At 36.8% G+C, this 72,089-nt stretch overlaps 1 non-coding gene and 1 pseudogene across 1 annotated transcript; both read right to left on the bottom strand.

The window, feature by feature from the left end:
- Nucleotides 1-11,741: 11,741 nt before the first annotated feature.
- LOC137758841 (small ribosomal subunit protein eS12-like) lies at nt 11,742-61,138 on the bottom strand (annotated as a pseudogene).
- LOC137760412 (U6 spliceosomal RNA) lies at nt 59,662-59,768 on the bottom strand. Its single transcript, XR_011073355.1, has one exon. It is a non-coding gene; the product is annotated as a U6 spliceosomal RNA (small nuclear RNA).
- Nucleotides 61,139-72,089: the final 10,951 nt, after the last annotated feature.

Raw genomic sequence — 72,089 nt, 5'->3', positions numbered from 1 at the left:
GCCTTAGCTTTCACTTCTGCTTGCATTGTGCCTAGAGATAAGTCAGAGGTAAAAGCTTAAGGTCTTCTGAGGTCTGTTCTAAGCATGCATTCTGCACTGGTCATGTCTGTGGCTTTCTAAAGTCCCCACTATACAGACACTTTTGAATGCTCAAATTCCCCAAAGAACCTCTCTCCCCAGCTTTACCTGCCTGGCTCTCAGTGTCTATAGTTGACCTCAATTTAACCTTTTGCCTCAGGTGGCTGCTGATTGTTCATTTACCTCATAATATTTTTGAACAGTGACCAGCACTTTTCTGCCCTCAGTGAGTTCCAAGGTAGGTGAAACAAACCTTGCCCTCAGGTAACCCCCAGGTAGGTTAGAATAATAGTTTATGAATAAAGTCAGCTCTGCTCCCTCCAAAACCAGAGACTAAGGTCCCACACTGGAAATGGAGGCTGCCATTTTTAAGACCATCATCAAGCTGGGGAGAGGTATGGAACAAGGGCAAATAAAAGGCTGCAAAGCTTTCCTACCAGTTTTAAGTTGCCTTTTTCCTGATTCAGCATTTGTTTGGTTGGTATAAACCTTTGACTATTTTCCAGAATGCTGACGAAGTTGATTCTAATAGCATTTGCTTTATTATTCAATGTTTCCATGGAGGCATGAGCCCTTGGAGCTACCTTGGAGCTGGCATTTTTGCTAATGTCACTCAGTTTAATTCCTTTGAGATGCACCTAAGTTCTTGTGTATATCAATAGCTTATTCCTTTTTATTGCTGAGTAGTATTTCAGGATATGGATCTACCATGGTTTGTTTACCCACTCATCTATTATAGGACATTTGGATTGCTTCCATTTTGGGCTATAATAAATGAAGCTGCTATGAACTATCATGTACAGGTTTGTGTGGATATAAATTTTCATTTAGATGGGATGAATGCCCAGGATTATGTTTGCTGAGTGACATAGTAAGTGTATGCTTACTTTTTTAAGAAACTGCCTATTTTCCAGAGTGACTATACCATTTCATATTCCTATCAGCAATGTCTGAGAAGTACACTTTTTCCACATCCTCACCAGCATTTGGTATTGTTACTATTTTTCATTTTAGCTATTCTAATAGTTGTGTACTGGTATCTCATTGTGGTCTTAATTTGCATTTCCCTAATAGTTAATGATGTTAAACACACACACACACACACACACACACTGGAATATTATTCAGCCATGAGAAAAAAAGGAAATCTTGCCATTTGTGAGAGTATGGGTGAAACTTGAGGGCATTGTGCTAAGTAAAATAAGTCAGATGGAAAAAGACAAACCCTTATGGCTCTTACATGTGGAAACTAAGAAAACCAAACTCACAGAAATAGATAGTTGTATGGTGGTTGCAAGAGGCCAAGGGTGGGAAAAATGAGGAGATGTTGATCAAAGGGTATAAACTGCCAGTTATAAGATTAATAGTTCTGGAGATTCCAAGGTACCACATGGTGAAAATAGTTAACAGCACTGTATTATATAATTGCAAATGGCTAAGAAAGAAGGTCTTAAATGTTCTAACCATAAATAAGAAATGGTAATTATGTGAGGTAATGGAGATAATAACTAACCTTACTGTGGTAATCACTTCGAATATATGTGTATCAAATTATCATGATGTACATCTTAAACTTATATGTGTCAATTATATCTCAATAAAGCTAGAATGAATGAATAAATAAATACATAAAATAACACAGGTTTCTGAGTCTCAAAAAAAAAACTGTAATGGGATAAGCAAATATATTTAATTAAAAAGACAAGTTGAATTGGAAAGCATATCCCCAAATATATTATATAATTATATGTTATTATAGAGACATCTAAAGTAGGGTGACTCTGAAAGCTTTGAAAATAAAAGAATTAGAAGTTTGGTCATTTTGATTATAATTAACCAAAATCACAGCACTATCTGTATACAGACAGAGCCAGTTTAGAAAGATTACTAAAAGGAGAAAAGATCTAAGTTAAAACTTGTGCTTAGGAAAATATACAAGGAAAATGAACCAAAAGGCCAGTTGAAAACTGGGAAAAGTTATTTCCACCACATATGATAGATGAAGGGTAAGATGTCCTTAACATTCTTAAAAGAAGACTAAAACCCAATAGAAAAAAATTTTTTCAAGCAGATCATAGAAAGGGATATATAAATGGATCTGAATACTGGAGAAGATGCTCAATCTCATTCACTATTTAGCAAGTATAAATTAGCTTTGCAATGAAATGCTATCTTTCACCCATCAAAGTGACAAAGATAAAAAAGATTGGTAACAGAATTATTGAGAAATGCAAAATTTTTGCTTTTAGTTCATAAGTGTAAAACATAAAGTTAAATTTTATTTTTTATAGAAATCCCATTAAGTTATTTATAATATTTATATTTCTAAAAGTTTTTCAGCTACTATAACATCTGTAGAGGTACAGGTCATCTTGATTAAAACCTATTTTCCTGTCAGTTGCATATTAATTATTTTGTGCTTTAGTTCAAATGCTTGATTACCACCATCATGTTATACTATATCCCAAATTTTCAAACCTGGGTCAAGGTCTCAAAAGGGGTTCATTGAAATAGTAGCATTATTACCCTAGTTCAAGGGAGAAAAAATGTGAAATGTTACTGAAGTTAGTAAAACTGTGATTATGGCAATGCCCCACAGGTAGCCACAATTGTACGAAAGGAAAATACAAATAAAAAGTGAAACGATGACAATCAGAAAGTCTAATTTTACTTGGATGGGCAATTCATTTTACCCTTTTTCAGTGTGGCATTGTCTGTATGAAACATTATCAAGTAGCATTCTGAAGCCACTGAAATTCACATATCATTCTAAGACAAACACAATGCCCTTGCTAGCAAGCAAATCGATCTTTTCTCAGAATGAGTGCAAAATAATGTTTTCTAGTATCAAATTCATTCATTTCGTGACAAAGAAGACTAAAAATATAGAAGCATCATTCAAAGTTGCACCCTTTTTAGAAAATACAAATTTTAAGGGCCGTATTGCCAAAAAGATAGCCAAACTGAGCACAAAATTAATGATGACTACTGTGTGCAAAAAAAAAGTAGAAAGCGCTATAGGCTTGTTTTTCAAAGGATACTGCCAGATATAACACAATGTCAGTGGTATTCAATACAGGTGAGTAGTGACTACCACCCTGTTCATGGTGATAGACACAATTTTACAATTGTAAATGACTACTGACAAAGTGTATGAATTTGTTCCTGGTATATGTGCAGTATATATACAAGAAACTTTTTCTGTTATCCTCTTAAAACATTTAGTATATAAAAGATTTGATTCTAAGGAAGTATTTTCTGAGCTGTGACAGAGGCTGGAAAAGCATCAGCAGTGAGCAATGGAGCTGTATGCACAGCCTAGAGAGAAATCACAGTAATGGAAGGTTGCCCTTGAACCCAATTCACATCGTGCTTCATGCACAGAGAATCGTTAGGGGGTCATCCACATGCCTCCTGACCTTGATTCTTGGTTGAAGAACACAGTGAAAATTATGAATATATTTAAGTGAAGGTAATGTATCTTTTTTTTAAATTTTATTTTATATTGGAGTAGAGTTGATTAACAATGTTGTGTTAGTTTCAGGTGCACAGCAAAGTGATTCAGTTATACGTATACATTTATCTATTCTTTTTCAAATTCTTTTCCCATTTAGGTTATTACAGAATATTGAGCAGAGTTCCCTGTGCTATACAGCAGGTCCTTGTTGGTTATCTGTTTTAAATATAGCAGTGTGTACATGTCAATCCCAAACTCCCAGTCTATCCCTCCCCTCCACCTTCCCCCCCGGTAACCATAAGTTCGTTCTCTAAGTCTGTGAGTCTGTTTCTGTTTTGTAAATAAGTTCATTTGTAACTTTTTTTTTCAGATTCTGCATATAAGCGATATCATATGATATTTGTCTTTCTCTGTCTTACTTACTTTACCTAGTATGATAATCTCCAGGTCCATTCATGTTGCTGCAAAAGGCATTATTTCATTCATTTTTTCAATCTGATATCTGAAGAAATATCCAGTGATTGTAAGACTTATTTTCACAGTGAAATACACTTTCTGTTGAGGTCAAAGACATAATTTACTGAGTACATTCTAGGTAACAGACATTCTACTTGTCTCATTTAATTCTCACCACAAACCCTACACAGAAGGTATTGTTCCTATTTTTAATAAGGCAATAAAGACTTAGAAAAGTTAAGTAACTGACACTTTGCTTTTTAAAATCTAACTTAAGACTTAAAAGATCTTGTTTTTAATTATATTAATAAGTTAAATTTAGTATGTACTTTATTTTGTAGTTTATTTTGGTTTCCTTTTATAGTCAATACAGTCTTGTACAATACCTGAGAGGGTGAGACAGACAACTTCTCTTCATAGATAGATAATAATTGAATTACAAAGACAGAATGAGAGAGAGAGAGAGTGAGGGAGAGATTCTACTCCCTATAACAAAGGAAAATATGTATAATTCTGAGCATACATTGAAAGTTTTAAAATTCACAACATAAATCCTGACAAAAGCAACTATCAAGAAAATTTCAGATAGTCAGTGTCATATGTACAATCCCCACTACATCACAATTAATTTAGAAGGAAATAAAAATGCACAACAAATATTCCACATATCTGGAAAATTTTAAAGATATTTCAAATAACTACTGAATCAAATAAGAAATTATAAGATATTTAGATCTAAATGATAACAAAACCATATAAAACACAACTTTTACGATGCAGCAAAAGGGGTACTTAGCTTTGATTCTTATACTAGGGGAAAAAAGGCTGAAAATAAATAACAAGCATCCAGATTAAGGAGTTATTAAAAAGAACAATATAATAATCTACATGTAGTAGACTAAAGATGGCCACAAATTCTTTTACATTCCTCCCACAGGGTGAGTGGTTGTGTTCCAGTCCTTTCAACCTACACTGGTTCTTATAACTTCTTTGATCATTAGAATAATGTGGAAATAAATGTGTGCTAGTTTCAAATCTTGGAGGCATAAGATGTCATGTAAGAAGTTCAACTACCCTGCTGGAGACACCACACGGAGAGGTCCTTAGGCTATGTGGAAAGGAAGAGAAGCTCAGCTGAACCCAGTCTTCCAGTTGTCATTTTGAACCTCTAGAAAATACCAGCCACCAACTGAACAGCAAGTGACCCCAGACAACACCATATGGAAAAGAAGAATAACCCAGCCAAGCCTTTCCCAAATTCCTGACCCACATATTCAAGCACAAATTAAATGATTGTTGAATCTTAAGCCACTCAGATTTAGGGTGATTTGTTATACAGAAATAAGTAAACAGAAATTGGTCCCCAGAAGTGCTACTATAACAAAAAACTAAAACATGTGGCAATGACTTTAGGAACCAGCAGCAGGTAGAAGAAGCTGGAAGAGCTTTGAGGACACTATTGATGGAAGGAGAAGGGCACTGAGGCAGTGTCAGCGAAGAGTGGAAGGAAGGGGAAAGCGATAATAAATTCTAGAATATCTACCTCCCCAACTTTTCAGTCTGATATATCTTTTTGCCAGTTACAGTTTCCTGAGTAACTGGAAACTGTGTCTTGCCCACCATTCTCTTGACCCTGCCTGAGAAACCTACAACCTAGTTTGTTTTGTGTGCGGATGGGATAGCCTACATTTCAGAGAGGTTTGGCTTCTTTGCCTTTTGTTGGCTACCATTGGTTTGATCAAAAACAGCCACATAACCTGTCAGTGTTAATTCTTAATCCACATTCCTCATGTTTCCATAGAGACAGAAATGATTTGTACACTACTGACCAGGAGGAGACAGGCTGACTCTTCTCTGTCCCTCTTCATCCCTTCCCATGGAGGAGGAGGTACTTGATGGGATGCTAAGTTCAAGAAAAGAATTCAACTTAGTTGCTCCAGATTCTCTCCTCCATGTCTTTCTGCCTGGAAAGACTGCTGTGTGGTAAGCTTAGCTGGGAAGGCTATGCTGTGAGAGGGGAGACCTGCTGCTGTATCTCTCATCTCTCATTTGGTTCTAAACTATGGTGGAGACAAGGAGGATATTTACACCCCATTCCCCCAAAATTCAAAACTTCTAAGGTGTTTACCTGTATCTTAGTTACAGGAACCTACTCACTTGATTGAATCTATATCCACTCAATTGCATTCTAGAGCAGAGGTTTTTAATCATATAAGCTTAGGGGATCTTTGAGCACCATGAAAATATATGCATAATCTTGTCTTCATTTGTATTTTTTCTAGGAGAGTGTCAGTAGACTGCTCTCATTAGATTTTCCAAGAGGTCCATAACCTAACTCTGGTTAAGAACTACTGCTCTTGAAATATCCTGCTGAGCTCCTGTTTCCTATTCCCACACCCTCACCCCACCCCATGCACCTAGCTCTTAATTGCAGAAGTAAAGGATCCTTTCCTCTTTCAGAGTATTCTCAGAGTATTTCAGAGTATTCTCTGACTGGTGTTTGCTTTCAAGGATCTTAATATCAGTGTATCCCAAATTTAGGAAAATAGGAAGGCAAAATAGGAAGGTCGTCCTCACCAAATCTAAATATGGAAATGAAATTTGACAGTCTACAAGCCCCGGGAACAGATATGTTTCAAAATTCACACTTTTTCAAACTTTAGAGAAGATGGTGCATATATTCTATGTTACCCAATGACACCAACAAGGCCTGGAACAGTATTCCATGACCAAACACATAACTATTTCTGCAACAAAACATGAATATTCACACCAAGTGGGATAGAGACTGTAAATAGAGTCATCTCTGTTCAGTCAGGTTTTTGCTATAAAATGAGTTATGAAATACTTCTTTTTCAGTGACTTGGGGGGAGCATGTGGTTAAAGAATTGTGAACCTATAACTAAATACCATCACTGCCTTCCTTTAATCTCCCCTTGTCCAAGACTAAATAATTCTAGTTTCTTAAATATTTCTTTGAAAGTCTGTTTGTCATCATCTTAATTATCCCCATAGCTGTCCTGTTTCAGCATAATCTGGCAAACAATAGAACTGAGAACACTGTACGTTATTATGCAATAGGGTTTAAAGAGAAGATTACTTTTGGCTTCCTAGGACTGCGATGATACCTGAATATAGTCAACTTCATATAGCCTCAGGGATAACACAATTTGCTCTGCATCACTCTTCCTAAACTTGATTATTAATCCCTGATCTAAACTCCAGTCTCCAAACATCTGCGAAAGTAATCTTCTTCTTACAGCCCTTGGAAATAGGCCCAGTGATCCTTTTATCCTACAACAAAATGTGCTGTCCAAAAACGGAACTGGCTGTCTTAGAGTATAATGAGTTCCCTTTTATTAGAGGTTTTTAGGTGGAAGCTAGATAATGTAGTGAATGTGCTCATAATACTGAACAAATAAACAATGAAAGAAGTTCACTTAATCCCTATGTGATTGCACATTTCATCTTGTAAACCCACTGATACAGAGTTCATAACTAAGCCTTATTCCACATGCTCAAAGTTGTTAACTCACACTTGGGCAACTAAAGCTATGATCTCAATTGTTTTCTTGCCCACTGGGAGAATGAGTATTCTATTTGGACTCATAGGGTTCTCATGTCACAGGACTGTTCTTGCCCAGAAGAGGCAGACAACTAGAATCCACTTCAATTCAAATCAGTTAATGCGTATTTATTGCTAACTTGCTTTATCTCTAATAAACTGCATAGAGTCTGTTGAGGAGAAATTTATGTGTGTATCTAATACCTGGAGAACCACACTAAGGACAACATAAGCATCTGTGAAATAATATGCTGTATTCCTTAGGCAAGAATACAGAGAAAATTTAAATTAAGAGGTAAGGCACTCAGATTGAGGAGTCTGAGTCTTGCTACGGACTGGGTCATCTCAGGGCAAAAGAGAAAACTAGATGGCATTTGTAATCAGGGGACCAACCTATTTTTCAACCTTTCCTCCACTGAGTATTCTTGGGTCTTCAGTCCAAAATTCTCACTGGATCTTGTTTTCTTCAAAACTTGATATCAGGGAAAATTCTGATCAGATTATTTTTTTATTTGTATCAGATTCTATTGAGGGTTCAATAGCATTTTGCACAGTGCTAGACCCCTTAATAAACCCTAAATAAATTGTAGCAATTATTATAAATAAAGCATTGTATTTCTAAGGGTATTATCAAGAGATAAAAAGTTGTAATACAATAGAAAAGAGCTTAAATGATGTATTATTTCATGATTATAAAAAAAGTTGCAAAAAGACATATATAATATATTAACTTTGAAACACACAGAAAATTGCTATATGCTCAGATATATGTGGTGAAAAATATATAGTTGTATGTGGGAAATCTACTCTCCCACATAACAACAGTGATTTTTCTCTGGGAAAGAAGGAAGTGGAACTGTGCCTATAATATTATCTTTAAAAAATCAACCAAGGTATACACGTTTTTTTCATAAACATTTGACAACATATGGTGTGGGTTGGGGATGACGAGAAAATGGCCAAAGATAACAAAGTCTTTTGACTAGATTCCACTAGACAATCAATAATTCTTAAACATCATCTATATTCAAGTCCATAGTGGTGCTATGGTTGCTCCAACATGAACATGACAGAATCCTTGCCCCTGAGATATTTGTGTTCTTACTCAGACACAGAAAACAACCAGGAATGATGTACAGTCCTTTGGAAATTGATGACCCCTCAATATGAACAACATCTAGCATGTTGTAGTAACCAGAAATGTTTGTTTTATCAAAACTGGGCACTGTTTCAGGTCACATTTCCAACTATACTTCTGCTATGTGCAGTCCAGTACAGTGAAATAAAATCAGGGTTTTCAGATGAGTATCCTGGGTTTAAGTCTTGGCCCTCATGCTAGACAGGCCATAGAAAAGTCTTTTTACTTCTTTAGGCCTCAGTCTGTTCATCTGTAAGTTAGGGATCAGTAGTAATACCTATATTACAGTTATTGTGGTTATTAAATATAGTAATTTTTTTCTAAAATACGTTCTTGATTGTATATAAATTGCTATACAAAAAAATTTTAGCACCAAGTAAGTGCCCAGCACCATACTAAGTACTAATAATTCAGAGGTAAATAAAATATGGACTTTGTCCTCAAGAAACTTATAGGCTGTTTTGAGAAATACTGATAAATAACTGTAAAACAAGGTATGATAAATGGTAACAACTTGTTATGAAGATCCAAAAGAGGGAGAGATTAATTAAGAAAGTAGGCAGATGAATGAGTCAGAAAGATAATAAATAAGATGTTCCATATGAACTGTAAAGAATGACTAGAAATTTGTTGAATCAGCTGAAATTAAGGCAAGCTCATCAGGAACTAAAGTTAGGAGATGGGCCAAAGCACTTGGAGAATAGTGAGATGGCCTTGCACCTAGAGTAGGGGGTACGTGGTAACAAAAAGTGGGAGACAAGTTCTCAGAATGAGGTTGTGCCCAACTTTAAAAGATATTGATGTGAAAAGAGTCAGGACTATGTTTGTTGGCCATGTGGGGCCATCAAAGCTTTTTGAGCAAGAGAGAAAATAATACCACCTTGGTTTTAGGAAAATTACTTTTTTGAAGACAGTATAAATGACAAATTGAAAAACCCAAATTGGGTATATTAGTAAGGATTATTTTTTGGCTCTAATCTGGATGAGGGATGATGTGACACTGGACAGAGCAAGAGATTGGGGCAGGGTTGTTTGAAGAGAACTGACGAATTGGAGAGCTATCTCAGAGGAAAAAGAGATAAACTTCATAACTGATTGTATATAGAAAGTGAAAGAAGTCAAAGATGACTCGAGGCTTCCACCAGGGGAACTGTGTGGATAGTAGTGCCATTAACCAAGACAATGCCCAGAAAGAGAGATGTGTTTTGGAAAACGGAAGAGAATTAGTTCAATTTGGGGTAAGTTGAGTTTGACAAGTCAGCAGGATATCCAGATGGAAATGCCCAGAAGGCTGGGCACAGATGCAAAGTGAACAATTTACTTTGCCATTCTTCCCTCCACTGCAAAATGGATGGGAGATTGCTTGCCACTTCTCTCCAAGGACCGTGGAGAGGATTAATGAGGCAGTGTTCACATTTATTCCACACTGAGGATCAGTGAGAGCTTGGCAAAGTATTAGGTTGAGTCCCATTATGTTAACTTGGAAACAAAGCAGCTTTGCTATGAAAGCCATTGAAGGAGGAGAATGCAAACCTACAAGGCCACTTTGTAGAATATAACTGTACTTCAGGCAGCCAGTCCAAGTACTGCCTTGGTGTGGGTGAGCACTAACCTGTTTCCAGCTGAAGGCAAAGAAAGTGAAGCAGCCTTCCTATTGTCTGCATTTTCTTTTTGAATCCCTTCCCAAAGTCTCCAGGACTCAGCCCAAATGTGAGCTCAGGAATTAGTTAAATAGAACCCTTACAACACTTTCTAGTGAAACTCATTTCACAATTTCTCCCATCATCAATAACACTGATTTCTGAAGCAAGCTACTGTTAGCTGTCTCTGTCCTATATAAAAGTAACTTTGTTTTATAAATAAGTTCCACAAATAAGTGGTATCATATGATATTTGTCTTTCTCTGTCTGATTTATTTCACTTAGTATGATAATCTCTAGGTCCATCAATGTTGTTGTGAATGGCATTATTTCATTCTCTCTTATGGCTGAGTAATGTTAGAAAAAAATTTTATGGTTACTAAAGGGGCAAAAGGGGTTCTGGATTAACAGATACACACTACTATACAGAAAATAGATAAAAAAACAAGGACTTACTGTATAGCACAGGGAACTATATTCAATATCTTGCAATAACCTAAATTTAATGGAAAAGAATCTGAAAAAGAATATATATTCTCTACACCTGAAACTAACACAACATTGTAAATCAACTATACTTCAATAAAACAATTGAAAAAGAAAAAGTAATTTTGTGTTGGCTCATATGCCAGTGATTAACTGGCAACACTGAAGTCACCAGGTAACATATGCTTGAGACCACTGCCAAGCCAGCAACTCATATCTGACATGTTCCTTCTAAAATGTGGACTCAGGCAGAGAATTATGCCTATTCATAAAATGGAACCTTCCAGAATATTTCAAAACCTTTTAATTTACAAATTTTATTTCCTCTTCCTACACTTCAGAGAGGGCAGAGAAACAAAACACAGAATGAAAGATATATGATACAACAGAAAGAACATGTTATTTGAGGGTTCTGACAGATCTGATTTCCAATTTGCCACTTACTGTGTCCCCTTGGTTCTGGTCTTTCTGGGCCTCAGTATCCTTAGTTGTAAACTGCAGTGTCATGAGGATTGAATTCTTGCCACTTGTTATCTGTGCGACCTAGTGCAGATTACTGAGACTCTTTCTGCTTCAGTTTTCTCTTCTGTCAAATGAGGATAATGTTACCTGCCATAGTTTATGTAAGAGTTGGATGAAATAAAATTAGTCTTTAGCTTTGGTTCTGACACACAGTTATTTCTAAATAAATGGCAGTTGTTATACTGGTGGCAGTGGTACTTCTGCTGCTGATGTGATAATATGAAGCAGATGGCTCATTAAAGGTCCTCAATAAATGTAAATTTAACTATGGAGTGTGAGTAGGGATATCACTATAAGTAGCTCCCATGTGATTCAGGTTACAATATACATCAGTGGTCATTTTATTTAATTTTAATTTTTTTTTTTTTTGAGGAACAAGAGCCCAGTGTTTTTATTTGATCATTTCTTTCATTTGAAGTACTCCTCGATGACATCCTTGACCTGAGCCCCTTTGCCACAGCCCTTAACCACCACACAACTGCAACCAACCACTTTACGGGTTTTCCCTCTCTGTCAATTTTACAGAGGCCTACCCATTCCCCTAGTTTCTTGTCATCAACCTTAATCAGGTTGATTTGGTGCTCAGCACAAAGGGCCTCCACCAACTTGACATACATAGGCTCATCACAGTTGGATGCAAGCACACAGAGATGGGCTTGACACTTGTCTAAGGCTTTGGCAGCTTCGCATATTCCACGTGCTAGGCCATCGTGGATGAGGTTGGTCTTCAGCACCTCTTGCAGAGCAGGATTAACATCCATTACACCTCCAACAGCAGTGCCTTCCTCGGCCCTGGCGGTGGGTTATGGGTGGGGCCGAATCTTAAGTGCACCCGAGCCTCCATCTCCGCGCGACTCCGCGGCATTATCGGTCATTTTAAATAGGAATAGAAATCACCAAAGGACAGACTTGGGTGGATAAAAGTATATTACCTGCTTTGCCTTGGCTTTGAATGAGGAAACCTAATAAGTTGGATTTTTTTTTAATACTAAAATAAAATAAAACTTTGGAATTAAAAAAGTAGTTATGGTAGAGCCAATTTCTTCCTCTTCAGTGGTGGTTTCCCAGCTGCTTATAGTGAGGGTCTTCAAAGCAGGCCCAAGGAGCCTCTCTTGGCCTCATCCTAAGAAAACCTCTGTATATGAGATGTAAATGATGTTGGGGATATCCCGAGTAGCTGAGAAAATCAGCAGAGACGACAAGACAAAAACAGATACCTCCCAACTTCGATTCCAGTGGTTTCAGGAACAGCTGGAGATGTCTATGAAAGTCAGAAACACTTTCTTTTGCAATAATTTTCCTCTCTTTACTAGAAAAAAAGGTGGAATCTTGTCTCGTATTGTATTTGTTGCCATGTTTGCACTTTAGAATAGCTAAACCTTATATTCCTTAAAGACACGGTCATTTGAGAAAGATTTAGGAAGTAGGCAAAGATTGCCTCTTTCCTTCCTTTCCTGAGGTTCAGGTTGTTGGAACTAGAACTAACCCTCCCTTTTCTTCCAAACCTAAGTCCACTACTAATCAGGAGCAGATTTAGTAGCTGTTTCTTCTAAAGACTGCTGTTTCTGCACGTGCCTAATTTTAGAGGATTCTCAAACATCCACTGCCATTGCCTTCCCCACCCTATCATCCTGGGCCTCAGAGAAGATCCAGTAATCTATATGTCCTCAGGAAATAGGAATTTATTGTGTTTCATCACCCAGAAGTACCTACTATATTTCCTGGAAAAAATAATAATTGGTCTTAATGATGTCAATTCTGCTTAATCTTTTATTACATTTCATTAGAATTTGGAAGAGGTAGTTCACACCTCTCTTCCACTGCACCGCTCCCTACAACCCTTCTAAAGACAGGATTTTAAGCAGGATGGCATCTAGGGAAGAAGGGAAGAAATATACAGCAGAATAAGCCTTTCTCACCACCTCTTTAAGCCCTACCATGGGCACCATGATTTATTCCATCTCTTTATAAGACCTGTGTTGGTTATATGAAAACAAAAACTAAGGACTTCCCCGGTGGTCCAGTGGTTAAGAATCTGCCTTCCAATGCAGGGGACATGGGTTCGAACTCTGTTCAGGGACCTAAGATCCCATATGCCTCAGGGCAACTAAGCCCGTGTGCCTCAACTACTGAGTCCACACACTCTAGAGCCCACGTGCCACAACTAGAGAGAAGCCCACTCACCACAATGAAAGACCCCATATGCCGCAACTAAGACCTGATGCACCCAGATAGATAGATAGAATTGATTTTTTTCAATACTTTTAAAAAATAAATTTATTTATTTATTTTTGGCTGCGTTGGGTCTTCGTTGCTGCATGCAGGCTTTCTCTAGTTGCGGCGAGCGAGGGCTACTCTTCGTTGCGGTGTGCAGGCTTCTCATTGTGGTAGCTTCTCTTGTTGCAGAGCGTGGGGTCTAGGTGCACAGGCTTCAGTAGTTGTGGCACACGGGCTTCAGTAGTTGTGGCTCGTGGGCTCTAGAGCACAGGTTCAGTAGTTGTGATGCATGGGCTTAGTTGCTCTGTGGCACGTGGGATCTTCCAGGCCCAGAACTCGAACCCATGTCCCCTGCATTGGCAGGTGGATTCTTAACCACTGCACCACCAGGAAAACCCCAGAATTGATTTTTTTAAAAAAAGAACACAAAAACTATACATAATAACAGCAATGACTATAATTCCAGCCAAACAAATTAGTTTCAAGCACCCTAATGCAAGCTGTTGGATGTGTGAATGGTAAGGAACCTGTAATGGAAGCAGGAAAATTTATATCAGACTCAAAGTCAGTCTCATATTTAGGATGTGCTTTTTGTTATATATGTCGTGAAAGCTATTCTTCCACGCAGGATGTCAATTTCTTCCATTAACTAACCTGTTGCCTTGCTGAATAGAGGAGTGAAGTAAACATTTAGAAGTGTTTATTTTGATTTCCATTGTTAGCACCAAAGTTTCCAGGTTAAGATGCTGCCTTTTATTTTTGTACAGTATTGCTATTAAAGTTGTTGCACTTTCAAAGGTGATTGTGTAGTTGGCCAACTAACTGCTGTGGAGGTATAACTTTTACCAGTTACACTGAGAATTAATATTTTCACATAGAATTTTGTTCTAAAGAATATCAATGTTAGAAATGATTTGTAAAACTATAAATTCAGTTGACTGACTTCATTAAAATATTGCTGCCAAATTCTAGGTATCATAGAAACAAAATAAAGAAGGATTATTATCAAAGGTGAAAGTGCCCAGAAAGAAAAAGAAGTATGCAAATACTAGTGTATTATCATAATGTTCCTCAAAAAGAAATTTATTATAAATTTTTTTCCATACCTGGTCCCAAACATGGATTTTTAATGTAGGTTAAGCAAAAGTCATATGCAATAAAACCATTATGATAAGGATTATAACAATAAAAAACATGAAAATAAATGAAATTCATGTATCATTTATAGTTAAGAATATAATCTTAAAGTGAGAAATTAAGTCTTATAACTGATTAGAAAGCGCAGTGTCGAGATTCATGGCAGCCAAAGAAAAGAGGAAATCATTTGCTCAGGAGACACAATTTTACCTAGCATTAAACTCTATGAGGAACTTAAACAATTTTCTTTATATAAAGAACATTTAACTAGTTATTCAGCAATTAATTAAGTAGCTGTTTTACAAAAGATATGGAAACTATATTCATGTAACTGAGTTTTACACAAATTTGCAACAAAAAAAATTGCCAAGAAAATAGTAAAATCATATTTCCATTATGAGTTTCTACCTGGCTCTAAAACAATGCAATCCACAGGTGCTGTTTTAGGTAGCTTAATTGATAACAGGAAAAAAAGGCTCTCAAAAAAAGAGGCCACAACTTTATGATTGAAACAAAAAGTGTAATGGATTATTTGGGAAGCAAGAGAGATCTGTATGAACAGAGCTCAGTATTACTGATCAAAGCAAGTTGCTGATCTTATACAGGGTTTGGGGAAGCACAGATTTTGGGGACTGTTGGACTTTCAGAACCGGGAGTGACTCAGAATTAGTTGATCTTTAGTAGTTATGGAAGTGTCTCTAAAAGTGGAAGCGTTTCAAGTGGTAGAAGTGTCTCTAAAAGTCAGCCATAGTGAGGCTATTGCTGATTGCCTGGCCTTCAGCCAAGTGATGATGTTCCCAGTGGGTAGTTTTCAGAAGTGTAGTTACAGAAGCAAATTTACAGGGATTGGTTGAGATGGATTATGACCAACTTTTTTGAGTTTGAAGTATAAGAAGTTTTTCTTCTCAGAGCAGAGTATCTAGAAATGGATCATTATTTCTCCCCAACTTAACTTGGATAGGATTTTTAAGAAGTTCATTAGTAGTTAATTTGGATTTTAGTTCTCACTGAGTCCCTGAATAACATATGTTATATGTTTGAGAGGAAATCAACATAACTTTGGAAACCAGATGTGTAGATAATAAAGTTAACATATTGTTATAAAAAGTGATTAATCTACATTGTTACTTTTCTATATGCCAGCAGTGAACAATAGGAACTTGAAATTAAAGATACAACCATTTGCCTTAGCGCCAAAAAATAATAATACTTGGGCATAAGGGTAAAAAAAGAAGTACAAGGTCTATGTTAGGAAACCAAAAAACTGATGAAAGAAATTAAAGAACAAAATCTACACAAGTGGAGAGATATTCCATGTTCATGGATAGAAAAGGTCAATATTTTTAGAATTTCAGATCTTCCCAACTTGATTTATAGAGTCAACGGAATCCCAATCAAAATCAACCCCTTATATAGCTACTAGGAAAATTAAAAGACAAAAGTAGTAAAATCATCTATATCCACAATAAGTAGTTAAAGGAAACAAAAAAATGTAAAATACAATGTCAGAACATTAAATATACAGGAAGGGGAGTAAAAATGCAGGGTTGTTAAAATACCTTCCAACTAAAGAAATCAGCAACTTTAATCATGTATATAATGGTAACACAAACCAAAAATCTGTAATAGATACATATGCAAAAAGAGAAAGGAATCCAAATATAACACTAAAAATAGTCATCAAATCACAAGGGAGTAGAGAGTAAAAGAAGAAGAACAACTGCAAAAACAACGAAAAAAAATGGAAATAAGTACATACTTATCAATAATTACTTTAAATGTAAATGAACCAAATGTTCCAAGCAAAAGACACAGAGTGGCTGAATGAATACAAAAACAAGATCCACATGTATGCCACCTACAGGGGATTCACTTCAGATCTAAAGACACACACACACTGAAAGTGAGGGGATGGAAAAAGTATAAATGGGAAATAGAAAGAAAACCATGATAGCAATTTAATATCAGATGAAATAGACTTTAAAATGAAGACTGTAACAAGAGACAAAGAAAGACATTATAAAATGATCAGCGGAGCAATCCAAGAAGATATATCAATTGTAAATATATATGCACCCAACAAAGGAGCACCTAAACACATAAAACAAATATTAACAGACATAAAGGCAGAAAGTGACCGTAAAATAATGGTAGAGAACTTTAACACCCCACTTACATCAGTGGACAGATGATCCAGCGAGAAAATTCTGGCCTTAAATGACATTAGACCAGATGTACTTAATAGATATAGAGAGAGAACATTCCATGCAAAAGCAGCAAAACACACATTCGTTTCAAGAGCACATGGAACATTCTCAGGCACTGATCACATGTCAGGCCACAAAACAGGTATCAATAAATTTAAGAGGATTGAAATCATATCAAGAATCTCTTCTGACCACAACATTATGAGAACAGATATCAACTACAAGAAAAAACATCATAAAAAACACACATATGGAGGCTAAACTATATGCTACTAAACAGGCAATGGGTTACTGAAGAAATCAAAAAATACATGGAGACAAAAGAAAAGGAAAACACAATGATCCAAAGTCTATGGGACAGGAGGAGACCTTCAAGATGGTGGAGGAGTAAGACATGGAGGTCACCTTCCTCCCAAGAAATACATCACAAATACATCTACATGTGGAACAACTCCTACAGAACACGTACTGAATGCTGGCAGAAGACCTCAGACTTCCCAAAAGGCAAGAAATTCCCCACGTACCTGGGTAGGGCAAAAGAAAAAACAAAGACAAAAGAATAGGGATGGGACCTGCACCTCTGGGAGGGAGCTGTGAAGGAGGAAAAGCTTCCACACCTTATGAAGCCCCTTCACTGGTGAGACGGGGGGGTGGGTAGGGGGGAAGCTTCGGAGCCACAGAGGAGAGCACAGCAACAGGGGTGTAGAAGCCAAAGTGGAGAGATTCCCGCAGAGGATTGGTGCTGACCAGCACTCACCAGCCCGAGAGGCTTGTCTGCTCACCTGCTGGGGCAGGTGGGGACTGGGAGCTGAGGCTCCGGCTTCGGAGGTCAGATCCCAGGGAAAGGACTGGGGTTGGTGGCGTGAACACAGCCTGAAGGGGGTAGTGCACCACAGCTAGCCAGGAGGGAGTCCAGGAAAAAGTCTGGAACTGCCTAAGACGCAAGAGACCATTGTTTTGGAGTATGCGAGGAGAAGGGATTTAGAGCACCGCCTGAACAAGCTCCAGAGACAGGCACGAGCTGTGGCTATCAGTGCAGACACCAGAGATGGGAATGAAACACTAAGGCTGCTGCTGCAGCCACCAAGAAGCCTGTGTGCAAGCACAGGTCACAATCCACACCTTCCCTCCTAGCAGCCTGTGCAGCCCGCCACTGCCAGGGTCCCGTGAAACAAGGACAAATTCCCCAGGAGAACACACGGCATGCCTCAGGCTGTTACAACATCACACCGGCCTCTGCCGCCAGAGGCTCGCCCCACATTCCATACCCTCCCTCCCACCAGCCTGAGTAAGCCAGAGCCCCCTACTCAGCTGCCACTTTAACCCTGTCCTGTCTGAGTGAAGAACAGATGCCCTCAGGCAATCTACAGGCAGAGGCAGGGCCAAATCCAAAGCTGAACCCCAGGAGCTCTGTGAACAAAGAAGAGAAAGGGAAATTTCTCCCAGCAGCCTCAGAAACAGCGGATTAAATCTCCACAATCAACTTGATGTACCCTGCATCTCTGGAATACCTGAATAGAGAACGAATCATCCGAAAATTGAGGTGGTTTACTTTGGGAGCAACTGTAGACTTGGGGTTTGCTTTCTGAATCTAACTTGTTTCTGGTTTTATGTTTATCTGAGTTTAGTATTTAGAGTTTATTATCATTGGTAGATTTGTTTATTGACTTGGTTGCTCTCTTCCTTTTTATTTTTTTATATATAGATATATATATTTTTTCCTTTTTCTCTTTTGGTGAGTGTGTATGTGTATGCTTCTTTGTGGGATTTTGTCTGTATAGCTTTGTTTTTACCATTTGTCCTAGCATTCTGTCTATCCTTTTTTTTTTCTTCATTTTAAAATTACTTCTTAATATTTTTTAATTTTTAATAACTTATTTATTTTCTATTTTACTAACTTGTATTTTTTTTTCTTTCTTTCTTTCTCCCATTTCCTCCCAGCGGTGTGGCTAATAGGGTCTTGGTGCTCCGGCCGGGTGTCAGGCCTGTACCTCTGAGGTGGGAGAGCTGAGTTCGGGACACTGGTCCACCAGAGACCTCCCGGCTCCATGTAATATCAAACGGTGAAAGCTCTCCCAGAGATCTCCATCTCAACGCTAAGACCCAGATCCACTCAACGACCAGCAAGCTACAGTGCTGGATACCCTATGCAAAACAACTAGCAAGACAGGAACACAACCACACCCATTAGCAGAGAGGTGGGCTAAAATCATAAAAAGGTCACAGGCATACCAAAACACACCACTGGACGTGATTCTGCTCACCAGAAAGACAAGATCCAAACTCATCAACCAGAAAACAGGGACCAGTCCCCTCTGAAGGAAGCCTACACAACCCACTGAACCAACCTTAGGTACTGGGGGCAGACACCAAAAACAATGGGAACTACGAGCCTGCAGTCTGCAAAAAGGAGACCTCAAACACAGTAAGTTAAGCAAAATGAGAAGACAGAGAAACACACAGGAGATAAAGGAGCAAGGTAAAAACCCATCAGACCAAACAAATGAAGAGGAAATAGGCAGTCTACATGAAAAATAATTCAGAATAATGATAGTAAAGATGATCCAAAATCCTGGAAATAGAATGGAGAAAACACAAGAAACGTTTAACAAGGACCTAGAAGAACTAAAGAGCAAACAAACAATGATGAACAACACAATAAATGGAATTAAAAATAATCTAGAAGGAATCAATAGCAGAATAACTGAGGCAGAAGAATGGAGAAGTGACCTGGAAGATAAAATAGTGGAAATAACTACCGCAGAGCAGAATAAAGAATAAAGAATGAAACAAATTGAGGACAGTCTCAGAGACTTCTGGGACAACACTAAATGCACCAATATTCGAATTATAGGGGTCCCAGAAGAAGAAGAGAAAAAGAAAGGAACTGAGAAAATATTTGAAGATATTATAGTTGAAAACTACCCTAATATGTGAAAGGAAATACTCAATCAAGTCCAGGAAGTGCAGAGATAAATCCAAGGAGAAACACGCCAAGACACATAGTAATCAAACTATCAAAAATTAAATACAAAGAAAAATTATTAAAAGCAGCAAGGGAAAAACAACAAATAACATACAAGGGAATCCCCATAAGGTTAACAGCTGATCTTTCAGCAGAAACTCTGCAAGCCAGAAGGGAGTGGCAGGACATATTTAAAGTGATGAAAGGGAAAAACCTACAACCAAGATTACTCTACCCAGCAAGGATCTCATTCAGATTCGACAAAGAAATTAAAACCTTTACAGACAAGCAAAAGCTAAGAGAATTCAGCACCACCAAACCACCTTTACAACAAATGCTAAAGGAACTTCTCTAGGCAGGAAACACAAGAGAAGGAAAAGACCTACAATAACAAACCCAAAACAATTAAGAAAATGGTAATAGGAACATACATATCAATAACTACCTTAAATGTAAATGGATTAAATGCTCCCACCAAAAGACACAGACTGGTGAATGGAAACAAAACCAAGACCCGTATACATGCTGTCTACAAGAGACCCACTTCAGACCTAGGGACACATACAGACTGAAAGTGAGGGGATGGAAAAAGACATTCCATGAAAACTGAAATCAAAAGAAAGCTGGAGTAGCAATTCTCATATCAGGCAAAATAGACCTTAAAATAAAGACTATTACAAGAGACAAAGAAGGACACTACATAATGATCAAGGGATCAATCCAAGAAAAATATATAACAATTGTAAATATGTATACACCCAACATAGGAACTCCTCAATACGTAAGGCAAATGCTAACAGCCATAAAAGGGGAAATTGACAGTAACAAAATCAGAGTAGGGGACTTTAACACCCACTATCACCAATGGACAGATCATCCAATATGAAAAAAAATAAGGAAACACAAACTTTAAAGGATACATTAAACAAGATGGACTTAATTGATATTTATAGGACATTCCATCCAAAAACAAAATACACTTTATTCTCAAGTGCTCATGGAACATTCTCCAGGTTAGATCATATCTTGGGTCACAAATCAAGCCTTGGTAAATTTAAGAAAATTGAAATCATATCAAGTATCTTTTCCAACCACAATGCTATGAGACTAGACATCAATTACAGGAAAACATCTGTAAAAAATACAAACACATGGAGGCTAAACAATACACTACTTAATAACCAAGAGGTCACTGAAGAAATCGAAGAGGAAATCAAAAAATATCTAGAAACAAATGACAATGCAAACATGAGCACCCAAAACCTATGGGATGCAGCAAAAGCAGTTCTAAGATGGAAGTGTATAGGAATACAATCCTACCTCAAGAAACAAGAAACATCTCAAATAAACAACCTAACCTTACACCTAAAGCTATTAGAGAAAGAAGAACAAAAAAAACCCCAAAGTTAGCAGAAGGAAAGAAATCATAAAGATCAGATCAGTAATAAATGAAAAAGAAATGAAGGAAACAATAGCAAAGATCAATAAAAATAAAGGCTGGTTCTTTGAGAAGATAAACAAAATTTATAAACAATTAGCCAGACTCATCAAGAAAAAAAGGGAGAAGACTCAAATCAATAGAATTAGAAATAAACAAGAAGTAACACCTGACACTGCAGAAATACAAAGGATCATGAGAGATTACTACAAGCAACTGTATGTCAATAAAATGGACAACCTGGAAGAAAAGGACAAATTCTTAGAAAGGTATAACCTTCCAACACTGAAACAGGAAGAAATAGAATATATGAACAGACCAATCACAAGTAATGAAATTGAAACTGTGATTAAAAATCTTCCAACAAACAAAAGCCCAGGACCAGATGGCTTCACAGGTGAATTCTATCAAACATTTAGAGAAGAGCTAACACCCATCCTTCTCAAACTCTTCCAAAAAATTGCGGAGGAAGGAATACTCCCAAACTCATTCTATGAGGTCACCATCACCCTGATACCAAAACCAGACAAAGATAGTACAAAAAAAGAAAATTACAGACCAATATCACTGATGAATATAGATGCAAAAATCCTCAACAAATTACTAGCAAACAGAATCCAACAACATATTAAAGGATCATACACCATGATCAAGTGGGATTTATCCCAGGGATGCAAGGATTCTTCAGTATACGCAAATCAATCAATGTGATACACCTTAATAACAAATTGAAGAAGAAAAACCATATGATCATCTCAATAGATGAAGAAAAAGCTTTTGACAAAATTCAACACCCATTTATGATAAAAACTCTCCAGAAAGTGGAGACATACATAATAAAGGCCAAATAAGACAAACCCACAGCAAACATCATTCTCAATGCTTAAAAACTGAAAACATTTCCTCTAAGATCAGGAACAAGACAAGGATGTCCACTCTCGCCACTGTTATTCAACATAGTTTTGGAAGCCCTAGCCATGGCAATCAGAGAAGAAAAAGAAATAAAAGGAATACAAAAAAACAACAACAACAAAAAAGCAAACAATCCAATCCAAAAATGGGCAGAAGACCTAAACAGACATTTCTCCAAAGAAGATATACTGATTGCCAACAAACACATGAAAGGATGCTCAACATCACTAATTATTAGAGAAATGCAAATCAAACTACAATGAGGTATCACCTCACACCAGTCAGAATGGCCATCATGAAAAAGTCTACAAACAATAAATGCTGGAGAGGGTGTGGACAAAAGGGAACCCTCTTGCACTGTTGGTGGGAATGTAAATTGATACAGCCACTATGGATAACAGTATGGAGGTTCCTGAAAAAACTACAAATAGAACTACCATATGACCCAGCAATCCCGCTACTGGGCATATACCCTGAGAAAACCATAATTCAAAAAGAGTCATTTACCACAATGTTCACTGCAGCTCTATTTACAATAGCCAGGACGTGGAAGCAACGTAAGTGTCCATCAACAGATGAATGGATGAAGAAGATGTGGCACATATATACAATGGAATACTACTGAGCCATAAAAAGAAATGAAATTGAGTTATTTGTAGTGAGGTGGATGGACCTATAGTCCATCATACAGAGTGAAGTAAATCAGGAAGAGAAAAACAAATATCATATGCTAACACATATATATGGAATCTAAAAAAAAAAAAAAAAAAGGTTCTGATGAACATTGGGGCAGGACAGGAATAAAGATGCAGACGTAGAGAATGGACTTGAGGACATGGGTAGGGGCAAGGGTAAGCTGGGACAAAGCGAGAGAGTGGCATGTACATATATACACTACCAAATGTAAAATAGATAGCTAGTGGGAAGCAGCCACATAGCACAGGGAGATCAGCTCGGTGCTTTGTGTCCACCTAGAAGGATGGGATAGGGAGTGTGGGAGGGAGATGCAAGAGGGAGGAGATATGGGGATATATGTATATGTATAGTTGATTCACTTTGTTATAAAGCATAAACTAACACACCATTGTAAAGCAATTATACTCCAATAAAGATGTTAAAAAATCAAAACAAAAACAAAGTCTACGGGACACAGCAAAATCAGTTTTAAGAGGGAAGTTTATAGCGATACAAGCATACCTGAGGAAAAAAGAAAAATCTTAAATAAACAAACTAACCTTACACCTAAAGGAATTAGAAAAAGAAGAACAAGCAAAACCCAACCTTAGAAGGAAGGAAATAATAAAGATCAGATCAGAAATAAATGAAATAGAGACTGAAAAAAATAGAAATGATCCATGAAACTAAAAGCTGGTTCTTTGAAAAGATAAAGTCAATAAACCTTTAGCCAGACTCATCAAGAGAGAGGGTTCTTATGAATAAAATCAGAAATGAAAAAGGAAAAGTAACAACCAACAGCACAGACATACAAAGGGTCAGAAAACATCACTATGAATAATTATACACTAATAAAATGAACAACCTAGAAGAAGTGGACACATTCCTAGAAATGAACAATCTCCCCAGACTGAATCAGGAATGAATAGAAAATATGGACAGACCAATTACCAGTAATGAAATTAAATCAATAATTTAAAAACTCCTAAGAAGCGAAAGTCCAGGACCAGATGACTTCACAGGTGAATTCTACCAAACATTTAAAGAAGAGTTAAAACTTATCCTTCTCAAACTATCCCAAAAAATTGCAGAGGAAGGAATACTTCTGAACTCATTCTATGAGGCCAGCATCACCCTGATACTAAAATCAGACAAAGACATCACAAAAAAAGAAAATTTCAGGCCAATATCGCTAATGAACACAAATGCAAAAATCCTAAACAACATATTAGCAAATCAAATCCAACAATACATTAAAAGGATCATACACCATGATCAAGTGGAATTTATCCCAGGGATGCAAGGATTTTTCAATATTCACAAATCAATCAATGTGATACACCATATTAACAAACTGAAGAATAAAAACAATACAATGATTGCAATAGATGCAGAAAAAGATTTTGACAAAATTCGGCATCCATTCATGATAAAAACTCTCAACAAATTGGGTATAGAGGGAACGTACCTAATATAATAAAGGCCATGTATGACAAGCCCACACCTAACATCATACTCAATGGTAAAAAGCTGAAATTATTTCTTCTAAGATCAGGAACAAGACAAGGATGCCCACTCCCACCACTTTTATCCAACATAGTATTGGAAATCCTAGATGCAGAAATCACAAAAGAAAAAGAAATAAAAAGCATCCAAATTAGAAAGGAAGAAGTAAAACTGTCATTTTTTTGCAGATGACAGGATACTGTACATAGAAAATCCTAAAGACACCACCAAAAAACTACTAGAACTCATCAATGAATTTTGTAAAGTTGCAGGATACAAAGTTAATATATAGAAATTCGTTGTGTTTGTATACACTAAGAACAAACAATCAGAAAGAGAAATTAGGAAAACAATCACATTTATAATTGCAGCAAAAATAATAAAATACTTAGAAACAAATCTAATTAAGGAGGGCAAAGACCTATACTCAGAAAACTTCATGACAAAAATAAATTGAAGATGGTGCAAACAATGAAAAGATATACCATGCTTTTAGGTAGGAAGAATTAATATTGTTAAAATTACCATATTACCCAAGGCAATCTACAGATACAATTCAGCTCCTCTCAAAATGACAATGGCATTTTTCACAGAACTAGAACAAATAATTCTAAAGTTTGCATGGAAACACAAAAGACCCTGAATAGCCAAAGCAATCTTGAGAAAGAAAAAATTGGAAGAATCAGGCTCCTTGACTTCAGACTATACTACAAAGCTACATTAATCAGAACCAGTACAAAAACATGCACATAGATCAAAGGAACAGAATAGAAAACCCTGAAATAAAGTCATACTTATATGGGCAATTAATCTACAACAAAGGAGGCAAGAATATACAATGGGGAAAAGGCAGCCTCTTCAATAAGTGATATGGAGAAAACTGGACAGCTACATGCAAAGAATCAAACTGGACTACTCTCTCATACCATGCACAAAAATAAATTCAAAATGGATTAGACACTTAAATATAAGACCTGAAACCATAAAAGTTTTAAAAGAAAACAGGCAGTACTCTCTTTGACATTGTTCTTAGTAATATTTGTTTGGAAAAGTCTCCTCAGGCAAGGGAAACAAAAGCAAAAATAAACAAATGGAACTACATCAAGTTAAAAAGCTTTTGCACAGTGAAGGATACTATCAACAAAATGAAAATGAAACCTACTGAATAGAGAAGATATTTGCAAATAATATACCCAATAAGGGGTTAATATTCAAAATATACAAAGAATGTATATAATTCAACACCAAACAAAGAAACAACATGATTAAAAAATGGTCAGAGGACCATAATAGACATTTTTCCAAAGAAGACATACAGATGGCCAACAGGCACATGAAAAGATGCTCAGCATCACTAATCATCAGGAAAATGCAAATCAAAACCACAGTGAGATATCACCTCATACCATTCAGAATGGCCATTATCAAAAAGACAACAAATTACAAGTGTTGGCAAGGATGTGGAGAAAAGGGAACACTCATGCACTGTTGGTGGGAATGTAAATTGGTGCAGCCACTATGGAAAACAGTACAGAGGTTCCTCAAAAAATTAAAAATAGATCTACCATATAACCCAGCAATTCAAATATTATATATATATATATATATAAAATATTACTATATGTATTCTATATATATAGAGAGAATATTAATATTACTTGGCCGTAAAAAAGAGAATTATTACCATTTGCAGAAACATGGATGGACCTAGAGGGTATTGTGCTGAGTGAAATAAGTAAGACAAAGACAAATATTATATGATTTCACTTCTATGTGGAATCTAAAAAAAAACCAAATGAACAAATATAACAAAATAGAATCATAGATACAGGGAACAAATGGTGGTTGTCAGAGGGGAGAGGGTGAGGGGAGGAGAGAAATATCTAAGGGAGATTAAGAGTTACAAACTTTTGGTTACAAAATAAATGTGTCAAGGTACAATGTAGGGAATATAGTCAATAATAATGTAATATATTTGTATGGTGACAGATGGTAACTAGACTTATCATGGTGATTATTTTGAAATGTATAGAAATATTGAATCACTATGTTGTGTGCCAGGAGCCAACATAGTGTTGTAGGTCAGTCATACTTCAAAAACAAACAAATAAACAAAGAACTCATAGAAAAGGAGATCAGATCTGTGGTTACCAGAGGCAGAGGGTGGTGGTAGGGGAAATTGGATGAAGGTGATCAAAAGAAAAAAACTTCCAGTTATAAGATAAATAAGTACTAGGGATCTAATGTACAACATGATAAAGATAATTGATTATATGTCAATTACATATGAAATTTGCTAAGAGAGTAAATCCTAAAAGTTCTCATCACAAGGAAAAAACTTTTCTATTTTTTTTAATTTGATATCTATATGAATGATGGTCACTAAAGTTATTGTAGTAATAGCTTCAGGATGGTGTAAGTCAAATCATTTTGCTGTACACTCTAAACTTATACAGTGCTGTATATCAATTATATCTCAATATCTCAACAAAACAGGAACTAAAAAAAACTTCTACTCTGTGAAAGGCACTGTTAAAAGAATTAAAAGACAAGTGACAGACTGGGAGAAAATATTGCAAGACACATATTTGATAAAGGATCCTAAAATATGAAAAGAACTCTTAAAATTCAACCATATGGAAACAAACAACCTAATCTAAGAAATGGACAAAAGATATGAACAGACATCTCACCAAAGAATATGTACCAATGGCAAACAAGCATATGAAAACATGTTCAATATCATAAGTCATTAGGGAAATGCAAATTAAGACCACAACATGAATGCCAATCCACGTTTGGATTTGGTTAAAATCCAAAATACTGACAACATCAAATTCTGGTGAGGCTGTAGAGCACCAGGAACTCTCACTTATTGCTTGTGAATATAAAATGATACAGCCACTTTGGAAGACAGTTGGGCAGTTTCTTACAAAACTAAACATACTCTTACCATATGATATTGCAATCACTCTCCTTGGTATTTACTCAAATGAGTTGAAAACATATCTACACAAAAACCTACACCCAGATGTTTACAGTAATTCTATTTATAACAGCCAAAACTTGGAAGAAAGCAAGATGTCCCTCAGTAAGTAAACGGATAAATAAACTGGATACATTAATACAATGGAATATTATTCAGCAATAAAAAGAAATGAGCTATCAAATCACAAAAAGACATTAATTAGATCATTAAATGCATATCACTAAGTGAAAGATGACAATCTTTAGAGGCTACATACTGTATTATCCCAACTTCATGACATATTGGAAAATGCAGACCTATGGAGACAGTTTAAAGATCAGTGGTGCCCAGGGGCTTGGGGGAAGGGCAGGAGGGATGAATAGGTGAAGCACAGGAGATTTTCAGGGCAGTGAAACTATTCTGTATGATACTATAATGTTGGATACACTACATTATGCACTTGTCAAAATCTATCTAGCTGTATAACACAAAGCATGAACCCTATTGTAAACTATGGACTTTAGTTTACAAACTATTAACATAGTTTAATACTATGTTATTAAACTATGTTAATAACAATATATATATCAATAGTAGTCATCAATTGTAACAAAGGTACCACACTAATGCAGGATGTTAATAACAGGAGAAACTGGGGAAAGAGAGAGTATGTGCTAACTCTCTGTAATTTCAGATCAATTTTTCTGTAAGTCTAAAATTGCTCTAAAATATAAAGTCTATTAATTAAAAAAGAAGTGAAGAATCTGACTTGACTTCTCACCCAAAGAAAAGGCATTCTATCCCTGCAAGGAAACAAGCTACATGAGTCAAAAGGTCAACAAGTAAGACAAAGCTCTTCTCAGGAAGCAGACTTAGATTTGCTAATATGGTCAAAACTACAAAATCTAAACCTCTAAATTACATTTTAAAAAGCCAATAGGACTCTGAGAATAGATGACTTACCCTTGGTTCTCCTACGTGTTCAGCATGTCAACAAACTACTTTATCCTAAAGCCTTTGCCTTACATCTACCCTCAAGAACTGTGTAAGGGTGTGTGTTGAAGGAAAGGTAGACCTTGTAAATCATCAGAGATGAAGCAAACCTGGGCACATGGCATGCTGGAATATCCTGTCAGGGAGACAGGAAAAAGCAGAGACTGGTGTAAGATTGAGGCTAAGGATAAAATCACTGGGCAGAGAGTACCCTAGTACAAATTATAAATCCCAGATAGTACAAGAAAAGACTAAGCTGGATATTGATACACAACTGGTAGAATAATGTTTTGGGCATCATATGGGGACATAGACTTCTCAGTAACAGAAGTGGTCAAGTCAGGTGGGGACCAGAAATCCAGCTCAATTCAGGGAGAGGCTTACTGTGAAAGGAAAGGAGTTGGGGCTCTATTCCTACATACTGGAGTTCTAAGGACAGGCTCAAGACCCATTAGGACCCAGACTAGAAACTAGTTGCCATGGCTTTGGCAGTGTGTCCATCACATGAGTGGAAATGGAGATTGTAGATCCAAGCTCATCAGTTGCTAGGCTTCCCTCCCTCCTTCCAGTTTCACTAGGCATTTTTTGGATATTCCAGACCACAGTCTGGTGGGGAAAAAAGTCCATGATACTCTATAATATTTTGTTCTCAATGGTTTTAAAATTAAGTGGAACTGAGCCTGCAAGTAACAGAGCTCTAGTATATCCTGCTAGGTTGAGCAGAGGTAGTCATTTTCTGAAATACCTGATAGGAAGAGTGAGTTCTGAAGTGTTGAAGCGTTTGCTAGAGAATACATAACTGTGCGGGACTTCTGCATGGGCAAAAGGTCAGCCCAAGAGCACTGGGAAAGACGGCTCTGCAAAGACTGGAAGGCTGGAAAAAAGGAAGTTATACACCAAGAGACTTCTCTTTAATGTCATCCCTCCCAACATACACTTTCAATTGTTTGCAGACATCCTGACTCTTTTCCTAATGGGACCTGGGATCCCAAGATGTTGGGATCCTGGGATCTCGATATCCATTGTTCTTCTGAATCTCAATTATTCCAACCTCCCTTCTCAACTATCAAAGCCAGTTCAGAAGGGAGAGTTCAAGGTACATGCTAAACAGGGGCTAAAAGGAGTGTGTGCATGTGTGTGTCTGACAAAACATGCATCTCTAACTGAGTATGATCATGTTTTTAAATCATGAATGAATAGAATAGGAAACATAAAACATAGCCATTATGTCTTTACAGGTCATTTCCAGGCCACGAGAAGCATCAAAACTAGCGGTTTCAGGTGCCAATCAAGGAGCTTCCCTGCAGAGATGACACATATCAATCAGATTGATGAGTTTTCACAATCATGATATTTTACAGGACCAAAAGCTCACTAAATTATAGATGTATTTCTTCACTCAATTCTATATAAATATTCCCCAAACCAGTGTTAGTGCCTTTCCATGGAGAGCAATCAATATGTGCTTACTTGATTGAATCAAAATGAATTATTTAATTGAATTGGCTCATACAAAGTAAATGCTCTATTAATTTATTTTTTGTATTGATTTAAGGACATCTTCATCTTCAGAACTGACTGTTAACAATTAAACCAGTCTCTGCACAGCCTTTAATGGGATTACTGCTCCACAAGTTTGACAGTTGTGCCTGTACTAATCAGGGACAAAGTCTTGATATTCAGGTGATTGAATAAGTGACCAATTATTCAGGTAATAAGTGATAAATCAGGTCAAAAGAGAGGTGATAGAATCTTTGTATCTTTTCATTCATTTGTCAACAAATATTTTTTAGCACCTACAATATGGCTTATAATTTCATTTCTCCATTGTTAACACAGTTCCTATCAAATTTTTGATATTTTATAAATTGTTGCCAAATGAAGTTATACAAACATTTGTAATTGACTTAAGTCAAAATCATTTTAGTGATTCCCTTATAAGGTTAGGAAAGCATTTAAGCAAAGAAAGGGCACTTCAGAACATTATAGACTAATTCGTTAGCAGATTATGTTAATGCTATTGCCTACAGCTGTTCCAGTGGAGTAATTTTTGGTAACTGTGCTTGCATACAACAAAGTAAAAAATTACTGAAATGTAGAAATCCATTAAAGTTTCAGAAAGGCACTAGAAGCCTTTTATATTTTACGGACCATGTAATGCAAAATTTGATTAGTTCAGCACTAAATTATTCATGTTCTATATAACTTCACTGAAATACCAAAAAATCTCACCTTGGATAAATTTTAATGAGCATTTTCTAATTTAAAAAAATAAAAATATTATCAAAGGCACCAAGTGTATGCTGTGCTAATAAGATGCCGCCACATACAAGGATACCTCAGTTAATGAAACTCTGGACACAAAGGTTATTTTTAATGGTAAAGAAAATTGACTTTAAGTCAAATAAACAACAATTCTTTTAAATCATGAAAAAGCACTTTGGCATAGTTCATGTGTCTCAGGCTCAGAGACGTTCATAAGATGCATCTACGTATAGTTGTACCTGACATAATTACACACACACACACACACAGTGTTACAGGTATGCCAAGCAGAGAAAAACCGGACGTTTCCAGGGTTCTCATCTTTTCTTTCCCAAAGGAGGTACCCCTCCCCGTCACCTTGCATGAATTCTCTAGCTCCTTAAATGCCTACTAGTTAGGTATAACCATATTACTGAGTTCTAGACACTGGAATAAATACCAATGGAAATATTTGCCACTTCAAGACCTGGCCCCTAAAAACATCCACATATGTTCCTCACTGCCTTTTTCCCCTTTATGGCTAGTTGAAATAGAGATGACCCTCCCACCCCTGCAGAGACCGTGGAAGCTACATATTAAAGGTGGCAAAGCCTCCATCAACCAGGTCCTTGGATAGCTACATGCAAGAAGGCCACCATGCCAACTTAGGCAAACACTCAGTGCTCTTAGCAAGAAAAAAATCTCTTTTGGTTTGACACTGTACACACTGGGATCTATCTGTTATAACAGTTAGCCTCAGCTACCAACATGTAGAGATCTAAATCTAGTCATGCCTCTAGATTTTTTCATAATGGCCATTCTGACCGGCGTGAGGCAATACCTCATTGTAGTTTTGATTTCCATTTCTCTAATAATTAGTGATGTTGAACATCTTTTCATGTGCCTCTTGGCCATCTGTATGTCTTCCTTGGTGAAATGTCTATTTAGGTCTTCTGCCCATTTTTTAATTGGATTGTTTGTTTTTTTGATATTGAGCTCCAAGAGCTGTTTGTATATTTTAGAGATTAATCCTTTGTCTGTTATTTCATTTGCAAATATTTTCTCCCATTCTGAGGGTTGTCTTTTTGTCTTGTTTACGGTTTCCTTTGCTGTGCAAAAGCTTTTAAGTTAAGTAAGTCCCATTTGTTTATTTTTGTTTTTATTTCCATTACTCTAGGAGGTGGGTCAAAAAAGATCTTGCTGTGGTTTATGTAAGAGTGTTTTTCCTCTGTTTTCCTCTAAGAGTTTTATAGTGTCTAGTCTTACATTTAGGTCTTTAATCCATTTAGAATTTAAAGGTGTGGTGAAAAGGGAACCCTCCTGCACTGTTGGTGGGAATGCAAATTGATACAACCACTATGGACAACAGTATGGAGGTTCCTTAAAAAACTAAAAATAGAACTACCATATGACCCAGCAATCCCACTACTGGGCATATACCCTGAGAAAACCATAATTCAAAAAGAGACATGTACCATAATGTTCATTGCAGCTCTATTTACAATAGCCAGGACATGGAACCAACCTAAATGTCCATCGACACATGAATGGATAAAGAAGATGTGGCACATATATACAATGGAATATTACTTACCCATAAAAAGAAATGAAATTGAGGTATTTGTAATGAGATGGATGGGCCTAAGAGTCTGTCATACAGAGTGAAGTAAGTCAGAAAGAGAAGAACAAATACCGTACGCTAACACATATATATGGAATCTAAAGGGAGGGATGGTTCTGATGAACCTAGTGGCAGGACAGGAATAAAGATGCAGATGTAGAGAATGGACTTGAGGACACAGGGTGGGAGGGGGAAGCTGGGGCAAAGTGAGAGTAGCATCGACATATATATACTACCGAATATAAAACAGTTAGCTAGTGGGAAGCAGCAGCATAGCACAGGGAGATCAGCTCGGTGCTTTGCGATGACCTAGAGGGGTGGGATAGGGAGGGTGGGAGGGGGGGCTCAAGAGGGAGGGGATATGGGGACATATGTATGCATATGGCTGATTCACTTTGGTGTACAACAGAAACTAACACAGTATTGTGAAGCAATTATATTCCAATAAAGATCTATTAAAAATAATAATAATAAATTAAAAATAAATAAATAAATAAATCTAATCATGCCCACTTGTGTTTAGTGTTCTCTGGGTCTGCTTCCTTAGAGGGAATATTCAAAGAGCTAAAACAGCTCTAGCTACTTGAGATGCTTTTCCCCTGAGCTCTGCAAGTGGATGAACTTATGCCAGATTTAACCTGGATTTTCCCACTGTCAAGTCTAAATACTCCATCCAGACCTCCTCCCCTACATCTTCCCCATTTTCCGTGTCTAACCACAGACCAATCCTCTTTACTCCCATTTCCAATTTAAGCCCATCTTTTTTTCTGCCCTAGGCCTTATAGGTACACTTTATACTTTTGACACTTTGGCCATAATTTTCATTATTACCAGCAATGTTTTATTTGCCTCATACAACCTGAACAACTGGTAATGTTATATAAAATACCTTTCACCACTTTTGAGCTTGTCTGAAGGAAAATAAGACACTCCTTCTAACTCAGAGTGTGTCCCTGAGTTACACAGTAAGGTAAGTAAAGAAATAAAGTGAAGTGTGCAGCTCTACTGAGAGGAGGGAGTAAGGAGTGGTAGGGGTTAGACAGGGAATCCAGTTGGTTCACTAGCATGACCACTTATCAGCATTCCCTGGTTAGTGATACTTTCATGGCTCTTCTGCTCCCATACATTCTTAAAGATGATAAGCTAACTCAGCTAAGCTTTATCAAATAAAAATGTATAGAATATATATTATATGCTGATAATTATATTAAGGGTCAAAGAGAATACCAAGAAGTAGAGGCAGAGTCCTTTCCCACTAAAGGCATATGGCCTAATTAGAGACACAAAATATACACATTTATGTTACAAGACAGTGAGTGTGTGATTAAGTGCCAAAATATATCACGCAGATAATACAGGCCTGAGGTGGGTCAAAGATGGAGGAGATTGGTGTGAAGTGCATCTGTCAAGACACATTTCAGGGAGTTATAGGAAAGGGACAAAACTTGAACCAGATCTGATTTCTCCTTTCCTGTACCCTAAGTGGTTTATTTTTGCCTCTACTCTATTCAACAGCATGCATAATTTGATCAGGTTCCAGGAACTAGAAAGCCTCCCCTCTGCTGACAGATACAGTTTACCTAAAAATGAGAATGCCAGAGATTCAGAGGGTATGAACTCTAGCTTGTTCTTGTCTTCATTATGAGTTCTCCTCTGGGCAAAAGCTATAAAAGAGCACAGCACTTACATATCTGAAACATAATGAAATGACATGTTTTTAAAAGGTCAGGATGCCAGAATGCAACATAACTATTGTGTTAAACTCATATTTTTAAAAATCAGCAACCTTAAAGTCTTTGCAGAAAATTGCAATTAAATATTAGATAGAATGACATTAAAAACCCTTAAAAAACGTTATGAAAAATGGCATTCTAACAAAATCCAACCCCACCAGAGGTCTAAGGTAAAATTTCTTTCTCTAGGGTCTTCCATTCTCAAAGAATTCCCTTTTGGGTTATAAAGTCTGACTTAGCACAATATTTTAGATCAATAACAGCTCAAAGAGTCAAATATAAGGAACCAGGTGGAACTGTAGGTATTACAATCTTTAGCTTACAACTACCCATCTATCTGGACTCTACCAAAGTACTTGACTTTGAAAGTATTTCATTTGGCTGGCTGCTTTTAACTCTGAAGTCTTTCTAGTGGAGCCTGACTCCCCTGTAGGACTTTTTGAGAGGTAAAAAGTGACATTTAGAATGCCATCAACACACTCAGTTTGTGAAATATTAGTTGTCAAACCCAAAGCTTGGAGGTTGACCTCTTCAATGGTTTACCAAAAAAATAGATTATCAAAAAAAATCAAGGACAATGTATATTTTTTAAAGTTTCAGATTTTAAGTCAAACATTCATCATATTTTAGTTATTATTATTGGTGTTATGTTGTTAATATACTGAAGATTATTTAGTTATTCATTTAAAATTAAATTACACAAAACTATGCCCCATCTCTACTAATATCCTGAAATATCTCACCCCTTTGCTCCTTCTTGCTGGCACACACATCCCAATAAACTCCTACTTCTAATTCAAGAGTCAGCTAAAAGCATCACCTCCTTTGGGGAGGCTTTCCTAGTCCCTCAGTCAAAATGAGACAGTCTAATATTTGTAGTCACCTGATATTTTGCATATTCCTTCATTTTAAAAATCATATTTCATTACATTCATGCATTTTTCCACTAGGATTCCTTGAAGGGAAGGATTGTTTTTTATTCATCTTTGCTTTCTGGTATCTGGTAAATGGTTAGCATTGAGCAGGAATTTAATAAACATTTTTAAAGAAATGTATAAATGAAGGGAACTAAATTCTTAAGTAAGGAGATCTGTTTTTTAAAGCATGCACTACATTATACAAAAGGACAAGAAGGTAGTAAACCACTACGAAGTGCGGAATTTATGCAAGTTGTTATAATAAAAATTAGTATTAAGTACATTATTTATAACAGAATCTACACTATAAACCCACAACCAACTTGGTTAATTTAAATCATATAATTAAATGAAAGGATAAATGAGTATTTAATAAACAAATAAGAAAAATGGTTGGTGAATGATGTGAGCAGAAGACTTGTACACTGGTACTATAAAAAAGAATATGTATTTACATTATCAAATAATTTTCTGGAAAAATGTAATGAAAATATTTCCCCTATGAATCTAAGTAACTGATCATTAAACTATAACACTCTGAGCTCTGATACATGTTCCTTTTTAGCACTGATCTAAATCTACACTTGATTTGATTCATGACAACATGCAGCTAAGGTAAAGACCAAGACCTGAGTGTGAAAGTGCTTATCGAATTCTTTCTCATTCCTGAGAATGATGAAGGTGACAAAAGCACACTGCATTGCAGAATGTACTTCCTAGCATTTTCTAAATCTTACAATCTTATTTCTAAATTAGATAGGTAGGTGCATAAATTGTGTAGCCTTGCCATTAGTTTGTCACCTAGAAGAAATAAAATGCTGCTACTGTCACTATTTCTTCCTGGTGCTCTCTTGTTCTGTTCTCATAATACATTTTCTCAGGGGCAATGCATTCTTTCACAATAGACCATGGGCTAGAAGTATCAAAGTGTCTGAGAAATTATTGTTCCCATTGCTCAGTAATACCATATACTACATCTGAATTCAAATAATCCCAACATAGATCAAAATATTCATTTCTAATCCCACATTTTTCCTTAACAAAAATACATCGAAGATTGGAAAAGACATAAAACACTACCACAAGTTTATGGTGATTTGGCTATAAAGAGCTTCACAGAACTTTTCGTTCTGCCAACCCGTGGTAGCTCCATCCCACGTACTTTTATCCTCTTGCAAGGAGAAAACCATGGACCCTGCCTAGTTCTACTGACTTACGAAGAAAACACCATGGACATAACACAACAAACAAGAAGAGGAAGATGCTGAAAGCTGGAAAGAAGGCAGCAGACTCTAGGGACCTCAGGACCTAAGCAACAACATGGCAGTGAGTCGCCTGGGTTTCCTTAGTGCCTCTTCATATACCCCAGCTAGGACACTGAGCCCCCAACTCAGAACAACTAACAGACACAGATTTTTTTAAAAGCTCCAAGAAAAACCTGTTTATACTACACTGTTTTCTACATCCAGTTGCTTATCCTAGAAAAGAGATATGTATATTCATGTTTGAAGAACAGCTGACACTCAGAAAACATCACCAAGAACACAGAAGTCAGATTTTTATCTCCTACAGGAGAAACAATTATAAAGTATGTTTCTGTGTAGATCAGTGGTTCCCAAACTCTGGCTTTAATCACAATCTCCCAGAGGACTGGTTGAAATAAATTGCTGGAATTCAGCCCCAAAGTTTCTAACTCAGTAGATCTGGAGTGGGGTCCAAGAATTTACACTTCTCAAAAGTTAATACCAGCATAACACCAAAGGCAATACCAGTGATACCAATCTAAACCGTGCAATGCCCAACTTAACTGTAATGTTAATACTCTCGCATTTAAGCCAAAATCCCAGCTACAGATGTACTGCTAATGGAGAATAATATTCTGTGTGTATCATGCACTGAAGACATGATCTTCTAAGTGGATAATACTGTTTGCCTGGAAGGTAGAGAATATTTCCACCGTCTATCATTTTGAGAAGAGTCAGGTTTGGGAGCAGGAAATGGGCATATAGAAGGCAAGCTTTAGAATATAAAATACAGTGAGGCAGCGGGATATTTCCCCACTTGGGTACCACGGCTGTTGGAGTCTGAATACAGGAAGTATAGAGATGAAGCCCTAAAGTCATGGAAATTAGTCTTCTTTAGAAAGCTGAGGGAGTAGTACCACAATCTGGGGAAAAGAAACAACAGCAGGCATTATGCAGTTAGATAGTTGATTCCTATGTAGAAAAAGAGGACAGTGGTTCTGGATCTGTGAAGTAACAGTAATACATAGCTGATGCTGTCTCACCACTTCTGGGACGATGAGGAAACATGGAAGTAACTTATAAGAGAGCTGAAATATGTGGACACTAAAGATCCCACAATGTGGGGAGCTTTGGGGCACTCTTAGCCAAGCTTAGCACCAAGGGATTATCTACCCTCAAAGAACCACTGTAGTCTCCGCAGGAATCTGGATCATCTAGGCTTCATAACATCAGTGATTCCATACTAATTGCATGACAGAGCAAGACTAAATGCAAAAGTCACACCACGTGGTAAAAGATTTTATGGCAGTAGACTGGAAAACCCCAGGGTTCTTTCTTGTTGGTGTAAAAATGTGAACTGCTTTGGGGCTGTGTGAGATTCTGAAGTTCTTGGGCCAATTAAGGGTAAGGGGAAACCCCAAGAGGGAGATTCTAGATTTCCTGATAAAGAAGGAAGTTGGGTACTGAAGTGATTCATTGAAAAAATTAAGGAGACGTGACCAAATTGGTCTTCTGAATCAGTGGAGCATTTCATACCAATTACATGGTTGTTGTTCAGTTCCCTGTGGCTGGTTGGCTCATTGGTTAAATCATGACACTAGGAAAGAGTGGATAGGAGATTTAATTTTACACTTGAATAGACCTGTTTTGCTCATGACCACAGGCTCTGGATTCCTCCCTAACACTGGCCAGGCATTTTACAAAAGGATGGTGATAATCCAGATTAGGAACTTGAAGAGATCATTGCTGATGAGTACAAATTCATTACCATGGCTGGAATAAATACCTCAAAAATGCACCTGATGCAGTGGGCAGTTGTATTAGCTTGGCATTCCAAAAAATACAGCACTATTCTGAAAAAGCAGAATTCCAAATTGACTGAGAAATGCCAATTTGACTCTCACAGAGATCCTGGAAACTCGTTCAACAAATTTATGTACTAGATACCACTATGCTAAGTGCTTTACTGTATTCTCCATTTATTCCTTATAACAACCATATGAGATGGGTTTCATCCACCAATTACAGATGTAAGAACATCTGTAATTTGATTACAATTTGAAATTTTTCAAAAAGAAGGTTCTGAGTTATTAGGATGGTGCTATCTAACAAGTTTTATCTTTTTAATATGGATCCCGTTGAGTCCAATCAGTACAAAAGGCATGAAATAACCAGGGTCAGAATTTGGTCAAACTGACTTGTACCCATGTAATTATAAATTAACATTATGCCTGATGAATCCCTCTGGGAGTCTTTTGAGTACTTTAACCTTAGGTCCCAAACCTGTCTGTGGATGAAATTAACCTGGAAGAGTGTAAATCTATACTTTATTAATACTTCCCAAGTTTTTTTCTGATATACAGCCAAGTTTAGAAACCACTAGTTTGTTCTGTTTTTTGTCCCAAAGAGCTGGAATAAGCAAACATAGAGAGATGGGCCCAAGGGGTGTTACAGCTTTTGGTAATACAGCAGAAGTAGTAGGTTGAAAAGCCCTCCTGCTTCAAACCATATAGATTTTGGGTAGATTACCACAAAGAGTTTTGGTTTGGGTTTTGGTTTTTGAAGTTTTTGTGGAAGAATAATAAATACAGTAAAGTATACAAATCGTCAGCATAAACTCAGTGAATTTTTACAAACTAAACAAAGTCATGTAAACAACAAATGGATCAAGAAACAGAATACTACACACATCCCAGAAGCTACCCTTATACTCCCTTCCTATCACTGACCTAACCCACTTCATCTCAGGATAACCACTACCCGATTTAAAATAGCACAGATTAGTTTTGCCTGGTTTTGTATCTATATAAATAAACCATATAGTACAACTTTGCTATCTAGCTCCTTTTCCTTGTTGTAGATGGTTCAGTCTCATTGCTGATTAGAATTCTACAATTTACCCATTCCTTACAATTTAGTTATCCATTCTATGGTTGAAGGACATTTGGGTGGTTCCCATTATTTTGGCTTTTACAAAAAGTGCTGCTATGAAAATTCATGTATGTGAGTAAGTACATGAAATAACTACATTAAAATATATACTTTTTTCCTGTTGGGTATAAAACTAGGAGTGTAATTTCAGCATCATAGGAATGAGTATATCAGTTATAGTAAACACTGTCAGTCTTACAAAGTGACTGTACTGATTTATGCACCCATCAACAGTATAGGAGAATTCCAGTTGCCCTATAAAAAAATCAACACTTAGTGTTTTCCATCTGTTTAACTGAAGCAAATTCAGTTGTATAGTGATATCTCACTCTGGTTTTCATTTTCATTTCCCTAATGGCTGATGAAGTTGATGATCTTTTCATATGTTTTCACATCTTCTCCCACTGCATAGGTTGACTTTTCACTCTTCTAATGGTTTCATTTTATGTATAAAATTTCTAATTTCAATATCATCAAATATATGAATCTTTTCTTTTTTGTTTCGTGTGTCTTGTTAAATATTTGTCTATCCCAAGGTGAATAACATTTTCTTATATATTTTATCTGAAAACTTCATAGCTTTACCAGTCACAATTGGATCTTTGAGCTATTGCCATTTTGAATAAAATTTTTTGTGTGGCATGATATAAGAGTCAAGATTCATTTTTTTCCATATATATATATATATTCAGTACCATTTATTGAAAATACTTTCATATCCCCCATTGAATTGCAGTAATTCCTTCACTGTAAATCAGTAAATTATTTAGGTGTGACTACTTCTAGACTACTTTTTCCATTTGTGTATTTGTCTATCTTTGCACCAATATCACACTGCCACATACTATGACTTTATAATATCTGCAGTCTCATAGACTATTCAGCAAATATTCACTTTCCAAAAGAGGAGGTCTCTGTGACAAAACTTATATGAGAAAGGCTGAGAGGTAACAGAACTCTAACTTTTCAATAAGTGGAGAAAGGAGTTGCAGAAAGTGCCCAGGGGAGTCACAATGAGTGGCTTTCAGAAAATACTCCTTTAAAAGTGAGTCATCACTTGGGCAGGCAACAGTCCCTTGATGATGGCTGCCTCTGAGCCAGCCTGTGAGACTTGGCAGCCCCAGGAGTCACACTAGAAGTCGTCCTGGGCCAGATTATATTCTGAGATTCAGAGGCAGCCTCTCTATACAGAAGCACCAAACTTTATGGAAATAGGCTATAGCTATAGCAATAAAAGAGCCTCTGAGCTGAGAGGCTTAGAAAACTACCCAGGCCTCTCCCTCCACCACCTCCCACAAAAACTTCCTGCTAGTACTCTAAGAAAATTCAACGCCATCATCTTGGAATAACAACAGAAATATATGTTTAATAATATATTATCAGAAAAAGGGGGAAATAGCCTAACCATTTTACAGATGATGAAAATTCACCAAGAAAATGTACCTGCAAAGCAGATAAAAAATATAAAAAAGGCTTCTGGTTTCAGCTCTGACACATAAAGAGTTTGGAAACACTACTTCTATCCCTACAAGAAAAACTTTAACAAACTGAAAATCAAGTACTTTTCTTTAAACTATCAGAGAATTGAGCTTGCAGGGCATATCACCAGGCTGAAATCTGGACAGTCAGGTTGCATCCAGAGAGATATAGCTCCTGAGATATGCTTAGCTGGAGCAGAAGCTGCTGGGTGTCATAAGCTGGTATAAATATTAAATAAAAAGAATTCTGTCAAATTGCTGGAGACTAGGTGTGGAGAGTTTGAGAGTGAGAAATGTCTGGGGCCCACAGTCACTGGGGACCCCCCTCACACTAATAAATTAATATTTATTATATAAATATCATTAAAATAAAAAATCTTACAGTACAAAGTTCATTTGAGGTCTAAAGATTACTTTTAGAACTTTTAGCCTAAGAACATTTGGTAACAAATAGTTTTTTACTATAAAATAGTTCATATGAAGTTGAAAATTAATTTTAAAATGTTTCTACCTTACTTAAACAGAATTATGAAAAGCAAAGTTCATTATAACCATTAATCCTGAAAACAGCTAATTTTAGTAAGAATAGGGAAACTTAATACTATTATAGCAATACTACCATCAACCTAATAAAGAAGATAGACATTAAAAAGACCTGAAAAATAAAGGCTTTATTTATATCTGATTGGTTTATATGACTAGTTTTTAAATAAGTTTAATTTTTAAAACAAAACCTTACTAAAAACTGTTAAAGAGTTGAATGACTTTTTGTTATTAAATGTTATAAAAATCTTAAGAGAATTTTGTTTTAAAAAACTGAAATACTTTGATACAAATCTAACAAAAATTGTATACAGAATCTGTACGTGAAAAACTATACACTAACAATGAAAGAAATTAAATATCTGAGAAGGTGTGGAGAAAACGGAACCCTCTTGCACTGTCGGTGGGAATGTAAATTGATACAGCCACTATGGACAACAGTATGGAGGTTCTTAAAAAACTAAAAATAGAATTACCATATGATGCAGCAATCCCACTACTGGGCATATACCCTGAGAAAACCATAATTCAGAAAGAGTCATGTACCACAATGTTCACTGCAGCTCTATTTACAATAGCCAGGACATGGAAGCAACCTAAGTGTCCATCGACAGATGAATGGAAAGAAGATGTGGCACATATATACAATGGAATATTACTCAGCCATAGAAAGAAACGAAACTGAGTTATTTGTAGTGAGGTGGATGGACCCAGAGTCTGTCATACAGAGTGAAGTAAGTCAGAAAGAGAAAAACAAATACCGTATGCTAACACATATATATGGAATCTAAAAAAAAAGGTTCTGATGAACCTAGGGGCAGGACAGGAATAAAGATACAGATGTAGAGAATGGACTTGAGTATACGGGGAGGGGGAAGGGTAAGATGGGATGAAGTGAGAGAATAGCATGGACATATACACACTACCAAATGTAAAATAGATAGCTAGTGGGAAGCAGCTGCATAGCACAGGGAGATCAGCTCAGGGCTTTGTGACCACCTAGAGGGGTGGGATAGGGAGCGGGGGAGGGAGACGCAAGAGGAAGGGGATATGGGGATACATGTATGTGTATAGCGGATTCACTTTGTTATACAGTAGAAACTAATATAACATTTTAAAGCAATTATACTCAAAGATGGTAAAAAAAAAAAAGAGAGAAATTAAATATCTAAATAAATAGAGAGACAGATAGTCTATTTTTATGGATTGGAAGACTTCGTATTGTTAAAATATCAATTATTCCCAATTTGATCTACAGATTCAATACAATCAAAATCAAAATCCCAGCAAGCTCTTTTTGTAGATACTAATAAATAGATTCTAAAATCTATATGGAAAGGCAAAAGTACTAGAAGAACCAAAACTAGTACAGTTTTAAAAAGAACAAAGTTGGTGGACTCATTATAACCCAATTTCAAGATTAAACATAAAGTTAATTAATCAACACAGCATATATCAGTGAAAGTATAAACAAGCATATCAATGTAACAGAATAGAAAGCCCATGAATAGACCCACACAAATATAGTCACTGATTTTTGACAAAGATGCAAAGGCAATTTAATTGAGAAAGGATGGTTTTTTTCAGCAAATGGTGCTTCTAACTGGATATTCACATACAAAGAAAAAAAAATGAGAATCAACACAGAACTCACACCTTACACAAAAATTAACTCCAAATGGATCATAGACTTGAATGGAAAATACAAACTCTGAAACATCTAGACAAAAACAGGAGAAAATCTGAATAACCTTGGGTTTGTTGATGAGTTTTCAGATATAACATACCACAGGCGTGATCCATGAAAGAAAAAAAATTAATCAGTTTGACTGTATTAAAATTAAAACTTTTGCTCTATGAAAGACACTATTAAGAAATTAAAAGATAAGTTTCAGACTGGAGAAAATACTTGAAAATCACACATATGATTAAGAATTTGTATCCAGATATGCAAAGAACCCTTAAAACTCAACAATAAGAAATGATCTCCCAAAATGGACTAAAGATCTGAACAGACACCTCACCAAAGAAGATATGCAAATGACAAATAAGCATATGAAAAGACACTCAACATCATTTGTCATTAGGGAAATGGAAATCAAAACAACAATGAAACATCACTACTTACCTATAAGAATGGCTAAAATCCAAAACACTGACAACCTCAAAGGCTGGCAAGGAGATGGAACAGTAGGAACTCTCCCTCATTGCTGGAGGGAATGCAAAATGGTACAGTCACTTTAGAAGACAGCTTAATGGTTCTTATAAAACTTATCATAAACTTAAATATGACCCAGTATGCATGCTCTTAAATATTTACCTAATTGATTTGATAACTTATTTCTACACAAAAACCAGCAAGCAAATTTTTTATAGCAGCTTTATTAATAATCACAAAAAGCCTTCAACAATCTAGATGTACTAAATAGGCGAATACATAAACTTGGTACATTGATGCATAAACAAACTTTGGTACATTGATACTATGGAATACTATTTAGAAATAAAAATAAATGAGCTATTAATCCACACTCAGCATGGATGAATCTTAAATATGCATTGCTGCGTGAAAGAAGCCAGTCTGAAAAGGCTACATACTGTATGATTCCAATTATATGACATTCTGAAAAATGCAAAAGTATAGCTGTAGTAAAAAGATCAGTGTTTCCCAGAGGCTCAGGGGCAGAGGAAGGTAGCATGAGTAAAGCACAGGAGACTGATTTGTTTTTAGCATGGTCAATCTATTCTGTATGATATTATAATTGTGGATATGTAACACTATGCCTTTGTCACAAGCCATGGATTTTAAAGCAAAGAGTGAACTTTACTGTATGCAAATTTTTAATAATATTTAGAAGGTTCTGGGATCCCAGGATACAGCCAGTTATACAGGCTCCAAACAAAATGTTTTGAACTCTCAAGAGAACAGGGAATATTAGTCACATGAATCTTTCTTGAAGAACTACTAAGAGACAAATTTAGCCTACTTCACCCAAAAAATGAATGGAGAAAGATCAACAGAAGGACTAGTGAATAAAAACTTCAGTAAAATATAAAATAGAAGGAGTGATCGCAGAGATAATTATCTGGTTCCTGATTTTGAAAAGAATGTTCATATTTGCCTTCATTACCTCTCTATCCTATGGATTACTGACAGTGCCTTTTATTAGGTGAAAAAATTATTTTCTATACCTAATTCACTATGTATTTTTCATCATGAATTGCTGTTGATTTTATGTGTTTTTTCTGTATCTATTATTATTTTTATATGTCCTTTCTTCTTTAATCTCTTTCTTATATTCCTGAGTTAAATCCTACTTAGTCACAGTATTTTAAGCTATTTTTACATTGCTGCTTTGAGTATGTACTCAATTTTTAAGAATATTTACTTTAAATTCACCTATAGCATTGGAAAACTTTTCCTATATTCTATTCTTAAGAATAATGTGTGCATGACAGAGATGTTGAAGCTTTCAGAAAATTGCTTGAGTCTGCTAATATTTTGATATGCAAATTTTAACCATTGTTCAATTTTTAATGGTTATAAATATATACAGATCATTTTAAACTCAGGTTTGATAAATTATATTTTTAGAATATTTCCTATTTTATTATGTTATTAATCTACTGCCATTAAGTGATTTTCATTGTTTTCTTATTATATATGAATCTATGAGTCCTATCGCCTGTTTCATTCCTAACATTATTTTATAGCTTTGAACTTTTTAAGTTGATAAATAGTGGTTTCTGTGTAGAAAATTATAGCATAGAAATATAATGTATAAATTTCAAACCTGTAGAAGGAGAATAAATAGAATGAAAAATAATCAATCCAAAAGAAAGCTAGAAAGGAGGAAAACAGGATCCAAGATAAAATGAGACAAGTAGAAATAAAAAAATAGGATATAAAAATAAAACCAAGCATGTAGTTATAAAAATAAATATGAATAGATCAAGCTCACAAAGCTAAGAACAAGAATAAATCCAAAGTGTATGGAAGGACATAAAGATAAAAACAAAATTAATATTAATGAAATATAAAATAATATAAAACAATATAAAACAGAGACTTTTTAAAAGTTAGATATTAGTATTCTAAAATGACTGATAAAAGAGACAAAACTCTGGTAAGAGTTACCAAGAAAAAGAAAAATAGAAGGCACAAATTAACAATATTTGGAATAAAAGAGGGTAAATTATAAAGTAAAAATTTTAATGTAAGAAGTCTATTGATATAATAGACCAGTAAACATGAAAACAGAGATGACATGTCAAATTCCAAATATATATATAACTTTTTAAAACTGGCTCAAGAAGACCCCTACTATTTACATAAACATTACATAATTTGAATAAGAAGTTAAAAATATGTCTCCACAAAGAAAACTCCAGACCCAGACAGTCCAATAGGTGAGTTCCATGAAACTATCAAGGAACAGGTAATTCCAATTTACAAAACTTGTCCAGAGTTTTATAAAAAAAGAAAGAGGACCAACTCCTGAAATTGTTTATGAAGTTAGTGTAACTAGATACCAAAACCAAGCAAGTACAATATGAGAAAAGAAAACAATAGACTAACCTCACTCAGGAACACACATTCAAAATCATAAACAAAATATAGACAAGCCAAATCCTGAATTACGTAAAAAATATAATAAACCATAGGCAAGTTTTTTTTTTACACAGGAATGCAAAGTTGGTTAACTTTTTAAAAATCCTATTAATTTAATTTATTACATTAATGGATTAAAGGAGAAAACAATAGAATCTTATCAATAATGAAGGAAAATTACTTAAAATTCATTACCCCTTTATGATAAACAATTCAGCACATCAGCCAAAAAAAGAATAAAACCCGAACAAACAAACATAACAAGCTAGTAAAATAAGAGAACTATCTTACCTGATAAAATGATAAATGTGGTATTTATAAAATGTACAGCAAACATAGAAATATTGCTAGATTTGTGATTAGGGGTTTTATCTTACTGGTTAAACCAAGAACTTTGAACTCTGGGGGGAATATGAATGTTAAAGGATTTCAAGCAGATTCTCTGTCCATTTTGAAAAGGTATTTCTATGGAATATGTAAGAGAAAAATTAAAATATAGGTCATGGTCTACAATCTAGTGTGTAACTCAAATAGACAGGAATTGGAAGGTTTGGAAAGGAAGGGAGCGATATAAGAGATACTGAAGTAAAACAAAGTAAAAGATATGTTAATCCCAAACTCCTAATTTATCATATACACATTACTATATATAACATAGATAATCAACAAGGACCTACTTTATAGCAGAGGGAACTCTACTCAGTATTCCATAATAACGTATATGGGAAAAAAATCTGAAAAAGGATGGATATATGTATATGTGTAAGTGAACCACTTTGTTATACACTTGAAACGAACACAACATTGTAAATCAACTATACCCCAATATAAAATAAAAATTACATTAAGAAAAAAAGTAAAAGACTTGTAAAGAATTGCCTGTGAAGGGAGGAGAAGCAGAAATAGTGAAGATGTTTAGCTTTATCGAGTAAACACTGGAGGAAACAGGTAAGTCTCACTACCTGGAGGTGGGACATAGAACTACCTTTTAGGCAGCTGTGTGTACAAGTGTAAACCTCAGCAGAACTGTGAGTGGTAACAGTAAGTGTAGTGCTTGAAGTCATTCATTTAGAGGAGGTCATCCAAAGAGTAAGTACAGAGGTATGTTTAAAAGAAAAACAAAAATAAAAAGAGGAGCACAAAAAGGAATTAAAAATGAAAAGCCAAGGAAATCAGAGGAGAACTAAAGGAGACTTTTGTCATTAAAGGTTTTAAGAACAAGAAACTGTCCAACCATGTAAAATACTACAAAGCTTTAATTCCCTTTTGTTCCCTCCTTTTTCACCAATCATAAATCTTCAAATCACACAAGATCTTTTGCAAAGATCATTAATGTATATCTGTGAGCCAGCACTATCAGATCTGGATCAAGAAAAAATAGATATTTATTCCCACCTCTTACCTTGCCTTAATAGAAAGCTAGTTAGCTTCACCTGCCCCAGCAGAGCAAAATAGCTGTCATTAAGGAGGCATTGGTTAGGACAAAGTCTCTACTAACTGAATTATACCTAAGACTATAACAGCACATTGGAAAATGTTTCTCACAGAAAATGAGACAAATAACATGACTGCAATTCTCAATGGACTTCCAATTACTGAGCTTGATAAAGGGAGAATAGAACCCAACCAAGGCAAAATGTTAGGATAAAGGTGCCATAAGTGGACAATGGCAAAAGTGTCCATGGGAGATTAATGCTAATTCATTTAAATCCACTTAAGAGCTAATTTCCAAAAAACTTAATCAAGTACAGTGTTTTCTCTTTCTTTTTCTCAGAAAAAAAAGAAACTGCAACATTGATAAAAGAAGGAAAATATATTCTATGCTGCTACTCTTTCAACAGCCCTCACTTAATTCCATTCCAAACCCAATTCTACTCCCCAGAAATGACTTTTTTAACAGCTTTATTGAGGTATAATTGACATAAAATAAACTGCACATATTTGAAGTGCACATTATGCTGTTTCGATATATTTATATACCCATGAAACCATCACTGCAATCAAGATAATTAACATATCCATCACTCCCAAAATTTCCTCATGTCCCTTTATAAACCTTTCCTCCTTCCTCCTGTCCCCAACATACCCCCCCATATTTCCAGCCAGCCACTGATCTAATTTCTGTCACTATAGATTAGTTTATATTTTCTAGAACTTCATATAAATAGAACCCTACATTGTATTACTTTCTTAGGACTGCCATAACAAATTACCACAGGCCAAGTGACTTAAAACAACAGAAATGTATTCTCTAATGGTTCTAGGACTAGAAGTCTGAAATGAATGTGTTGATAAGACCACATTCTCTCTGAAGGCCCTAAAAAAGATGCCCTCCTTGACTCTTCTAGCTTCTGATAGTTGCTGGCAATCCTTGGCATTTCCTGTCTTGTGGCAGCACAACTCCAGTATCTGCCTCCACCTTCATATGGTCTTCTTCCCTGTGTCTCCTCTATGTCTCTGTGTGCCCCCAAAGCTCTCTCTCCTTATAAGGAAATCAGTCATTGGATAATCCAGCAAAGACTATTTTCAAATAAGGTCACATTCACAAGTACCATGCATTAGGATTTCAACATACCTTTTGGGGACCAGAATTCAACCCATAATAGTCTGCCCCTGGTCTCCCAAAATTCATATCCTTCCCAAGTACAAAATACATTCACCCCTTTCCGACCTCCTCAAAAGACTTATAACCATTCTAGCATCAACTCTAAATCCAAAAATCTCATCTAAATGTCATTGACACAAAAAGTCCCAAAACTCATCTTCTAAATTATCTAAATCAAGTATAATGAGACTTGGGTTATGCTCCATCTTGGGGTAAAATTCTTCGCCATCTGTGGGCCTGTGAAACTAACAAACTAGTTATTTGCTCCCAAAATACAATGGTGGGACAGGTATAGAATAGATATTCCCGTTCCAGTTGGGAAGGAATAAAGGTGTTGCAGTTCCCAAGAACATCTCAAACCCAGCAAGGTAAATTTCATTAGGTTTCAAGACACGGGAATACTCCTGGGGTCCTGAAAATGAGTCTATCTTTTCAGTCATCTGTGTTTTTTATATATTTAAGGTAAAAATAACTTTCTCTGAACCTGATTAATTCAGTGTTTATTGTAGTGCCTCCTGAACCATCATCATAGGTAGATCAGGTAACAGAATTAAAGAGCTTCCAGGTCTTATGGTTTATACCTCTAGGGAGACACAAAGTCCTATTGGTGGGCAGGAAAGGTAGACCAACTTCATCTGTATAATTCAGGTATTAAGATTTGTACCTCTCTTGGGGCTTCCCTGGTGGCGCAGTGGTTGAGAATCCGCCTGCCAATGTAAGGCACGCGGGTTCGAGCCCTGGTCTGGGAAGATCCCACATGCCACGGAGCAACTGGGCCCGTGAGCCACAACTGCTGAGCCTGCGCGTCTGGAGCCTGTGCTCCACAACAAGAGAGGCCGCGATAGTGAGAGGCCCGCGCACCGCGATGAAGAGTGGCCTCCGCTTGCCGCAACTAGAGAAAGCCCTCGCACAGAAACGAAGACCCAACGCAGCCAAAAATAAATAAATTAATAAATTAATTTAAAAAAAAAAGATTTGTACCTTTCCACTTATTTAGATACAACTTTTTAGTCACAAAGAAGTTTCCTGCTTATCCCTAGATAGAGTTTTGTAGTAAGGATACTATGCCCTATTACAATGGACAAATTGTATGTCTTGATTTTAACTAACAAGAAACCGAGGTGACCTTCCAAAGGCATTCTTTAACTTACTCTGCTGTATTAATCATGGAAATGTAGGCTAAGGCCATGTTTACCATGACTAGTTGTTTCTCTAGATCTTTTAAGAATTTTCCTGGGCTTTCAAGCAGTTTATTCATGTCAAACTGCATCAATGTACTTATTCACATACCCTGTATAGGACTTTTCTTAACCTCTTCAGTTCCTACTCCTAGGGCACCATTAACTGCAGTCTCTTTTTACTCTGTATGGTCCTTGTAGGGATCAGAGAGAAGCCAAGTTAGCATTATGTAGCCCCACACTGATGCTCTAGGGTCCAAAAAATTTGAAGCTAGACTCTGGGAGTAATAGTCAATGCTTATTATCCCCCTGTTGGTACGATGAAACATAATTACTGCACTTTAACAGTGTTTAGTAATTACAGAATCCCACTTTCATAAAAGAGAGGACACAATTAGTAAATAAGTTATATTTTTTGACCACCTTGAGGAACCAATGCAGGGCTTGGCTAGAGTTGTTAGGGTGAATGTGTTGGAGTCTTTGAATCCCCCTAATATTCACAGATGCAGATGTCACTATTTGGGGATGACATCCTGCTCCACCAAGCTGGTCTACAGGTCTAGCACTTTATTTTCAAAGCCAACATCCAAAATACATGTATCAACATAAATGGGAAAAGAATTTCAAAAAGAATAGATACATATATGTATAACTGAATCACTTTGCTATACACCTGAAACTAACACAATATTGTTAATCAAATATACTCCAATATAAAATAAAATTTGTTAAAAAAAGAAATAAAAAAGAAAAAGACAATGACAGGAAAATAATTACTGCCAAATCCAGCAATTAGGAATGCTTTTGGTAAAATGGTAGGAACTGATGCCAAGATGCAATGAGTTGAAAAATTACAAATAAATTAAACTAATTAGTATAGAACATGCCTCAAAATTTTTTAGAAATAAAGACAAGAAACGGGGTAGGAGCTAAAATTAGATGCTCTGATAAAGAAGCCAAGAACGAAAAATGAAGATACTCCAAATGGGAGGCTGAGTGAGGCTGGAGATAATGGAAGACAACACACCAGATGAAGGTCACTCAACTGGGGCTCAAAGAACATCCAAATAAGTTAGCTGCTATTATCAGGGAAGTGATTTGTTTAGTTTTGTAGAGGAAGTTCTATAAGTAGTCAGTCAAGGTTCCAGGTGAAATTTGAATTCCCACTTTGAGATCCTATGTTAGGGTTACTGCTCACACTGCCTTTTCTTTCAAGGCGTCACAGACTGTATATAAAGCTTTTTTAACTGATATATTCCATAACATGTTTTGTAATGAGCTATTAGAGAATGTACTATACTTGCAGCTAATAATCATTTTATAACACTGAATTAAACATTTTAAAAGCATATTAATTTCTATGTTATCAATAAGACCTTAACATCCTTATGCATAACGAACATATCAAAAAGGTGGAATTCTTCTAAAAACTACCAGAAAGTGTTAGAAGATGAGGTCTCATTTAAATGCTAATAAAATTTATTTTTTCACATAACAGACATTTTCAGAATTAACCTTATTTGGCCATAGTTTAGCAAAATAATAAAATTGACTTTCAAAAGAGTTTAACTTTTTCATTTCTAGAAGATTATAATTATTCCTGTGTCCTCTGAGACTTATAATTTGATAGCCTGCCACTCTTAATAAATAGACCAGTTTTGCAATTCTAATATAATCCTATCACATCTTATTATTAGATGATCATTAACACTTAAACCCAATGATCTATTCTTGCCCTCTGTTAATATATACTGTCATCCCTTATAAAAGAGATTAAAGGAAACAGAGAGTGTGTTCTCCCTGGGGAGAGGGATGCAATTTGTAATAAACTGGCAAGTAAACCTCATGAATAGCTTCTACACAGTGTCCCCATTTTGATCTAAATCTTTAACCAGTTCAAAAAATAAATAACTGAAAAATAAAAATACTGATAGGACATAATGAGCCCAAGCACGAACCATGTCGAGAGAGAATCTACTGGGACAATGTCCTTGTTCAGACAACTAAAGGACCACATCTAGGTTTCTACCTCTAACTCACTTCTACTTTAGATTTGAGGAGCCTGTGGAATAGTCCAAGTGTCCAAATATTGAACAGGATGCTAAATATCTCACAAGAAAGGGTAGCTGGGAACAACTTGATGATTTCTGTTTTAGCACTTTCTGTGTTAGCCTTTGATGTTGTGGTGATGAGGCTTTCATGTCTGCTTATGTTCTGGACTCTCAGACCTAGCATTCACTCCTTCATGTTACCTCAAAGCCAAGAGTATTTATACAAAAAGAGATTGGGAAAAAACAAAGTGGAAGACCAAGTGTATTTGCTTCAGTAGGAGTGGGTTAATAAGGGGGAAAAAGAGTCAAGCAGGAGAGCACCACTGGAGAAATCCCCTCAAACTCTTTTTCTTTTCATGAGTCTCCCTCCAAGATGTGATAACTACTTTTAAAGGTGAGGTTTCCAACAACAGAGAACAATGGTGTCATAAATTACTATTTATTTATTTCAACATTTTGTTAAATAGTAATTTTCCCTAGTGGCTAAAACCAGATAGAATGTTATGCTATTAATGGTTCTTGGCTGTGAGGCTTACATTTCATTTGCAACCAAATCAGCAGGCTCCTCATCCTCTAAAGCAATCTGGATTAAAAAAAAAAAAAAAAGATACAACCATCAGAATACTCAAGAGGAAACAAATTCACACAAAACTGCACAATAAGGAAGAAAAACCTTTTCAAATTAATTTTTCAAAGGCTCCTAGATGTTATAGCATTAGGAAACCTCCTCCTGGTGTAATTAATGAAGTCTCTGCACTTAAAATGGACCCAAAGCAAATTTAGAATCTTTATTATAATTAAAAAGGGCTCCACTGTGAAGAAGTGACCATCTTGACACCAAAAGGCATAGGACAGAACAAGGCAGAATATTTACAAGAGAACTAATGTAATAAACCCGAAAATCTGAAGGAGATCAATACAGATACAATTCTCTCAGCCAGAGCTGACCAAGGTTTTCACTATTTCCTTAGAAAGGAGAAAGTAAAATGCTAATCTCAAAACCCCAGTCTATAACATTTTAGTTGTTGCATCTTCAAAATAGCTAAATTCTATAAAGTTCTAAGTCTGTAACTCGTGTTCAGTCATTTACAACATATCTTTTTGTTGTTCTGATGAAGCCCCTCTGGGAGTAGGATTTATAGTTATGTGGCCCGTGTGGACCCTGATGGACAAGGGCTGGTGCCCAGAATGGGCAGATCACCCAAGTAAGCCCACCTTGCAGAATAGTACCTTAACATTTATTCCTGAGTAAGAGAATTATAACACCTGATTTTATTCATTCTTCTACAAGCATTCATTGAGCACCTACAATGTGTACTGCCTTCTGAGAAACACAAAAATAACAATTCTTGGATGGGTAAGGAGAGGGTTGCTAAGGCATATGAATAAATGTCAAATTAATGACATATCAAAATCTCCTGATTCCTCCTTAAAATTACTCTCCCCCCGCCAACTATTCTGCAATGGCACTTGGCCACACATCTCTTACAAACATTTCTACTCTATTATAGTAAGTTACTAGGGAGAAGGTATTGACATTCAAGTTTATGTGCCCAGGGTATTACAAATATAGTGGGTGCTTTGGAGTATGTCTTTGGAATGAATTAATGAATTCAAAGAACAGAGACTTTACTTTTAGTTCATGTGATCTCTGGAAAGATGTCAAGAAGAAGGCAACTCAACAGACCTGAAACAAAGAAATTATGATAGAAATAGTGGTGGGACGTAATTTAGGAGAAAATGCCTCTGGTCTGGATAATGTAACTGGAAGATTTGCACCCTGTCTCCTGCTTCAGAGTCCTCCTCCCCTATGATCTACTCCTAGATCAGCCGTCAAAATGTAACACCTACAAAAAATGAACAATTACTTAAGACAATTAGAGCTGATTTTTATTTTAATTCAATCTTCCAGACATATTCAGGTAATGGAGGGAAAAGAAACTTTTGATTTGAATTTTCCACACAAATTATAGCTGTAGACATAGCTCTATTTATCAATGAAGTCTTGTTCTCTTAAGACAGTTTGGCTATTTATTGCATGTTATGGGCTAAATTGGGTCCCATCAAAAATTAATATGTTGAAGTCCTAATACCCCCATACCTCAGAATTTAATTGTATGTATGTATGTATTTATATATTTATTTATTTATTTAATTTATTGGCCATAAATGCATGAGTTTATTTCTGGAAACTCAATTGCATTCCACTGATCTATGTGTCTATCATTACACCAGTACCATACTGTTTTATTATTTTAACAGATCTTTATTGGAGTATAATTGCTTCACAATACTGGTTAGTTTCTGTTGTACAACAAAGTGAATCAGACATATGCATACATATTGTCCCCATATCCCCTCCCTCTTAAGCCTCCCTCCACCCTCCCTAACCCACCCCTCTAGGTCATCACAAAGCACCAAGTTGATCTCCCTGTGCTATGCAGCTGCTTCCCACTAGCTAACTATTTTACATTCGGTAGTGTATATATGTCGATGCTACTTTCACTTCCCCCCAGCTTCCCCCTCCCACCCTGTGTCCTCAAGTCCATGCTCTATGCCTACATCTTTACTTCTGCTCTGCAACTAGGTTCATCAGTACCAATTTTATTTTTTTTAGGTTCCATACATATGTGTTAGCATACGGTATCTGTTTTTCTCCTTCTGACTTACTTCACTCTGTATGACAGACTCTAGATCCATCCACCTCACTACAAATAACTCAATTTCGTTTCTTTTTATGGCTGAGTAATATTCCATTGTATATATGTGCCACATCTTCTTTATCCATTCATCTGTCGATGGACATTTAGGTTGGTTCCATGTCTTGGCTATTGGAAATAGTGCTGCAATGAACATTGTGGTACGTCTCTTTTTGAATTATGGTTTTCTCAGGGTATATGCCCAGTAGTGGGATTGCTGGGTGATATGGTAGTCCTATTTTTAGTTTTTTAAAGAAGCTCCATTCTGTTTTCCATGGTGGTTGTATCAATTTACATTCCCACCAACAGTGTAGGAGGGTTTCCTTTTTAACCACACCCTTCCCAGCATTTATTTTTTCTAGAGTTTTTGATAATGGCCATTCTGACTGGTGTGAGGTGAAACCTCATTGTAGTTTTGATTTCCATTTCTCTAATAATTAGTGATGTTGAGCATTTTTTCATGTGCTTCCTGGCCATCTGTACGTCTTCTTTGGTGAAATGTCTATTTAGGTCTTCCATCCATTTCTTAACTGTATTGTTTGGTTTTTTTTGATATTGAGCTCCATGAGCTGTTTGTATATTTTGGATATTAATCCTTTGTCTGTTGTTTCATTTGCAAATATTTTCTCCCATTCTGAGGGTTGTCTTTTTGTCGTTTATGGTTTCCTTTGCTGTGCAAAAGCTTTTAAGTTTAATTAGGTCCCATTTGTTTATTTTTGTTTTTATTTCCGTTACTCTAGGAGGTAGGTCAAAAAAGATCTTGCTGTGGTTGATGTCAAAGACTGTTTTTCCTATGTTTTCCTCTAAGAGTTTTATAGTGTCTGGTCTTACATTTAAGTCTTCAATCCATTTGGAGTTTATTTTTGTGTATGGTGTTAGGGAGTGTTCTAATTTCATTCTTTTACATGTAGCTGTCCAGTTTTCCCAGCTCCACTTATTGAAGAGGCTGTCTTTTCTCCTTTGTATGTTCTTGCCTCCTTTGTCATAAATTAGGTGTCCATATGTGCGTGGGTTTATCTTTGGGCATTCTATCCTGTACTACTGATCTATATTTCTGTTTTCGTGCCAGTACCATACTGTCTTGATTACTGTAGCTCTGTGGTATAATTTGAAGTCGGGGAGCCTGATTCCTCCAACTCCATTTTTCTTTCTCACGATTGCTTTGGCTATTCAGGGTCTTTTGTGTTTCCATACGAATTGTAAAATTTTTTGTTCTAATTCTGTGAAGAATGCCATTGGTAGTTTCATAGGGATTGCACTGAATCTGTAGATTGCTTTGGTTGGTATAGTCATTTTCACAATATTGATTCTTCCAATCCAAGAACATGGTATATTTCTCCATCTGTTTATGTCATCTTTGATTTCTTTCATTAGTGTTTTATAGTTTTCTGAGTACAAGTCTTTCGCCTCCTTAGGCAGAGGGAGAAAGACTTAGGCAGGTTTATTCCTAGGTATTTTATTCTTTTTGTTGCAATGGTAAATGAGAGTGTTTCCTTAATTTCTCTTTCTGATTTTTCATTGTTGGTGTATAGGAATACCAGAGATTTCTCTGCATTTATTTTCTATCCTGCAACCTTACCAAATTCATTGATTAGTTCTAGTAGTTTTCTGGGGGCATCTTTAGGATTTTCTATGTATAGTATCATGTCATCTGCAAAGGGTGACAGTTTTACTTCTTCTTTTCCAATTTGTATTATTTTATTTCTTTTTCTTCTCTGATTGCCATGGATAGGACTTCCAAAACTATGTTAAGTAAGAGTGGTGAGAGTGGACATCCTTGTCTTGTTCCTGATCTTAGAGGAAATGCTTTCAGTTTTTCACCATTGAGTATAATGCTTCCTGTGGGTTTGTCATATATGGCCTTTATTATGTTGAGGTAGGTTCCCTCTATGCCCATTTTCTGGAGAGTTTTTATCATAAATGGTTTTTGAATTTTGTTAAAACTTTTTCTGCATCTATTGAGATGATCATATGGTTTTTATTCCTTAATTTATTAATGTGGTGTATCACATTGATTGATTTGCATACATTGAGGAATCCATGCATCCCTGTGATAAATCTCACTTGATCATGGTGGATGATCCTTTTAAAGTGCTGTTGGATTCTGTTTGCTAGTATTTTGTTCAGGATTTCTGCATCTATTTTCATCAGTCATATTGGTCTGTAATTTTCTTTTTTTGTGATATCTTTTTCTGGTTTTGGCATCAGGGTGATGGTGGCTTCATAGAATGAATTTAGGAGTGTTTCTCCCTCTGCAGTTTTTTGGAAAAGTTTGATAAGGATCAGTGTTAGCTCTTCTCTAAATGTTTCATAGAATTCGCCTGTGAAGCCATCTGGTCCTGGACTTTTGTTTGTTGGAAGATTTTAAATTACGGTTTCAATTTCATTGCTTGTGATAGGTCTATTCATATTTTCTAATTCTTCCTGGTTCAGTCTTGGAAAATTGTACCTTTCCAAGAATTTGTCCATTTCTTCATGGTTGTCCATTTTATTGGCATATAGTTGTTTGTAGTAGTCTCTTACAATCCTTTGTATTTCTGCAGTGTCAGTTGTGATTTTTCCTTTTTCATTTCTAATTTTATTGATTTGAGTCCTCTCCCTTTTTTTCTTGATGAGTCTGGCTAAGGGTTTATCAATTTTGTTTATCTTCTCAAAAAAACAGCTTTTAGTTTTATTGATCTTTGCTATTGTTTTCTTCATTACTATTTTATTTCTGCTCTGATCTTTATGATTTCTTTCTTTCTACTGACTTTGGGTTTTCTTTGATCTTCTTTCTCTAGTTGTTTTAGGTGTAGGGGTAGACTGTTTATTTGAGATTTTTCTTTTTTCTTGAGGTGAGATTGAATTGCTATAAATGTCCCTCTTAGAACTGCTTTTGCTGCATTCCATAGAGTTTGGGTTGTCGTGTTTTTGTTGTCATTTGTTTCTATGTATTTTTTGATTTCCTCTTTGATTTCTTCAGTGATCTCTTCGTTATTTAGTAGCATATTGTTTAGCCTCCATGTGTTTGTGTTTTTTACATTTTTTTCCCCTGTAATTTATTTCTAATCTCATAGCGTTGTGGTTGGAAAAGATACTTGATATGATTTCAATTTTCTTAAATTTACCGAGGCTTGATTTGTGACCCAAGATGTGATCTATCCTGGAGAATGTTCCATGTGCACTTGAGAAGAAAGTGTATTCTGCCACTTTCGGGTGGAATGTTCTATAAATATCAATTAAATCTATCTGGTCTATTGTGTCATTTAAAGCTTGTGTTTCCTTATTTATTTTCTGTTTGGATGATCTGTCCATTGGTGTAAGTGGGGTGTTAAAGTCCCCTACTATGATTGTGTTACTATCTATTTCTCCTTTCATGGTTGTTAGCATTTGCCTTATGTACTGAGGTGTTCCTATGTTGGGTGCATTACAATTTATAATTGTTATATCTTCTTCTTGGGTTGATTCTTTGATCATTATGTAGTGTTTCTCCTTATCTCTTGTAACAGTCTTTATTTTAAAGTCTGTTTTATCTGATATTAGTATTGCTACTGCAGCTTTCTTTTTATTTATTTATTTATTTATTTATTTATTTATTTATTTATTTATTTATTTTTGGTTGTGTTGGGTCTTCGTTTCTGTGCGAGGGCTTTCTCTAGTTGTGGCAAGCGGGGGCCACTCTTCATCGCGATGCGCGGGCCTCTCACTATCGCGGCCTCTCTTGTTGCGGAGCACAGGCTCCAGACGCGCAGGCTCAGTAGTTGTGGCTCACGGGCCTAGTCGCTCCGCGGCATGTGGGATCTTCCCAGACCAGGGCGCGAACCCGCGTCCCCTGCATTAGCAGGCAGACTCCCAACCACTGCACCACCAGGGAAGCCCTGCAGCTTTCTTTTGATTTCCATTTGCATGGAATATCTTTTTCCATCCCCTCATTTTCAGTCTGTATGTGTCCCTAGCTCTGAAGTGGGTCTCTTGTAGACAGCATATATATGGGTCTTGTTTTTGTATCCATTCAGCCAGTCTTTTCTTTTGATTGGGGCATTTAATCCATTTACAATCCAAGTTATTATCGATATGTATGTTCCTATTACAAATTTCTTAATTTTGTTTTGGATTTGTTTTTGTGGTTCTTTTTTTCTCTTGTGTTTCCCACCTAGAGAAGTTTCTTTAGCATTTGTTGTAAAGCTGGTTTGGTGGCACTGAATTCTCTTAGCTTTTGCTTGTCTGAAAAGCTTTTGGTTTCTTCATCGTATCTGAATGAGATCCTTGCTGGGTAGTGTAATCTTGGCTGTGGGTTTTTCTCTTTCATCACTGTAAGTATATCCTGCCACTCCATTCTGGCCTGCAGAGTTTCTGCTGAAAAATCAGCTGATAACCTTATGGGGATTCCCTGGTATGTTATTTGTTGCTTTTCCCTTGATGCTTTTAATATTTTTCTTTGCATTTAACTTTATATAGTTTGATTAATATGTCTCAGTGTGTTTCTCCTTGGGTTTATCCTGTATGGGACTCTCTGCACTTCCTGGATTTGGGTGACTATTTCCTTTCCCATGTTAGGGAAGTTTTTGACTATAATCTCTTCAAATATTTTCTCAGACCCTTTCTTTATCTCTTCTTCTCCTGGGACCCCTATAATTCGAATATTGGTGCATTTAGTGTTGTCCAGAGGTCTCTGAGATTGTCTTCAATTCTTTTCATTGTTTTTTCTTTATTCTGCTGCTTGGCAGTTATTTCCACCATTTTGTCTTCCAGCTCACTTATTTGTTCTTCTGCCTCAGTTATTCTGTTATTGATTCCTTCTAGTGTATTTTTCATTTCAGTTATTGTGTTGTTCATCTGTGTTTGTTTTTTCTTTAGTTCTTCTAGATCTTTGTTAAACATTTCTTGTATTTTCTCAATCGTGCCTCCATTCTATTTCTGAGATTCTGGATCATCTTTACTATCATTACTCTGAATTCTTTTTCAGGTTGATTGCCTGTTTCCTCTTCATTTATTTGCTCTTGTAGGTTTTTACCTTGCTCCTTCATCTGTGACATATTTTTTTGCCATATCATTTTTTTATTACTTTTATGAGGGGGATTGTGTTCCTGTCTTACTGGTTGTTTGGCCTGAGGCTTCCAACACTGGAGTTTGTAGGCTGTTGTGTAGAGCTGGGTCTTGGTGCTGAGATAAGGACCTCCATGAGACCTCACTCAATGAATATTTCCAGAGGTCTGAGTTTCTCTGTTAGTTCAGTGGTTCAGACTCGGAGCTCCCACCACAGGAGCTTCCTTCGCCTGACCCCCAGCTTGTGAACCAAGATCCCCCAAGCTGCGTGGGTGGCAAAAAAAAAAAAAAAGAACAATAACAAAGTAAAAAATAAAATTAGACTAGGAAACTAACAGATATGTTAGAAAGAATATAAAAATAAAAATATAGATGAATCAATAACAAGGAGGTACATCAGCACCACAATAGTAAAAAAAAAAAAATGTGGAACACTTCACGAATTTGTGTGTCATCCCTGCACAGGGACCATGCTAATCTTCTCTGTATCGTTCCAATTTTAGTATATGTGCTGATGAAGTGAGCACTAATTGTATTTATTAAGAGTCCTTAAAGAGGTAACTGAATTGATATGAGTTCATTGGGGTGAGCCCTAATCCAACATGACTGATGTCCTTATAAGAAAAGGAAGTGTGGACATGGACACATACAGAGGGAAGATGATATGAAGACAACAGGGAGAAAACGGCCATCTAATAAGTCAGAGAGAGGCCTGGAACACATCCTTCCCTCAGAAGAAGTCAACCCTGCCAATGCCTTAATTGAGGACTTCCAGGCTCTAGAACTGTGAGAAAATAAATTTCAGTTGTTTAAGTCACCAGCTGTGGAACTTTGTTATGGCAGCCCTAGCAAACTGAAACACTGCATTTAAAGTTTGTAGCCCTTTAGCCATGCTTCAGTTGTTGTTTCCTTCATTTTTTCCAGGGGATTGGAAAAGTATGCCCATCTTTGACACTCCCACTTTTGGATGGAGGCGATATTATGTGCAAACCAGTGGCCTTGGAGATAACTGGTCCCTTAGGCTGACTCCCTCCCAGAGAAGGCAAATTCATCCCAGCCACTGAACTATCTCTTAGGAAAAAAAAAAAGAAAGAAAGAAAATATTTCTGTAACGAGGTGATGACCTCTACTGGAAGCTGTGTGGAATTACAGAGATCCCAGTTAGTCTCAAGACTTAGGGAGAAAAAAAAAATAGAACAGGTTTAAATGTTAAGAAGTGGTGACCTCAGAGGAATTTCTAAGGGAGAACACTGTTACCATCAACCAGTAAATAAATCTAAATTAAAAGAAAGTGTAGCAGAATAGAATAGAAGGAAAACCTTCAAATCATGTGTTCCTTATTGCTGCTGAGGGCAAGGTGGGCAAGAGGGAGGATCACACCCGGTCAGGGGCACCTCCACACTCACGTCCTCTGAAAGATTTCTAGCTCCTTGCTACTCAGAGTGTGCTCTGGGGACCAGCAGCTGAGGCCCCACCCCAGAGTCGTTGAATGAAAATCTAAATTTTTTAACAAGGTTCCCAGATGATCTATAAACTCATTAAAGCTTGAGATGCACTGCAGACTTATTCCTAAGCTCATTTTTCTTCACATTAGTGCATATTATCCAAATACCCATAAAATGTACAGGTTGAATTAACAAATGTTTAAATAGTCTTTTTTATTTTTTTACTTTTTAATCCTGAAAACTCAACTAATGACAGCTTGGAACTCTCTGATTTCCAGGGTTTTCCATGGAAATGATGATCCTTCTAGCCCTCCTATTATTCATCCTGTGTCAGGGAAGCAGGAAGTTTAAATTTTAACTCTTCTTAATGAATGAATTTCACATACCAGAATTGCCTCGGCAATTTGCTCAACAGCTTTAGAAGCCATTACTAGATTGCAGTTCAAATTCATTTCGTCTGTCTCCTAAACTGGCCCTATTGTTCATCTTCACACTATTCTAATGCATGGTACCAAGATACAGCTACTTTTGTTCAGCAGGAAAAACAGCTTTTCTTGTAAGTGCCCCTAAAACCAGAGTATATTAATTTGTTTAAAACGCCGTTTATATCTGGTGGTGTTCTGGTGAATGTTTAATAACCAGCTTTCAAAGCAAAGTTGAAGCTATAATTTACAGCACTTGCCAATTGCCATAGTATAAATTCTCCCATCTTGAACAATTTCACAATACCAACATGATCGTGAAGTTGGGGAAATACGCGCACAGTTGCTTCATGACAGTACAAGCAGGCATCACTATGTATTTCCAAAATACCATCAAATACCTTCCCATTTCCCAGACTACCTTCAAAATACATGTCAGTGCACAGTATATGTGCTGTGCAATTGTACAATCTTAATATATACCAATAGAAAACTACCAGGTTTGGGATAAAATACTAGTTTTATTAATGATGTGATTAATGCTTTTATTATAACAGTAAGATGGTGATATAAAAACTTAATGCTATGAAACTCTCAGGAGCAGAGATGCAAACAGCTACTCCAAAATTTACTCTAGTAACCTTACCCTTCCCACACTTACCTGTAGGAGCTGTCTTCTACATAAAGAAGGCTAAGTTTGTATTTAGTGTCCTTGTAACTACCCTAAGGTAGTTCTCCTAGTTACTGCAACCCTTCCCACAGTCTTCGTTACCAATTACTTTTTGCTGGCAATTTAAGGCCTTTCAATCTGGGCCAGTCATGCCTCTGGCAGTTTCTGAGCTCCATATTTAATCTCTCTATATCACACCAGAAAAACCCGTCTATATTTTTATCAATTTCTGAAGGACCATGATCCACCTCATAAATTAATTCATTAGATTTTCACCATCAATGCCACCATACAATGGAATGACACTGTTATGGGTTTAATTGTATCCTCCCCAAAATGTTAAAGTCTTAACCATCAGTACCTGTGAATGTAACCTTATTTGATAATAAGGTCTTCACAGATGATCAAGTTAAGATGAAGTCATTAGGATGGATCCTGATATAATATGACTGGTATCCTCATAAAAAGGAGAAATTTGGACACAGAGCCAGACATGCCTGGAAAGAACACCTTGATTTCAGACTTCCTAGCCTCCAGAACTGAGACAATAGGTTTCTGTTGCTTAAACCCATCAGTTGATGGCAGACCTAGCAAATTAACACAGTCACAATCAGAAGAGGCATGTCTCAACTAATTTTTTTTACTCACGTCCAACTTTGAGAATTAATGATACTTTTATTCTTATAAAACTTGACTAGATTCTAGGTTATTCTAATAATTATGTCACTCTCATTCTTTGCATTCTGAGATGCTTTCATAATAGGAAGGAAAACAGTAGAGATACAGTTGGGCATCATACACAACACTGACTGCATCAATGAGAGAGAGAAGCACATGTGCACACAACTAGTCATAGGTGTCATGATAGAAAAAGTGGCTGAGAAGTGCTACAATATTTGGTACAAAACTATTATCAACTTGTTAATGCAGTTACTAACTCCTACAAAAGGGGACTTAAATATGTAACTGAAGAGACCTCACTTTAACCCATTCCTCTAATGCAGAAATTTCCGAAACTGAAAGCAGGTTGGTGTAGAAGATGTTCTGAGGAAGAAAAACCTACTTGGAATCCTTTGAATGGGAGCTATAGTCAGCCACAAACTCCATCTACATTAAAGGCAAGCTCTGAAAATTAGTTTCTAAACCCAAAGGCACAAAAACAGAAATGCAACTGCTAAAACTCTTATTTACTGAATCATAACATTTTAGATTCTGGAGGGATCTGGGAGCCTCATATTTTATCAGAAAGAAGTAAAACCTAGAGGTACTTCTCTAAGGTTGTAATTAATGGGAAAAGTCAACCCCATTTCTTAGTTTCTTATATTCTAGTCCCAACTACCAGAAATGAAGTTTATGAACCTGATCATGTCTCTTAGTCACTTCAAGAGCTTTTATAAAAATGCATTTCCAGGGCCCAAGCTTAAAAATTCAGATTCAAATCCCAAGTTTTGCTCATGGATCTGTACTTAAATTCTTGGGGACTTCGGCTGTGTAGGGAAGTTTGAAACCACTTTTGAAAAAAATTCTGCCCAGAGACCTCTTACCTTTGGTCTGCTTCTCATTTCACTCAGACCCAGCTCTGTGTGACGATTACCACATCTTCTCTAATCCTGAAAAGAATGCTTAGGGTCCCATGGACCTGCTGATAATACAGGTTCACACTGACTCTGATAATGTAGAAGCTGCTCCCCTTGACTCCTGAGCAAGTTCTTAGTACACAGAATATTTTAGAGCAGAAGAGGAAAAACAAACCTGAAACGTCTTAAAACAACCTTTTTTGAATGTTCTCATTTCATACTCGTTTTCTGCTCCTTAATTTGCCCGAGTACATTCAATTTGCAGCCTCACACAAATAGCCATTTTCCCATTCACCAAGGGTAAGGTGATTTATGTAGTGTGAGTTGTATTAGTTGTTTTGTTTGTTTGTTTTTTTATACCGCAGGTTCTTATTAGGCATCAATTTTATACACATCAGTGTATACATGTCAATCCCAATCGCCCAATTCAGCACACCACCATCCCCACCCCACCACAGTTTTCCCCCCTTGGTGTCCATATCTCCATTCTCTACATCTGTGTCTCAACTTCTGCCCTGCAAACCGGTTCATCTGTACCATTTTTCTAGGTTCCACATACATGCATTAATATACGATATTTGTTTTTCTCTTTCTGACTTACTTCACTCTGTATGACAGTCTCTAGATCCATCCACTTCTCAACAAATGACTCAATTTCGTTCCTTTTTATGGCTGAGTAATATTCCATTGTATATATGTACCACTTCTTCTTTATCCATTCATCTGTTGATGGGCATTTAGGTTGCTTCCATGACCTGGCTATTGTAAATAGTGCTGCAATGAACATTCGGGTGCATGTGTCTTTTTGAATTACGGCTTTCTCTGGGTATATGCCCAGTAGTGGGATTGCTGGGTCATATGGTAATTCTATTTTTAGTTTTTTAAGGAACCTCCATATTGTTCTCCATAGTGGCTGTATCAATTTACATTCCCACCAACAGTGCAAGAGGGTTCCCTTTTCTCCACACCCTCTCCAGCATTTGTTGTTTGTAGATTTTCTGATGATGCCCATTCTAACAGGAGTGAGGTGATACCTCATTGTAGTTTTGATTTGCATTTCTCTAATAATTAGTGATGTTGAGCATCTTTTCATGTGCTTCGTGGCCGTCTGTATGTCTTCTTTGGAGAAATGTCTATTTAGGTCTTCTGCCCATTTTTGGATTGGGGTGTTTGTTTCTTTAATATTGAGCTGAATGAGCTGTTTATATATTTTGGAGATTAATCCTTTGTCCGTTGATTCGTTTGAAAATATTTTCTCCCATTCTGAGGGTTGTCTTTTCGTCTTGTTTATGGTTTCCTTTGCTGTGCAAAAGCTTTGAAGTTTCATTAGGTCCCACTTGTTTATTTTTGTTTTTATTTCCATTACTCTAGGAGGTGGATCAAAAAAGATCTTGCTGTGATTTATGTCAAAGAGTGTTCTTCCTATGTTTTCCTCTAAGAGTTTTATAGTGTCCAGTCTTATATTTAGGTCTCTAATCCATTTTGAGTTTATTTTTGTGTATGGTGTTAGGGAGTATTCTAATTTCATTCTTTTACATGTAGCTGCCCAGTTTTCCCAGCACCATTTATTGAAGAGACTGTCTTTTCTCCATTGTATATCTTTGCCTCCTTTGTCATAGATTAGTTGACCATAGGTGCGTGGGTTAATCTCTGGGCTTTCTATCTTGTTCCATTGATCTATGTTTCTGTTTTTGTGCCAGTACCATATTGTCTTGATTACTGTAGCTTTGTAGTAGAGTCTGAAGTCAGGGAGTCTGATTCCTCCAGCTCCGTTTTTTTCCCTCAAGACTGCTTTGGCTATTCGGGGTCTTTTGTGTCTCCATACAAATTTTAAGATGATTTGTTCTAGCTCCGTAAAAAATGCCATTGGTAATTTGATAGGGATTGCATTGAATCTGTAGATTGCTTTGGGTAGTATAGTCATTTTCACAATGTTGATTCTTCCAATCCAAGAACATGGTATATCTCTCCATCTGTTGGTATCATCTTTAATTTCTTTCATCAGTGTCTTATAGTTTTCTGCATACAGGTCTTTTGTCTCCCTAGGTAGGTTTATTCCTGGGTATTTTATTCTTTCTGTTGCAATGGTAAATGTGAGTGTTTCCATAATTTCTCTTTCAGATTTTTCATCATTAGTGTATAGGAATGCAAGAGATTTCTGTGCATTAATTTTGTATCCTGCAACTTTACCATATTCATTAATTAGCTCTAGCAGTTTTCTGGTGGCAGTTTTAGGATTCTCTATGTATAGTATCATGTCATCCGCAAACAGTGACAGTTTTACTTCTTCTTTTCCAATTTGTATTCCTTTTATTTCTTTTTCTTCTCTGATTGCCGTGGCTAGGACTTCCAGAACTATGTTGAATAATAGTGGTGAGAGTGGACATCCTTGTCTCATTCCTGATCTTAGAGGAAATGCTTTCAGTTTTTCACCATTGAGAATGATGTTTGCTGTGGGTTTGTCATATATGGCCTTTATTATGTTGAGGTAGGTTCCCTCTATGCCCACTTTCTGGAGAGTTTTTATCAGAAATGGGTGTTGAATTTTGTCAAAAGCTTTTTCTGCATCTATTGAGATGATCATATGGTTTTTATTCTTCAATTTGTTAATATGGTGTATCACATTGATTGATTTGCGTATATTGAAGAATCCTTGCATCCCTGGGATAAATCCCACTTGATCGTGGTGTATGATCCTTTTAATGTGTTGTTGGATTCTGTTTGCTAGTATTTTGTTGAGGATTTTTGCATCTATATTCATCAGTGATATTGGTCTGTAATTTTCTTTTTTTGTAGTGTCTTTGTCTGGTTTTGGTATCAGGGTGATGGTGGCCTCATAGAACGAGTTTGGGAGTGTTCCTTCCTCTGCAATTTTTTGGAAGAGTTTGAGAAGGATAGGTGTTAGCTCTTCTCTAAATGTTTGATAGAATTCACCTGTGAAGCCATATGGTCCTGGACTTTTGTTTGTTGGAAGATTTTTAATCACAGTTTCAATTTCATTACTTGTGATTGGTCTGTTCATATTTTCTGTTTCTTCCTGGTTCAGTCTTGGAAGGTTATACCTTTTTAAAAATGTGTCCATTTCTTCCAGGTTGTCCATTTTATTGGCATAAAGTTGCTTGTAGTAGTCTCTTAGGATGCTTTGTATTTCTGTGGTGTCTGTTGTAACTTCTTTTTCATTTCTGATTTTATTGATTTGAGTCCTCTCCCTCTTTTTCTTGATGAGTCTGGCTAATGGCTTATCAATTTTGTTTATCTTCTCAAAGAACCAACTTTTAGTTTTATTGATCTTTGCTATTGTTTTCTTTGTTTCTATTTCATTTATTTCTGCTCTGATCTTTATGATTTCTTTCCTTCTGGTAACTTTGGGTTTTGTTTGTTCTTCTTTCTCTAGTTTCTTTAGGTGTAAGGTTAGATTGTTTACTTGAGATTTTTCTTGTTTCTTTAGGTAGCCTTGTATAGCTATAAACTTCCCTCTTAGAACTGCTTTCGCTGCATCCCATAGGTTTTGGGTCGTCGTGTTTTCATTGTCATTTGTCTCTAGGTATTTTTTTATTTCCTCTTTGATTTCTTCAGTGATCTCTTGGTTATTTAGTAACGTATTGTTTAGCCTCCATGTGTTTGTCTTTTTTACGTTTTTTTCCCTGTAATTCATTTCTAATCTCATAGCGTTGTGGTCAGAAAAGATGCTTGATATGATTTCAATTTTCTTAAATTTACTGAGGCTTGATTTGTGACCCAAGATGTGATCTATCCTGGAGAATGTTCCGTGCGCACTTGAGAAGAACGTGTAATCTGCTGTTTTGGGATGGAATGTCCTATATATATCAATTAAATCTATCTGGTCTATTGTGTCATTTAAAGCTTCTGTTTCCTTATTTATTTTCATTTTGGATGATCTGTCCATTGGTGTAAGTGAGGTGTTAAAGTCCCCCACTATTATTGTGTTACTGTCGATTTCCTCTTTTAGAGCTGTTAGCAGTTGCCTTATGTATTGTGGCGCTCCTATGTTGGGTGCATATATATTTATAATTGTTATATCTTCTCCTTGGATTGATCCCTTGATCATTATGTAGTGTCCTTCCTTGTCTCTTGTAACATTCTTTATTTTAAAGTCTATTTTATCTGATATGAGTATAGCTACTCCAGCTTTCTTTTGATTTCCATTTGCATGGAATATCTTTTTCCATCCCCTCACTTTCAGTCTGTATGTGTCCCTAGGTCTAAAGTGGGTCTCTTGTAGACAGCATATATATGGGTCTTGTTTTCGTATCCATTCAGCCAGTCTATGTCTTTTGGTTGGGGCATTTAATCCATTCACGTTTAAGGTAATTATCGATAAGTATGTTCCTATGACCATTTTCTTAATTGTTTTGGGTTTGTTTTTGTAGGTCCTTTTCTTCTCTTGTGTTTCCCACTTAGAGAAGTTCCTTTAGCATTTGTTGTGGAGCTGGTTTGGTGGTGCTGAATTCTCTTAGCTTTTGCTTGTCTGTAAAGCTTTTGATTTCTCCATCAAATCTAAATGAGATCCTTGCCGGGTAGAGTAATCTTGGTTGTAGGTTCTTCCCTTTCATCACTTTAAGTATATCATGCCACTCCCTTCTGGCTTGCAGAGTTTCTGCTGAGAAATCAGCTGTTAACCTTATGGGAGTTCCCTTGTATGTTATTTGTCGTTTTTCCCTTGCTGCTTTCAATAATTTTTCTTTGTCTTTAATTTTTGCCACTTTGATTACTATGTGTCTCGGCGTGTTTCTCCTTGGGTTTATCCTGTATGGGACTCTGCGCTTCCTGGACTTGGGTGGCTATTTCCTTTCCCATGTTAGGGAAGTTTTCGACTATAATCTCTTCAAATATTTTCTCTGGTCCTTTCTCTCTCTCTTCTCCTTCTGGGACCCCTATAATGCGAATGTTGTTGCGTTTAATGTTGTCCCAGAGGTCTCTTAGGCTGTCTTCTTTTCTTTTCATTCTTTTTTCTTTAGTCTGTTCCACAGCAGTGAATTCCACCATTCTGTCTTCCAGGTCACTTATCCGTTCTTCTGCCTCAGTTATTCTGCTATTGATTCCTTCTAGTGTAGTTTTCATTTCAGTTATTGTATTGTTCATCTCTGTTTGTTTGTTCTTTAATTCTTCTAGGTCTTTGTTAATCATTTCTTGCATCTTCTCAATCTTTGCCTCCATTCTTATTCCGAGGTCCTGGATCATCTTCACTATCATTATTCTGGATTCTTTTTCTGGAAGGTTGCCTATCTCCACTTCATTTAGTTGTTTTTCTGGGGTTTTTTCTTCTTCCTTCATCTGGTACATAGCCCTCTGCCTTTTCATCTTGTCTATCTTTCTGTAACTGTGGTTTTTGGTCCACAGGCTGCAGGATTGTAGTTTTTCTTGCTTCTGCTGTCTGCCCTCTGGTGGTTGAGGCTATCTAAGAGGCCTGATGGGAGGCTCTGGTGGTGGGTAGAGCTGACTGTTGCTGTGGCGGTCAGAGCTCAGTAAAACTTTAATCCACTTGACTGTTGATGGGTGGGGCTGGGTTCCCTCCCTGTTGTTTGTTTTGCCTGAGGCAACCCAACACTGGAGCCTACCTGGGCTCTTTGGTGGGGTTAATGGCAGACTCTGGGAGGGCTCACGCCAAGAAGCACTTCCCAGAACCTCCGCTGCCAGTGTCCTTGTCCCCACGGTGAAACAGAGCCACCCCCCGCCTCTGCAGGAGACCCCCTAACACCAGCAGGTAGGCCTGGTTCAGTCTCCCCCAGGGTCACTGCTCCTTCCCCTGGGTCCCGATGCGCACACTACTTTGTGTGTGCCCTCCAAGAGTGGGGTCTCTGTTTCCCCCAGTCCTGTCGAAGTCCTGCAATCAATTCCCACTAGCCTTCAAAGTCTGATTCTCTAGGAATTCCTCCTCCCATTGCTGGACCCCCAGGTTGGGAAGCCTGACATGGGGCTCGGAACCTTCACTCCAGTGGGTGGACTTCTGTGGTATAAATGTTCGCCAGTCTGTGAGTCACCCACCCAGCAGTTATGGGATTTGATTTTACTCTGATTGCGCCCCTCCTACCGTCTCACTGTGGCTTCTCCTCTGTCCTTGGACGTGGGGTATCCTCCTTGGTGAAGTCCAGGGTCTTCCTGTCAATGATTGTCCAGCAGCCAGTTGTGATTCTGGTGCTCTCGCAAGAGGGAGTGAGAGCACGTCCTTCTACTTCGCCATCTTGGTTAATCTCTGTAGTGTGAGTTGTAATAAGCACAGGTTTCATTTATTTTCTATCATTGCTGTATCTCCTAGGGGAAGAGTTGATTGTAAAACAACAATAAACCAAAACAAAAAATTTATAAAACTATGGCCAAGTGAATCACAATTATTTATAAAATCTGATAGTTCAAACTTCGACCTAGGATATCCTGGGGGATGGGGAGACTGAGGAGAACACAGGAGAGAGCTGAATGTAGGAAATTTAGAGGTGTAAATAACTTCGCATTGGTGGTAGTGGTGGTAGAGGTTGTCAACTGCAATGTGTGCAACTAGAATGAAGCTGAGTCTATATTCTGGGCATCCATCCTGAGCTTTCTCACTCTCACACTTGAAGCTCCCATGCAACACCAAAGAGGAAGACTGAAACTTCAAAGTTTAAGAGGTGTGGTTATACTGAAGATTTTACCCGTGAAACATCTCTCGAATATTCTTTCTCTTCTTCATCCCAACCCTATCTCCTTAGGTGAGTCCCTCATCAACTCTCTCCTGAAGTAGCTCAGGAGCCTCTAACTGCTTTCCTTGCTTCCAGATTCTTCCATACTCATGCCCTTTCAGCAATACTTCTTTCCCATTTGAGGCCTTCACCCTCAGTATCTCCAGCTCCCACACCCCACACCCCACACCCCAGAGATCACAAGGCTTCTGGAAAATAGGAACTATCTCCTTTGCCACCTCTTCGGAGATTCCTGCTGTAGAATACAGGTTCAGGCTGATCTCCTGTAGCCTATACAGCCTGCAGTAATGTCAGGGTTTCTATTCCAAACTGGAGAACCCAAGGAGGATCTGGAAGAGCCATATTTTGAAATCTTCCTAGTTGGGCTGTCTCTCCTTTGGAGCCCTATTTGTTTGCAAAGGACAAGAAAAAAAAAGGGCAATGGGGCTCTTTTGGAATTTGTGCTTCAGAGTCTACAGTTGACCTTTTTGCCTTTGTTTCCAGCACTGAAACATGAGACCAGTTCGGCTCAGTGGCATACAGTGTGATTAGGACTAAAATCAACTTCATATTCCTTCAGGTCTCCTCAGAAACTGCAGTGTGAACCACAATTTTCCTATCTTTTTAATAATGAAATAGATATAGCACATCTTTATATTGACACTTTATGACTTCATATTTCATATTTCGTATGGAATACTTCCGTAATGAGCAAGGCATCTTCTGACACAGAGGTGTCCTGAACAAATCACCTCTGGACAAATGAATACGAACGTGTGGAACTTTAGGTCCAGGTGAAGCATTTGCACAGTCCTGTAGTGTCACAGTAGAATAGGGATAAACCTTCCAGCCCTCTGGTACTGCTCTCCAAGAAGTGAGAAGGAATCCAGAAGCTTAAGTACATGGTGTCAGAGAAATTCGAGTCACCGAGCTTTCTTTTAGGGATATATATCTACAGAGCCCAAGAGGCATAGATGTACATGTTACTTGTCTTAGAAGATCACAGAAAACTCCTAGATACCTGAATGTGGGGAAATTCGTCCTCATGACTACAGCTTAAGGAAGCCAACACTAGCCAGGCAAGAACTGTGATTTTCCAGCCACCTTGGAGGCCCCCTGGCCATGGTGAAAGCTTAAGTCCCTCACTTCCTTGGCTTTCAAAGACCTTCAGAAAGGAAGAAGGAAGAATTAGAGAGTTCTCGCTAGCTTTTCTTTAGCCTCTACCCCTAGTTACTCCTAAATGGACAAATACATACAACATAGTGTTGTCCTAAATAAGAACTCAGGAACTGTGGAGTATAAGTCACCATGAAGGCTAGAGAAATCTCAGGAAGTCTGGTAACTGCTCATCTTTGGGGTACAAACGATTAAAAATAATCATAATAAGGTGCATGGTGTAGCTCTAGAGTCCAGCATTTGCCTATTTCAACTATTCCTTTGATTCTGTAGCTTTTGTCTCTAACTTTGTGTCACCTCTTTCTGGGCCTGATGTCTTCTCTGTGGTCATTACACCACTGATGTCATAGCTGTGTCTGAAACTTTCAATCTATGCACAGCTCTTGGAGAAATTTGCTCCTTTAACCCTGCTTATCTTCTTTCCAAGTCTCCGCTAGTGTGCTCCTCTCTGTGGAACTGTTCCCTGGCAGTGTGAGGCCCATCATCTATTCAAAGGAGATGATGTATACAGAGGCACCTGGTGCATATAGGTGCCTAAATATTAGTTCCCTTCTCTCAGGGCTACCAGGGAGGACTCCCCACTCAAGCCTAACTCTTTGAGATGAGACTCCCTGAGGCAATACCTCAGCTTTATTCTCTACCATCAAATATCACCTACAATCCTAATCTATTGATATATCTGTGCATCTGCTTTCATTCTAAACCATCTCAAACTTAAACCAGCTCTTTGCTTCTGTTATTATTTCCCCCCCTCTGTGTTTCTCCCTTGGATAATGACTTCCTCATCCAAATTAACTTTCACAAATACCTTAATTTACAAAAGCTATAAATAAAATTCCATCAACGCGAGTGGAGATGATACCTGAACGGGGGCACCCTGG

The sequence above is a fragment of the Eschrichtius robustus genome, chromosome 2 (genome assembly GCF_028021215.1).
Source record: "Eschrichtius robustus isolate mEscRob2 chromosome 2, mEscRob2.pri, whole genome shotgun sequence".
Taxonomy (NCBI): domain Eukaryota; kingdom Metazoa; phylum Chordata; class Mammalia; order Artiodactyla; family Eschrichtiidae; genus Eschrichtius; species Eschrichtius robustus.
Note: the sequence above shows the minus strand (reverse complement) of the source record. Positions and strands in the feature narration are given on the sequence as shown.